This window comes from Phascolarctos cinereus, unplaced genomic scaffold (assembly GCF_003287225.1).
Source record: "Phascolarctos cinereus isolate Bilbo 61053 unplaced genomic scaffold, phaCin_HiC Scaffold_1;HRSCAF=81, whole genome shotgun sequence".
Taxonomy (NCBI): Eukaryota; Metazoa; Chordata; class Mammalia; order Diprotodontia; family Phascolarctidae; genus Phascolarctos; species Phascolarctos cinereus.
The window spans coordinates 61,399,587-61,471,675 of record NW_027555514.1 but is presented as its reverse complement, the minus strand read 5'-3'; the positions used below and the strand labels follow the sequence as shown (position 1 = coordinate 61,471,675).

At 38.3% G+C, this 72,089-nt stretch overlaps 1 long non-coding RNA gene and 1 pseudogene across 1 annotated transcript; both read left to right on the top strand.

The window, feature by feature from the left end:
• The first annotated feature begins 34,509 nt into the window (after window positions 1–34,509).
• On the top strand, window positions 34,510–35,829 carry LOC110202243 (vitamin K-dependent protein C pseudogene; annotated as a pseudogene).
• A 21,828-nt stretch (window positions 35,830–57,657) lies between these two features.
• LOC110202262 (uncharacterized) lies at window positions 57,658–61,355 on the top strand. Its single transcript, XR_002322687.1, has 3 exons — window positions 57,658–57,823; window positions 60,960–61,013; window positions 61,118–61,355. It is a non-coding gene; the product is annotated as an uncharacterized LOC110202262 (long non-coding RNA).
• The last annotated feature ends 10,734 nt before the right edge of the window (window positions 61,356–72,089 follow it).

The window sequence follows — 72,089 nt, the reverse complement described above, 5'->3', positions numbered from 1 at the left end:
TGAGGTACATAAAAGTAAAGGGATTTTCCCAAAGTCATACAAGTAGTAAGTGGCAAAGCTGGGAGATGAGCCCAGATCTACAGACTCCAAATTCAGCATTACTTCCACAGAAGATGAATTAGAAAAGTGGGGGAGGGGAGGAAAAGAATTGGGGTCATTCAGGGAAAATTTACAAGTATGTTCAGAATCAGACACAAAAGGTAAGCCAGAATCAACAAGAGCCTGACTCCACCTCCTTTTGAGAAGATGATAAGGGCCGCAGCTATCTAGAGTTTACAGAGCCTGAGGGAATTATCTGGGCATACTCATTCCTTTCAGATCTTAAGCTCTCCTGCCTTAGCCATCTCTTCCTGGTTTCGATCAGTGTCAGAAGGCTCTGAGACAACAGCCCAGGTATGTTGAGACGCTGTCTTCTGCCTGTCTTACTGACTCTATTAGCTATAGTTTGGCAGCTCCTTTTTAAGAGTTCTTGCTAAGTATCTGGTAATTATTTTTACAGTTCTCCAATAAAGTATAATTTCAACAAGGCCTAAGCTTTCAGCTGCAATGAAGGCTGAGTGACTTAACAGCATTTACTGATGGAACCATCTCTCTGTGATGCTGGGCGACTATATTCTTAACTCTGTGGGAGTAATCAGGTGAACTCCAATTCCCTATTCTGTGGGAACCTATGTTACTTTTGCTAGGTCTTGTGGTTTGTGGATAAGCCAAGTGAAATTCTGAATAAGCAAGAGCTCATGTGGACAACTACAGATGACCTAGGATCCTACGGGTGGGGTTGGGGGTGGAGGTCTCCCTCATCTGATTATCTTCACTATATTGAAAAGGTATAAAAAGTTAAAGGTGAGAAATGTTAAATTAGCCCAATAATAATGATTTGAACTGGTAATGGTAAGAAATACTACTATCATCATCAACAATGACAACTTACACTTATTGAATGTTCTTTGAATATTAAAGTAAATGAAATGATTTTTGAGGGTCTCTGCTTGCTTTGGGAAATTTTATCAAAAGAAAAGGATGGAATCAGTTTAAACTTACTTGGATATATTATTTAAAAAAAGAAATGGATGATGAAAACCATCCCCCAGAATTCTGAACTTGACAAAGCAAGCAAAATTAAGTCATTAATCTTTCCATGATTAGGTTCTGTCCGACCATTCCAGTTTTATTTCATACTAATCTCCTTTACACATTCTACTTCCAGCCAAAGTTGGCTGCCAGATGTCCTAGATCATACTCTCTCTCTCACTTTCATGAATTTTAAAAAGTTACCTACCTCCCATGCCTGTTCTATACTTCTTTCTCATCTCCATCTCCCTAAATCCTTCAAGGCCCTGCTCAGGTACTTACTGCCTTCTTCAAACCAATAAGCATTTATTAAGTGCTTACTAGGAGCTGGGAATATAAAGTCAAAACAAACAGAAGGCCAAGTCCTCCTCCCCACAGAAAAGCTTATGTTCTCCTTTGGGGATGGATAATAGATATAGCACTGAACTTGGTGTCAAGAAGATCTAGTTCAAATCTCACCCCAGACACTTACCAGTTCTATGAACGTAGGCATGTCCTAACTTCTCCAAGCCTTGGTTTCTTCATCTGTGAAATGGAAATAATAACAGCACCTACCCCATAAGTGTGTTATGATTAGATGATATAATAAACATGAAATAATTTGCAAATGCTATATAACTGAGTCATTAAACAGCACAAAATAGCCCTGATTATTTAAAGTGAGAGAAAGAGCACTAATTACTAAGGAGACCAGGAAAGGACTCCTGTAGGAAGTGCCACCATCAGCTAAGCCTTAATGGACACCAAGGATTCAAAGAGATATTTTTGAGGAAAGAGGGTATTCCAGACATGGGAACAACCTTTGCAAAGTTACAGAGAGAGGAGATGGAATGAGTTCAGGGTAGAGTAAGCACACCATTTTGGCTGGAACATAGAATTCAAGAAGGGAAAAAAAGATAAAATAAGCCTGGAAGGCAGGCTAGAGTCACAATGTGAAGGGCTTTAAGTGCCAAGCCAAGGAGTTAATATTTTATCCTAGAGTGAAGAGGGGGCCACTAACAATTACTGAGAAAGGGAACGATTCAGTCAGTATTATGTTTCAGAAGAATTATTTTATTAGCTATGTAGAAGACAAATTAGAGAGCTGAGAAAATGGAACGTGGGAGTTCAATTGGGAAGTTATAACAATCTGGGTGAGAGGTGATAAGGGCCCTAACTAGAGTGGTGGCTGTGTAAGTGGAAAGACAGGATGGACTGGGAGATATAGTGCCAGGTAGAAACCACAAGACTTGGTAACTAATCAGGTCTGTAGGATGAGGAAGAGCCAAGAGTCAAGGACGACTCTGAAACTACAAACCTGGGTAACTAGAAGAATTGTTGCATCCTCAAGAGGAATAAAGACATTTGCAAGAGGGGTGAAGTGTGTGTGTGTGTGTGTGTGTGTGTGTGTGTGTGTGTGTGTGTGTGTGTGTGAAGAGTCAGTTCCGTTGTGGGCATGTTGAGTTTATCCTATTGGAAATATCAAATTGGTATTTGGTGATGCAAGGCTGAAGCTCATGAAAGAATTAGGCCTGAATCTATTTATCTAAGAGTTACCTGCTTTGATCTGCATTGAACTAACTGGAAGTATGAGGCTGATCGTTGTCTAATCAAGAGAAAGAGTATAGAAGAGAAGATGATGTAGGACAGAGCTCTGTAGCATACCTATATTTAGGAGGTGTGGCATGGATGAAGATCCTCTAAGAAGACCAAGAAGGAATAGCCATTCAGGTAGAAAAATAGGAGAGAAAAGTTTCATGAAAACCCAAGGATGCTTCAAGACAGCCTGTAGAAGGGTGTGGTCAACAGGGTCAAATGTGGCAAAGAAGTCATGAAGGAGGAAGACTGAAAGAAGTAGAAACAATGAATGTAGGCAGTTTTTTTCTAGGAGTTTTTAACTGTTACAGGAAGAAAATATATAGGATGAGTGCTTGAAGGATAATAAGGATCAAGTGAAAGGTTTTTTTTTTAAATATAGGGAAACCAGGGCATTTTTGGGCAGCAAGGAAGGAGCATAGTTCAGGAGATATTAAAGATTAGAGGTAGTACTCAAAGACTATTTAAAAAGTACCTATTATTTGTTAAGTACTAGGGATACAAATACGAAACTTAAACAGTTCCTTCACCAAGAAGTTTGTATCTATTATATATTAAGAATATATTCTATGATATATTATAATATACATTATGCTATATATTTGTAATATACAATTATATATTACATAATAATATATTATTAATATATAATAAAATACATCACAATTTACAGTTGTATATTAAATATGTTAATGTAGTATCTATGAAATGTATAATATATAATTTTATATATACAATAAATAACAATGGTAGAGGTTCTAGGAGATGGAATGGTCAAGGGGTTTAGCTCTCAGAAGAGATGGAATGGAGTGGAATTAAGAATATTGGGCCTTGGACACAAGACCCATCTTTTTATCAGAGACCAAAGCAAACAGTGAGAAAATGGGAGAGAAGGGGTATTATGTTGATAGATTTCGATGTCTAGGTTATGGGACAAGTTCTGTGGAACCTTCCCTGATCCCCTTGTGTTTTGGGAAGCAAGGAGGAATGTGCGTCTCAATGAGTTCTGAGACTAGTCTTCCTTCATTTGATCTTGCTATAAAATACCTCTTTCACATCTTGCATCTATCCTTTTTTTTTTAGGAGTCATTATAGATTATTACAGTGATATTCATACTGTTAAAGAACTCTTTATGGGCTGATTTACATAATAATAATAAATGATATAATAAATATATTTATTATAGTATGTAATATAATAAAGTGCATTTTATTATTATATTACATATTATAATTATAACATATAATGTCATAATAATAATAAGTCACAGTCAAAGACTGCTGTTAAGTGCTTCATGGATACTGTCTCCACTGATCCTCACAACTCTGTGGAGTAGACGTTACTAGAATTCCCTTTTTACTGATAAGGACACTGGGCACCAGAGAAGTTAATCAACTTGCATTTGTGTTTATACCGCGAATGAGGATCTATGGTGAGATTCAATGACCCCAATTCCAGCACCCTTTCCACTAAAGTATGCTGTCTCTCAAATCAAATAGTCAGTTCACATGTAATGATGTGCCAATGTGTTATTTGAAGTATAGATTGGTTTTGGAGTTTTAACGATAAGTTGTAAAATAAATGCTTTTTTTTTCCTTCAGCTTCCTCAGCACTTAAGATAATTTACATGTTATTTTAAATTTTTCAAAATTTTCTGCTGACTTTTCCCCTTACTTTAAATTTTTTTCTTCCTTAGACTACTTTTCCTAGCAAATGTGTTCTTAGAAAAATTTGCTAGTCATGTCAATTATTTGATGTCAAGTCCTTGGTCAATAATACGACATGTAATAACAACAATATTATGAGAAAACATAATATACCTTATGAGAATCTACTTTTTCATATGGTTGCTAAGGATGAATTTTTTAAAGCAAGCACTACTTTAGCAGACTGAAAAATTTAGCCTAATCCAATATTATCCATAGTAATCATGAGATACAAAAAGTAAATGGCAGGCTTGTCACACTTCAGCATGCCATGCAATAATCTAAGGCAAATCAATTAGTCTCCATCTTGCAGTATAAGGAGGGCTAGAATATGTCTTCTCGGAAACTTAGGGGCAAATGAAAGGCCATCATGATAAAATGGAAAGACTCAGAGGCCAGATACCTAGGTTCTAATCATGTCTCCAGAGCATAATTAGGGAGAACAATCAAGGTTTCGCTCTCAGGTATTGTCCTTCCCATTCAGGCCTTTTCCTGCCCTTCTCACTCTACTTCAGCATTCTGGGTGTCTGGCTCAAGGGAGAGCCTAAAGTGTGAGAACATATTTTATGCCATTTGCTCTGGGTGGTGTCCTGGCTGCCCCAGGACACAACAGTTGTTAGTTATAGCCCTGACTGACTGCTACTAACCAGTTGTAGGACCCTAGGCAGGTCAGTGAATGTCTCCTGGCCTCAGTTTACTCCTCCATAAAGTGGGGTTTGGGGTAGATAATGATACAAAAGATCCTTTTTTAAAAAAAGGCTTTAAAATATCTATGATTCTATTAAATGAAGGAAAAATCTTTTTTACTTTACTACTATGCTTCCAAGTCAATACCAGACATTCAGAAATGGAATCAGACAAGAACATAAAGTGCTGGTCTATGCTGCCAGAGACCGCCATTACCACTCAAAATTAATGGAAACTTTCAGTTCTCAATTGGTTCAACTACACTGTGAAGACAATATAAATGGAAATGGAATTCTGGTGCCCTGAAAGAGCTCATTAAGTTCTCAAGGGTTAGCTCTCTCCTCCATGGGAACACTCCATCCCTTATAAATAGGTTGGCCTGCTGAGTACATAGCAGGCAGACTCCATGTGGTATGTTAGACCAAGGAGATACCTCATTGTACCTAACCAAACCCCTGCAGCTACTGGGCCTGAATAACAAGTCCCCTGAGAGCCCACAGTCGGTGTGGCATCAGAACCAACCTTCACTACCCACCCATCCACCCCACAGCACAAATCAAATGAGCATCCAAAAAAATGCACTCATGGACTTCATTTTAAACTCTGCTGCAAGTCAATCAATAACTTGAAAATCTATAGTGATGACCAAAAATGAATTAAATGCAGTTTTCAAAGAGTTAGCAAAAAGAAAAAAGGTACCACATAAACTAAATGTTCAAAATAGTAAAGAATAAAGATAATTCAAATCTAAGGTGATTAAGCTACAGTATAAAGAAATCACTATCCTAGGAAGAGATGGCAGAATAAAATGCCATTAGCTACCAGGAGAATGCTTGTCTCTTTCCTTGCTCCCTTGGTGATAGAATCTGTCTTTATTCAATGCAGGAGACCGCCAAATCTATCTATCCAGTCATATACATCTCATAGTTGTTGTGAGGTTTAAATGAAATAAAAGTGCATCATGAGAGTACTCTGCAAACTCCAACGTGCCATAAAAATATCAATTCTTCTGTACGTTGAATTCAATCCTGCTAGCCATCACCTGAGTGGCCCTTTAAACTCAACTTTTCCAGTACTGAACTCATCTTTTCCCCTTGTACTTGCCCCTTCTCCCAACCTGTCTACATACCATGTTGATGGTGCCACTTTCCTCCCACTCACCCAATCTTGACCCCTCAGAGTAATCTTCAGTTCTTCTCTTATTTCCACCCTGTATCCAATTAGTTGTCAATGTTGTCAAATCCACCTTGGCAAAATCACCCACATCTGTCCCCTCCTCTCCATTGACTTTGACCCATCCTAACTCAGGCCATTATCATATCTTATCTGGACTATGTGACAGCTTCTTAAGCATTCTCTGACTCCAGTAGCCCACTTCTCCAATGTCACTGTTCACCCAGCTACCAAAATATCTTCTTTGGGTACAGGTCTGACCGTGCCATTTCCCTGCCAGAAAATTTTAGTAGTATTTTAACTTATCACCAAGACAATGTAGCATGGTAGAAAGAGTGCTAAGTTGGGAGTCAGGAGAGAGAGAGTTTCAAATCCTCAGTAAAATGCTTGCTAATCTACGTGGCCCACTGGTAACTAACCTGAGTCTCAGTTTCCTCATCCATAAAATGGCCACAATACTTGTAGTATTTACCTCATAGGGTTGAGATGAAAAAATACATGTAAAGCCTTACTAAATGTCAATTTTCAGATTATTTCGGAATGCAAATTCCTTTCCCTGGAATCAGCCCTTAGGCTACCACTTTCTGAGCTTATTTTGCATTGCATCCCTCCACACATCCTATATTCCAAACAAACTGGACGATTAGCTATTCTCCAAACTCATTCTGCAACCTTCCACCTCTACACATTGTATGCTGCCCCCCACGCCTGAAGTGCCCTTCCTCATCTCTGCCTATTGAAATCCTCCTTCAAGACTCAACAGCTGGCACCTCCTCCAAGAAGTTTTTCCTGGTCTGTTCAGATTTTCCTTGAATACTTCTGTCATCATGATCTCTCCTTTGCTCCTCTCAAACACTACCTTGTATTAGGATGATTTGTGCACATCTAGCACCTCTCCTAATAGACAAAAACTCGTTAAGGGCAGGACCATGGCATTTTTAAATGTCCGTATCCCCAGTGCCTAGCACAGTGTCTCGAGCATGGTAGGAATTTAATTAATGTTTGTTGACTTGAACTGAATACAAACAAATCCAGATGTTTTAAGAAATTCCTTATCAAACTATGAAGCCTACTGAAGGAAAAAATAGAAGGTCATCACCAAGGTAAACGGAGCTCTGATAATTATGGGAAAGATTCAGGTAAGTGAAATACCACAGTCTACATATCTTCTTGTATGCTGTTATACAAAATTGTCAACAATTTGCTACAAAACATAAATGCCTTTCCCCAGAATTCTGTACAATGTTATACATTCTAATATGATACAATTATCATAGAACCATATCATTTAAATGTTATCATTAAAAAAATTCCAATTTGTTTTTATGTATACATCTCTTTTGATTATGGTTGCATGTACACACACAAGATCAAAATGCAAAAAAAAAAATTCTAGAATAAGAGTGCATCTCTTCCAACAAATTTCATTGGATTCACATCTTCTCTCTACCCTCCACACATAAAATTAACTCAAAGCAGAACCTGAAGGTTAGTTTCCTTAGGTTGTGTATCACTGTCTTCGGGAGTAAATTTCATATTTTAGACATTTCCTTGTCCCTTGTTCTGTCCTGCCTTTCCAAATTTTTGTCCCTGAATTCAGTCTAGGTTTCATTCAATGTGTATTGGTTAGCTGGGTTAATTAATGCATGATAGTAATTAGGTTAAGGTTATGGAATCAACTGCCAGTTGGACTAATTTGCATTACTCTTCTAATATTATAGACTGAACCATTTAAGCAACTATCTCATGAGTAGACAAAAAGGGTCGGTAGGGGACACAGGCCAGCAGGCAGTGTTGATTGATTGGTAGTCTTTGGTAGTCTTCTCACAATGTTAGAAGAAAACGTCTTCAAAGCAGGCATCTTGTTGATCTCTGCCCATACGCAAAGTCACACTTTTTTTTTTAGATCACTCTTGATCAAGCTGATATTCCAAAGAAGGAAAGAGGAAAGGCAAAGGGGGTTCATGGCATCTATTCTTTCAAAAGTAAAACATTTGGTCACTCATCCAAATACCACTAAATGTCTAAAGGTTTGATGACGTGTTGACAAAACAATCACGGACTAATTTTTTGAATCCACGATATATTGTAGCTTATAAATTCCTAGCCAAAGAATTACATAAGAAGGAACCATTCAGATAATTCATAAGCATCTCTGGCAATGGCAGAAAGAAACTTTGGAGCTAGTAACAAGAGACTTGGGTTCAAATCACAGTTCTGGTACTTATTATTTATGTGAGCTTGGGAGTATCTCCTCACATCTCTGGGCATCAGTCACTTTGTGTGTAAAACATTGTAGATGATCTTGGTTCTGGTCCAGAATTTCTGGACCAACCTTTATATTTCTACACCAGGGGTTCTTAAACTTTTTTCCATCATGGTTGTTGTATTTCATTTTAGGATATCTGAAGAAACCTCTGGATCTCTTCTCAGAATAATGCCTGGACCCTCTTCTCTTCTCCCTGTATACTACTTCACTTGGTGACCTCATCCACTCCTACACATTTTTTGACCATCTCTATACTGATGATTCTCAAATCTATCCCTCCTGCCCCCATTTCTCTGCTAACCTCCAAACTCACATCTCCAACTGCCTTTCAGATATCTTGAACAGAATGTCCAGTAGAAATCTTAAACTCAATACATCCACAACAGAACTCACTATCTTTACCCCTAAAACCTCCCCTGCCCCAACCTTCCCTGTTCCTATAGGGGCCAGCACCATCCTCCCAGTCCCTCAGGTTCACAGCCTAGGAGCCATCCTGGATTCCTCACCGTCTCTTCCCTCCCGCCTCCCCCCCATATCTAAGCTGTTGCCAAAGCCTGCTAATTTCAACTTTGCAATGTTGCCTGAATATGCCGCCTTCCCTCCTCTGACGCTGCTCCCTCTCTAGTGCAGGCCCTTATCACTTTAAGCCTGAATTACTGCAATAGCCTGCTGGTGGGTCTGCCTCAAGTCTTTCCCCACTCCAACCATTCTCCATTTAGCCACTAAAGCGATTTTCCTAAAATGTCACCTTCTCCCCCTCACCTCAACCCTGCAATGAATACTAGGGGCTTTCTATTGCCTCCAGAAGCAAATACAAAATTCTCTGTTTGGCATTCAAAGTCCTTCATAACCTAGCCCCGCTTCTACCTTTCCAGTCTTCTTACACCTTACTCTCTGACATATACTTTTCAACCCAGTGACCCTGGCCTCTTGGCTGTTTCACAAACGAGACATTACATCCCTGGGCATCTTCTCTAGCTGTCCTCCATGCCTGGAATATTCTCCTTCCTACATTCTGACTACTGACCTCCCTGGCTTCCTTTAAATCCCAACTGAAATCCCACCTTCTACAAGAAGCTTCCTAACTTTTTTGTTATTTCCTATTTATCCTGTATATAGCTTGCTTTATATATATTTGTTTGCATGTTGTCTCCTCCATTAGATTGTAAGCTCCCTGAGGGCAGGGACCATCTTTTGCCTCTTTTTGTATCCCTAGTGCTTAGCACAGTGCCTGGTACATAAGCACTTAATAAATGTTTATTGAGTTGAATTAAATGCCTAAAATAGGTATTACAAAGGAAAAAATATACTGAAGTACAGTTATCAAAATTTGGAAAAGATCTAGGTTAAGAATCTGTGAATTCTATAGGTTGTCTACACCCATCTATTACTGCTTCATACGACCTCCTCCCTTTCTGTCTCTTTCCTGGAACCCTCCATTTAGGGAATTATCTTTATCTGGAATTTTCTAGGCTAGAAGCTTCTACTTTGCTAACTTATCATATGCCAACCCCCAATCCCATGAGATGAGAAGCAAACAAGGCATCAGAAGTACCTGAGCAGTACTCCATCCCTCCCTGTAAAATACCTGGCCCTCTTTAGCTTATGCTTGGAAAGATACACCCACTAATCCCAGCAAGAGCTGTGGGGTACTGATGTACCAAGCTGTGGGAGGCTCATGGACTCCCTCTTCCTACCAAGGCTTGAAGACCATCAAGCCTGAGGGCTCTTTGGAAACAATCCCGGACTGTTTTCTCCCCTTCTTATTTTTCCATTTCACTTTTGGACTCACAAATTCCAGCCCTAAGGGCTGCCACAGAATGGAGGAACTGGCTACTGATGTGTTTTTTGGAGTGGATACTGCCCTGTAATCCTCATGCTCGTTAGCCTTACTTCCTCCTATGTGCTCCCTGGGTGCTCCGTGTTAAGTCATGTGGCCATTAAATAAAAAGGCCTGCGTTCTTAAGATGTACCAGGATCAGTCCGTTTCTTCAAGAACCATCTCCCCAAGTCTTAGCAATGGACCCTAATATCTCTAAATTCCCTTTTAGCTCTGTCTGCTTCAGATTATGTGGGCAGGGACTCAGTCTTATTTAATCTTCACATCCTACAGAATCTAGCCCAGTGCTCTGTACAGAGTAGGTGTGATGAATGCTTATTTAAGCTGAAGGGTTCCAGCTTCTCCCTAGCTTAATTTAGATGACCACTAAGGGAAGCCTGTTGAGTCAGAAGGGACAGAGAAGCAAAACTTATCTATACAACACAGTTTTAATGTTTCCCAGCAATCATATTCTAATAGTGTCCCTTTGCCTTTCTTTATAATAAGGGCAAATAATGTAGCAGTAAGAAAAGGAGAGTGCTGAGAGTAAAAAACAAACAAAAACACCGAGATCCAGATGGTGGCTTGATAGAATAAAAACAAGACACATTATATGTGTATATGTGATGCACATGTCTTTCAGTAAAGTCCTCTACTAATCCCTCATCATGGTGTGGTGGCAACTTTGGGCCCTTGAAGGCCACTGAGGTACAAGTTCCAGCAGGTCTCATTAAGCTAACTAAAGATGAAATGGCTGGTCTTTTCGGGGGATGGAGCCAAGATGGTGGAGTAAAAGCAGTGACTTACTTGAGCTCTTCCCCAAACCCCTCCAAATACCCGTTAAAAATGGCTCTAAACAAATTCTAAAGCAGCAGAACCCACAAAAAGACAGAGTGAAATAAATTTCCAGCCCAAGACAACCTGAATGGTTGACTGAAAAGGTCTATCATGCCAGGCTGGGAAAGGAATGCAGTTCAGCATGGGCCACGCAGGCTATGCAGGCAAATGCTAAGCCTCAGCAAACCTGGAGCAGACCTCATGGGATTGAATCAAGGGGAGCTGTGGCGGTTTCCAGACTTCTCAACCCATAAACACCAAAGACAACTTAGAAGGTCAGTAGGAAAGGTCTGTCTTACCTTGGTGACAGAGGAGCTCGGGCCAAGCCACAGTCCCAGTGCAGCCCCTGGGTGGTGGCTGCTTCCAGAGTTCTCAGGCCAGAGACAGATGGTCAATGAGCTGATCGTGGGGGATTGCAGGGATCTCTTTGCTGGTGCTGAGGCAGGATTTTCTTGCTTTGCCTGTTCTTGGATCTGGGTCACAATTCTAGGGGGTGGTCCTGGGGCAAGGAGGAGCACTGGCGTGGTGGAGCTTGTAGTGGCAGTGGAGAGAGAATCCTTTTCACAGTTCCAAGGCAGAAAAGAGTGCTTGTGGGGCAACTAGGTGGCACAGTAGATATAGCACTGGCCCTGAAGTCAGGAGGACCTGAGTTCAAATCTGGCCTCAGACCAAAGACTTGACACTTACTAGCTGTGTGACCCTGGGCAAGTCACTTACCCCCAATTGCCTTTAAAAAAAAAGTTCTTTTGGTCATTTATAGACCAGAGAACAGGCCAGGAAAGGAGTAAACACCTCACCCTTGATCACACCACCTTGAAAGAACTGCAAATTTACAGGTCCCTAGAAGTATCTCTGAAAACAGCTGCACAAAACTCCCAAAGCTTGGGACAGTACATTCTCCACACTGGAAGCAGACCCCTACCTTAACAAAGAGTTTATAACTCAAGTAATTGGCTGGGATTATGAGCAAACTGTGCAGAAAAGTCAGACCAGAGAATCTTTCTTTGGTGACAAAGAAGATCAAAACATACAACCAGAAGAAGACAACAAAGTCAAAGCTCCTACATTGAAAGCCTCCGAGAAAAATAAGAATTGGTCCCAAGCCATGAGATTCTTGTTTAAAAAGGATTTTGAGAAGCAAATAAGAGAAGCAGAGGAAAAACTGGGAAGAGAAATGAGAGTGATGCAAGAAAATCATGAAAAACAAGTCAACACCTTGCTAAAGGTGACCCAAAAAAATACTGAAGAAAATAACAACTTAAAAAATAGCCTAAACTGGGGCAGCTAGGTGGTGCAGTGGATAGAGCACCAGCCCTGAAGTCAGGAGGACCTGCATTCAAATCTGGCCTCAGATCAAACATTTGACACTTACTAGCTGTGTGACCCTGGGCAAGTCATTTAACCCCAATTGCCTAAAAAAAAATAGCCTAAATCAAATGGCAAAAGAGGTCCAAAAAACCAATGAGGAGAATGCCTCAAAAAGCAGAATTGACCAAATAGAAAAGGAAGTCCAAAAGTTCACTGAAGAAAATATTTCATTAAAAATTAGAATGGAGCAATTGGAAGCTAGTGACTTTATGAGAAATCAAGACATTGTAAAACAAAAGCAAAAGAATGGAAAAATAAAAAACAATGTGAAATACCTTACTGGAAAAACAACTGACCTGGAAAATAGATTCAGGAGAGAGAATTTAAAAGTTATTGGACTATCTGAAAGCCATGATCAAAAAAAGAGCTTAGACATCATCTTGCAAAAAATTATCAAGGAAAATTGCTCTGATATTTTAGAACCAGAAGGCAAAATAGAAATTCAAAGAATCCACTGATCACATCCTGAAAGAGATTGCCAAAGGAAAACTCCTAGGAATATTATAGCCAAATTCCAGAGTTCCCAAGTCAAGGAGAAAATATTGCAAGCAGCCAGAAAGAACCAATTCAAGTATTGTGGAAATACAATCAGGATAACACAAGATTTTGCAGCTTCTACATTAAGGTACCAGAGGGCTTGTGATAGAATATTCCAGAGGGCAAAGGACATAGGATTACAACCAAGAATCACCTACCCAGCAAAACTGAGTATAATCCTTCAGGGGAAAAAATGGACATTCAGTGAAACAGAGGATTTTCAGTCATTGTTGATGAAAAGATCAGAGCTGAATAGAAAATTTGACTTTCAAATACTAGACTCAAGAGAAACATGAAGACGTAAACAGGAAAGAGAAACCATAAGGGACTTATTAAGGCTGAACTGTTTATATTCCTGCATGGAAAGATGGTATTTGTAACTCATGAGACATTTGTCAGTATTAGAGTAGTTGGAGGGAAAAAATTATAATTATATATACATATATATATATGTATGTATGTGTATATATATACATATATGTATGTATGTGTGAGTATATATACACACACACACACAAATAGATAAATAGAGGGTACAGGGTGAGTTGAAGATGAAGGGGTGATATCTGGAGAATAAAATTAAGGAGTGAAGAGGATTATACTGAGAGAAGGAGAAAAGGAGAGGCAGAATGGGATAAATTATCTCATAAAACAGACAAGAAAAGGCTTTTACAGTGGAGGGGAAACAAGAGAAGGTGAGAGGGAATGAGTGAATCTTATTCTCTTCAGATTTGGGTTAAGGAAGGAATAACATACATACTCAATTGGTTATGTAATTCTATCTTACCCTACAGGAAAATAGGGGGGGAAGGGGACAAGAGAGCAGGGTGATGATAGAGGGGAGGGCAGATTAGGGGAGGGGGTAATCAGAAGCAAACACTTCTAAGGAGGGTCAAAAGAGAGGATAGAATAAATAGGGGGTGGGATAAGATTAAGAGAAATATACTTAGTTTTTCACAACATGACTATCATGGAAGTGTTTTGCATGACTATACATGTATAACCTGTATCGAGTTGCTTGCCTTCTCAATGAGGGTAGGTGGGGAGGGAGGGAGGGAGAAAATTTGGAACCCAAAGTTTTAAAAACAAATGTTAAAAATTGTTTTCACATGCAACAGGGAAATAAGATAGACAGGCAACAGGGTTATATAAATCTATCCTGCCCTACAGGAAAATAGAAGGGGAAGGGGTTAAGAGAAGTGGGGGGGAGATAGCAGGGAGGGCAGATTAGGGGAAGGGGCATTCAGAATGCACACCATCTTGAGGTGGGGGGAGGGATGAGATGAGAAGAAAATTTGGAACTCAATCTTGTGAAAGTGAATGTTAAAAACTAAAAATAAATTAATTAATAAAATGTGAAAAAAAAAAAAGATGGAATGGCTTATCCCTATACTAGGGATCACCATTTGATGAAAATATCTCAGCCACAGTCACATAGTCTATAGGCAGACTTACAATAACATCAATGTGGGGAATTCCCTTAAGTGGAAATTCCTTCTACCAGTTCCAATTGGTAATTCCTCTGTAATTTGTAGCCTTAAAAAATTGCTTGGTAGTATTGAGGATTTCAGTGACTTACTTACGGTCACAAGTGTAGTATATGGCCAAAGTAAAATTTGAACCTGGGATTTCCCAATTCCAAGGCAGACATTCTATTTAATATGGTACTCTGCCTTTCCTATATATATATATATATATATATATATATATATATATATATATATATATATATATATATATATACATACTGTAGGCTTGTACAATATACACAACCATCTATGTGTGAATACACATGCATAGCCATTGAGTAAAATAATAAATTAAGATGATGGAAGCATTTCCATGTCTCTGGAGAGAGCATTGGATTTGGTCAGAAAACCTGGGTTCAAATACTGGATCTATTATTTTGTATCTTTGTGTCCACAGGTAAGTCATTCTACTACTCTAAGCCTCAATTTTCTAATCTGTAAAATTAGAATGATATTATAATATTTACCTAACATAGTTGTAAGGATCCAATAAAATAATATATGCCTACATGCTGCATCATAAAACTTAAAATGCTATGGGTATAAGTTATTCCTATGACAGCTTTAAAATGATGCAATCTACAGGAATATACATCCACAACAGGGTAGGAAACAATGACACGTTCTACACCTATGGATATTCAAGATTCAACAATGTTTATAAGAAACACAAAAAACTGGTGCCTCGTTAGCAATGAACTCGTTAGTTTTGAAATGCGTGGCAGAAATAAAAGATGAAAAATAAAAAAGCATTTTATATTATCATGTCTGCTATACATTTTGGTCGTACTCCCTCCCCCCACACCCATATCATTAAAAAAAATGAATTCTGATCTTTTATTATTTTGAATAGATGAGAGTTAAGGAGCAGGGGGAAAATTTGAAGGCAAACAAGACATCTGTAATAAGGCATATGTTTATCAATTTTAGAATAAATAAGCAAGCAATAGTACTTAGCTTGTACTTCTCTTACGCATTCATGATAATCTGCTGTGTATACTGCTTACTGTATTATATAGTTATGTATGTACTGTCCCACATCTAGATTGTATCCTTTTGAGATCAATTTCCCACAGTACCTAGCACAGCACCCTGCACCTAGCAGTCATTTAAAAAAATATATTTCTTTAGCTGAACTGGATAAAATCCTTCCCATTTCAAGCTGCAAGAAAGAAACAACATTTAAAAATTCATTTCACCTGTAGCCAGGAGGGTCATTTAATGTGACTTGGAACTTGCTCTACTCTGACCTTCCCATTGGTAATGAATGGTCTTTTTGCTGCCCCAAGAGCCTTTGAGAAGATATGCCACTATGCCACTATGTCCTCAAGCCCCTGGGTTTATCTTCAGCTTGTTCTCCACTCCCACCCAGCCAGCCCAAAACACTGTAGGGTGGGACAGAACAGCAAAAAAAGCTACAAATTCCAGAGCAGATCAGAGATGTTCCACTTTGGAGGATATCAGAATCAGAAAAGCCATTTCCTCTCCCTAGGAAACCAGTGAATTAGGTGCCCAGGTGTTTCTCACCATTCTTGTTGCCACAGAGTTTGAGAAAATCTAAAAAACATGCATTTCTAATCACCTTAGGTGATTAGGTAGGCATTTCATTTCACAATCACAATAACCTAAATTAGGTTTAGAAAAAATAGTTATGTAACATTTTAATTTCCAAAAAATTCACCTTTGTTTATTTTAGCATTTCTTATTGTTACATTTAAAATGTATTCTGAAATTTCACAGAAGGAAACAAAATGTGTCAAATATTTCAAGTGACTCACAGAAAAAAACTAAAACACAGAAAATATTTGTAGTGACTCATAGGTTTAATTCCCCAAACAGAACACCTCCAACTGGAATAAATTGCCCCTTAGCAATCAGATTTCACCTAGTGGATATCTTTTGTCAACCAAATAAAAATTCCTAACAACTCTCTTCCCCGCCCCCCCCATCAGAGGCCTGACCAAAAACCCAAGTCTTTTTTTTTTTAGTAAAAATTTGATCATGGCTACAATCAGAACATTAGACTGTCCTAGACAAAGGACAGTCAGAGTCAGACTCTTTAAAACCCAATTTACCCTGACAAGTAAAGTTATTGTCTGAATTACCTTCACCTTAAAAATAACTCTTTTCATAGGCACTGGTATAATACTCCCAGATACGTCATGGTTAGTGGAAGTGGATGTTGGAGAGAAATTGACAAGTTTGAACAACCATATAACACAACCTCATTCAGAGAAAAAAGCGCTAAGTAGAAGGAGGACAATATAGTACTTTATGTATTCCTTCTCTGTGTGAGCCAGTGATTTTAGAGGGAACTAAGAATCTTTAAGAAATTTTAAAATTCCACAGTTCTCTGACCTTAAAGAATTTTTTAAAATTTGAAGGTCCAGTAACTCAAATGTGTACATTTTTGTTAATTTTTAAAGGGTTAAAATGCCTTTTCTTAGGCATGTCATCATGTCTTGGATAAGATCTGGCCTCAGAGCTAGGAACCTGAGTTCAAGTTCTACCTTTGACATATTACTGACCTTGGGCAAATCATTTAACCTTCCAATGCTCTAACCTACTGTCTAAGATTGTATGTTCAAAAGAAGGTGACAACCTACTTTTGTAGAATGAGCTTCCTCTTCTGGAAACTCCCTATTTTGCTAAAAGCCAGGAGGGTCGTTTAATATTACTCGGAACCCGCTCTACACTTACCTTTCACAGATCCTGCCCCCATCCCTATCCCAAAATGCCTCTAATGAATGAATGAATGTTAAAATTGGCTTAATTTTGTTTGACCTGAAGAGAACAATAAAGGTCAAAATGAAAATGTCAGCCTCTCTTTTTAGTTGGGACTTTTACAGCCTGAAGACTAAATTACCTGTGTCAGGTTGTGCCTCCAATTGGAAAACATGGCTTGTGCCTGACAACAGCTACTGAGTGTATGATGGATTGGACTGGATAGATAGATCTGCAACAGAGAGACAGCAAAGTTCCAAGAGATCATTAGATATCATTGTGCAAAAATGACACATGATTTAACAATCATGACCTCTACCTCCTTTATTCAAAGCTTGCACGGATATAACCTCTTACCTAAAGCCTTTTCCCCATTCTCCTGTCAGTGTTTTCTTCCTACAATCCTTTTCCTAGATGGGTGGTGATGGTCTGCAGAAGCATCGGTAAATCACCATGAAAAAGTGACCAAGTCATTGGTTTGATGAAGAGCACTGGCTAGAGTGAAACATGAACCAGGCTCAAGTTAAGAGTTTGAAAAAAATGGTTTAGGTCAAGTGTATTCACTAGGAAGAGGCAATTCAAGCTGCATCAAAACACTATGATGGGAATTCCAGGGCACAGGGGAGTTAGCTGGTTAACATCTGCAATGAGACACATTCTTATAGGACATGGCATTATTTTAACAGCAATAATATCTTGGTGAAGCTCATTTTAAGAAACTCTGATATAAGATAACCCTACCTGTAAAACAAGGAAATCGAAGATAGCCATTTATAGTCCAAAAGGATTCTTCACTTTTCCAAAAGTATTCATTCCCAGTTCCTTTAAATAGTAAGCTCTTGTAGTGCAGTTAAAATATAGGTCGCCTTAAAAGGAATCAATTTACAAGGAACTTTTCAGGAACCTCATCTATTGCATAGGCTGAGGTATGCTTCTGTTCTTAAGTACTATCTACTCCTCTCCAGACCCAATCCTGCTTAAATATTTCATTTGCCCTCTAGTGGCTCAGCTTACAAAGATGGAGATATTGCATGGTGGTCACTCAAAAGAGATTTTCTATTTACTTCAAGTCCAGCAAACTCATTTTTCAAAATGAAGTCCATGAAACATTTCATAGCTATTGATATTTTCCCATTCTGAATGTGATACAGATGTATTTCATATTACAATCTGAGGGAAAACTTCACAAGAGGTCAACTGAATATAAAATTGTAAATCTCTTATAAATGCTCTTGGTTCAGATCTGGCCAGCAGTCAGCTTCTGGATAAAAGGGGAAAGCCTAATCAATTCTAGATTGATGAAAGAAAACACCTTGCTACTAAAATTATTCAATATTGTCTAAAAATCAACTGGATTTTCAACTTTGTCCATCTGGTTGGGATTTAGGTTTACTTCAGTCAGTCAACAAGCATTTATTAAGTGCCTACTATATGCCAGGCACTGTGCTAAGTTCTGACTATACAAAGATAGGGGGAAATAGCCCCTGCCCTCAAGGAGCCCCTATTCTAATAGGTATCTGGTAACTTCAGTATAAAACACAACTACATGAAGGCAATCCATTTCCCCATTTTTGGCCATTTTTTAACTTAGAAGGTAAGCTTAGAAGGTAAGTTGTCTAGAAACTATTATGTGAGTTTATAGAAGCAATGCTTCTTCATATTAAAATTATTTCTATCCAATAATAGAAGCCCTTATTTAACAATGATATATTTTGTAGCCTGGACACTCCACGCTACAAAGAATCATCTATTTGTTATTTCTACAAATTAGCTCTTAGTGATCAGAAACCATATTATTATTAGCCTGAAAACTATTAGGTCAATAAACTCATTTAATTAATATGTTCTAACAAAAGGCAACTATGCATAAAGATATTTGCAAGCCTCATAAATGGTTCTTCCTGCCTCATTTTACTTGCTAATAGGAAAACATCACTTATTTCTTTTAAAATTAGTTCCTTTCATCAATATTGAATTTCATTAAAAATAACATCTAACAAATGTGGTTACTTATTGATATCTTGGTAAGGTTTATTTATACATGTATGTAGTTCAGCATTTCTAACTGAAGCTGGTCATTTCTTATTAATGACATATGTATTCTTTGCAATAATTCATTCAGGAAGACCTTGGTTGGAATCCCAGCACCGCCCCTTACTATCTCTGTGAAACTGATCAAATCCCTAAAACCTTCTGAGGCCTCAGCTTCCTCAAGTGTAAAATGAAAGGTCCTTTGCAGTTGTAGATCTATGATCCTTGGAATTAACATTTATGATAAGTCTACTCCAAGTAAGGTACTGTCCTAGGTGCTGATCATACATGGACCCTGCCCTCAAGAAACTTACAGTCTAGTAGGGGAGAAAAGAAAATGCAACGTAATACAAGATTTGAGGAGGCAAAGCTTGCTTGCAGGCGTAGGGTTTCAGAGAAGGCTTGATAAATGATGTGGTCTTGAGGAGGCAGGAGGGGATGGGTGTAAAGGATGTGAAGCAGTTGTGTGTGGGGGTAGGGAATGGTACATACATTGCAAGCATTAGAGATAGCATGGTGTAGTGGATAGAACACTAGACTTGAACTCAGGAAGACCTGGTTCAAATATCAATTCAGATACTTTCTAGTTGTATAAATCACTTAACCTCTCTATGCCTTAGTTACCTAATGTGTAAAATAAGGAGACTGTACCTCTAAGGTCCTTTCTAGTTCTAAATCTATTACCCTAGGACCATATGAGCAAAGGCAGAGGAGCAAGAGCAGGTAAGATATCCCCATACTTCCCCTTAGTATTATTTATGGCCTTGCAGCTAGGTGGCCCTGTGGATAGAGCTCTGGGCCCGGAGTCAGGAAGACCTGAGTTCTAACCCAGACTCAGACACTGACTAGCTGTATGACTCTGGGCAAGTCAGTTAACCCTGTCTGCCTCAGTTTCCTCCTCTGTAAAATGAGCTGGAGAAGGAAATGGCAAACTACTCCAATATCTCTGCCAAGAAAACCCCAAATGGTGTCACAGAGTTGGACACCACCAACAGATTAACTAACAGATTAACAGCTCTTTGCTAGATAAGAACTCAATCAATAAACATTTATTAAACGCCCACTATGTACTAGGCACTGTGCTAAGTGCTGAAACAAGGAATGTAGGTGTCCCAAAAGTCTTAGCGCAATTTTAAGCTAGTAAAGCTTAAAAGTTTAAAACTACACTAAGACTTTTGGGACACCCTGCATAGTGGATTAAAATCTAATATGTCACTTCTTATATGCTACTTATTATTTTGAAATCAAATTGATGGCTTATCATTATGTCTACAAAGGATAGATATATAGTCAAGTCAAGTATAGATATAGAGATTCTGTGAAGTATTTTAAGTTGATTGACAGATTGAATTGTCCATAATCCAAAGTGGGTGGGGGATACAGAATGTTAGAATTATCTGGTCCAGTCTACAATGAGCAACATAACCCCCAAATTAGTAAATGGCAAACTTTGGTTTCCCTTTGTGCTAAGTACAAGCACTGTATTGAATTATATTTTTTCTTATCTTAATGTTCCATGCCAAAGAAGAATGTTAACATATTTTAGTGAAATGATAATATTCTACTTTAAAAGAATCTGAAGTCATGTCTTAACTCATTCACAATCTATGTGACCTCAGCCAATAATTTTCTATCTTTGTGGAGTCATTTTCTCATGGAGATGGGGAAAAAATTCACAAGAAATTCTTTCCTTTACATAACTATATAATTCAGCAGGAAGTTTGTGTTAATAAGTAAGAAGTGTGAAGTGTGTTTTTTTCTTCCTTAGATGGAGTGTATTACATAAACTCAAGTCATTGTTATTCCCAATGGCATCTTAACACTTCCCCTCCATAGGGCATCTACCAAGAATTCAAAAGCAAAGTTCATAAATGTTGGGAGAAGACATAAGACTCTTTTATGTTCCCTGGGATCCTAAAAGCTGAATAAGAGGAAATTCTCATCCTTTCTCTAATAAATTCACGTGACAATCAAAACAAACAAGACAGAGAATGCAGTTTTTACTGCTTATTCCATGGTAAAGGTTTCATTAAGAATGACAGAGACAGGAAGGGCTTGGCATTTCTATGCTGATTGAAAGTCCATTTAGCCCTTACTACCCTGGAGAAATTTAGCAAGAATCTTTCACCTTGCCCTGGAGATGATCCCTTTAATGTCAGTGAGTTCTTTGGTGAGCTGGTGCTCAACATTAACCTGAAGTTTAAATTGCCTGGCCGGGGGGGGGGGGGGGGTGCGGGCGCTAACTAGTCATCCAGCTTCTTTAGAAATAAGAGATTGTCATTTTCAAACACAAAGTTAGCATAATTTGGATTTGGGATGTCATTTCTTTTTTCTCTATCTCCTCTTTTCTCACTCTGCTTTAACCTGATATGGATGATTACCAAGGACTTCAAATGGCAACTAGTCTGTGAGAATAAATGTTTTCACTAAAGCTCACTTCTGCAAGTAGAGATACAAGAACAATGTGAACAAATCATATCAAAATGCTACCATAAAAAAGTCATTTGTAGATGATTTAATTAAAAGTCATCACATGGAGTGAGAATAAAAACAAAAGGTAATTCCCCAGTAGTCACCTGAATCGATTAGAACAATTTCCAAAAGTGAGACATCTATCCAAAACTCAATTTAGGCCTTTATTTTAAGTAGATCAGTACAGTGGAGTAAGTAATTCGTAGGGAGGGAAACAACATACAAAAGGAGGCAGAAAAGGGGAAATGGGGGGAAAGGGGACAATGGATATCTTTTTGGTAGAACTGAAACCAGGCAGAGCAGAAGATGCAGAATAAAATGGGTCAAAAAGTCCAGTTTCTATCCTCTAAAAAGAAAGGCATTAGGAGGAGTAGTGTCTAGACTACATGATGTCATGGATACCTTCAATACACAGTATGGCAGAGCTTGGAAGGGACTTAGATTTTATAGATATGGAAATTCAGGCCAGGAGAGATAAAGTGGCTTTTCCAAATAACACAAATGACCACTAGAATCCAGGTCTTCTGGTAGCCAATCAAATACTTTTTCCATGCCCCACCACATTCCTTCTAAGTACTAAGTAAATAACCAAAGTACTAAGATGATGTACATGGAGAAATTACAACATATACTTTGAGATAGTGGGCGGAGGAGCCCTGAGAGGAGCCCATGATGGAACATCCCCAAAGATACCACAAGCCAAATACAAATTATGAGGTTTAGAACAGTGAGATTCAATGTTCTAAAATTTTATGATTCTACCATTAACTATTTCAAAGTAGGACTAAAAAGATTCTTTTTCTACAGAAAGAACAACAACTTTTTTTAAACAAAGCTATTCAATTTAGCAAAGGTTTTACTCATAATTAAGGTGCTAACAAATGTGCTTGAAGGTATCAGGTCACACAAATTTGTGTCTGGGGCACATACCAAAAAGAAGCCATTATAGGGAGTTATTTTTCTGCATTATGTATTGCTTCACCAGTCACTTCAGAAAAGAAATACTTGGATTGGAAGGCCATTTCTTACAATATAAACTTTCTATAACACGTTGAATTTGAAATTTGGGCAGCTTGACAGTGTTCTTGTAGTGACTGCTATGTTCTTCTAAGACATAAATGTGAGAGATTCTCACATACTCTAGTTCTATTATCAAACAAGTGATTCTGCCATCTTTCAAATTGTATGCTCACCCTGACTGAAAGAAATAAAATGGTTTTGAACAATATTTAGAAGTGGTAGTACAGAATGATCATAAAATAATGGTTTCCTTCACAATATCAATAAAAAAATGGAAAATGCACTTATTTTTTTTAAAGAGAATGTTCATTTTGACTACCTCCCATAATTCTACACTTATAAAATAAACTATTCCAGAGGAATATTTATTAATATAAATCAATCTTTAAATGAGAGAATAATGTCAATTATTAAAGAGGTTACTGGAAGAACAAAATAATACTATTAAATATAAAGATTCTGAAAAATGACTATGAATTAATAACATTTTCTTTCCTCTCTTGCTATGATACTCTGGCAGGGAGAGCAGCATTTGGATACGACTGCAGGAATGCAGGAAAAACTCAGCAACTCTAACCTGCTGCTTCCAGTCTTGTTAAAACCTAAAGCTCAAAGGTACTCTGCATGGTCTTAATCTTATCTGTCAGGCATCATAATGGGAGCTGAAAGGAATTTACTTACTCTAATCCAAATATTAGCCAGGGGTGAGGGAAAAAAAGAGCAAAATGTTCAAAATACAAAAATAATCTAAGAGACTTTCACTGTACTGAACTGGCTATAGGCCTGACTCACAAAAGAACTGAAGTAGTCCTGAGACTAGATGAGATATGTTCACCAAAGAGCTGAAGCAGCACTGAGACTATGAGATATGCTCACAGAAGAAACATAAACACTTCTCTATGGAGAAAAGGCTAAATAACATCAGCAAAATACTAGAATGAACATGAGGGAGAGAGAGGCCAAGCCATTATTATTGGTTATTCTTGAGGGAAGTTAAAAGTAGCAGCTTCAAAGGTAAAGAAGTATTCCGACTAGGCTACAGCTCTAGGATCTTTCAGGCACTTGTATTCCCAATGCATTTTACCTGTTTGATGTTTGTCTCTCCCCCACTCACTGATGGAACAAGAGTTTGTGGGAGACTATACTGTGTAATGGGGGATTTTCCTTGTTATTCACATTTCTATTCTCTGTAATGAAATGTTTTGTCTTTAAGCTAATGTGTCCTTTGGTTTGATCTAGTTTTTTAAAAAATTGAGTGAGGTTGTGGTTTTGAATGGCTTTTGACTTAAAGCATTCCTTGTACTTGGATGAAGCTTTCACAAACCCACAATGAGGGTGTTCCTGGGCCCACATCCTTCTTCTCCCATCCATAATCCACAAATAGGCCCTTAAGAGGACAATCGTAACCACGTAATCTAAGCTTCGAAAATTGGAAAATATTCTTTTATTCAATACCATGTTGGTCAGAGGATGATTTTTTTTTTTGCTTTAATGACTCTAGAACAGGTGTGGGGAACCTGTGGCCTCAAGGCCAAACATGGCCTTCTAGGTCCTTGAGTGTGGCCTTTTGACTGAGTCCAAGTTTACAGAACAAATCCTTTTATTAAGAGAATTTGTTCTGTGAAGTTTGGATTCAGTCAAAGAGCCACACTTGAGGACCTCGAGGGCCACATGTGGCCTTGAGGCTGCAGGCTCCCCACCCCTGCTGCAGAAGACCACCTATTGAATTACATAGCAGTTTCAGTCTGTACCCTACCTGGACCAAATTACACATTTTAGTATAGAAGTATTTTTTCCCTATGCAGTTTTTCATTAAAAAGAGGCTTCATACTTTTGTCATTATTTACATTCAATGATTAAAGGTTATCATTTCCTCATTCCTTTATCTATTGTATGGAACAAGGTTAGGCCAACCTAAAGTACAAGCCTTTTCATATGATATCATTTTGAACAAAGTTCCCTCTGTCATTTCTGAACCTACTGTCAAAATTCCATCCAGAAATGAAAAAGAAAGCCAGGTCACAGTAGCAAAGTAAGTCATGATTACTGGAGATTGTAAACAGCCATTTCTGAGAAAAGTGGTTGTGAGAAGGACAGTCTAACTGCAATATCTATTCAAATAACTATTTAAGGCAGGTGAGTGGCTTAAAAGAGGCAGTTGCTTAAACTAAGAAATCAGAGAGCATAGAAATTTAGATTCAAAAGGGCCCCTAGAGATAAAGTGATCTACCCATCAAAATAAATTAAAAGTGATGAAACCATTGTCTAGAGAGATTAGAGTTACATAGACAGTAACAGAGGTGGAGCTAAAACTAAGGTAGTCTAACTTCTAGATCACTGTCTTTTGAACTACACCATAATATAATAATAATCAAGGGAGGCAGTGTGATACAAAGGAAAGAATATCGAACTTCTAATTGCAACCCATTAGATTCTGTATCTATCTTACCACTTTGTACCTGTGTGACCTTAGGTAAGACTTGTACCCTCCCTAGGGATCAGTTCATCACTTTGTTTAGCCACTGGCCTTAGAGAGCTGTAAAATGCTGGGGTTGGACTGAAACAACTTTCATGGTGCCTTACAGCTCCAGATCCATGAGCCCATAAACCTCCACCTTTAGATTCTGAAATACTCATAGAACATGCAGAATTACAAAGGGAACTTTTACTAAAACATGTTCTGGGGGAAAATGGAAGATTTGGAACCCATATCACAGCACATGTGGCTATAGTGTAGGCTTTTCCAGGATCCTCTTCCAAAGGGGATTCACTTCCTCCTCACCATGATCAATAAGGAAAGGGCAAAGAGTTTTTGCCCTGAATCTCTAAATATAAGAGGCTTGGGTTAGTCAGTGAATCAACAAGCAATTATTAAATATCAATTAGGCTGTTTGATGAGTGAATCCTTGAGAAAGTTGATGAATTTCCCTTCACTATAGGCTTTCAAGAAACTGGGCAAAAACTCCAATAAGTTCTGTCCAGAAAATTTTATGAAAATGCACTGCACCTGGTGAATGGTCCAAGTGTTTCAGGAAATCCACTCAATCCTACTAGAATTCTGTGAGCTGCATAATCCTATCAGGGTTATCACTAAATTGTTTAGAGACATGCTGGGGCATTTCAGAGTAAATGAAATGTGGATCTCTGAGTTAAAAGAAAAGTCTAAACCTAGTTTTGTTTCTGACACACTGGCTATGTGACTCCAGGCAAGCTCTAGACAGCTCTCTTAAGATGATAAGGTTCAGAGCAGATGCTGGAGTACATTGAAATTACAGATCTAGCTTTAAAAATGAATTATAACTCATTTTGAAGTCTTATCAATATAAATCAATAGAACTGAGGATGGAGAACAAATCCCTTCCCAAAGATTTTAGTGATATGGATATGTTATAACAGATTTGCCCCCAGGCAGCTCTGTATATTTGAAATTATACACTCTCCAAAAGAATCTAATCCATCCCATCGAAAAGAAGAAAGAGGAAATATTTTTGTCCAGTTCATGGACCATGTGATCTGTGAACATTTATCTGACATGAATTATTGAATACAACCTTTAAAATAAGAGTTTACCCAAGACTAAGCAGTCAGGTGGGAATACATAGACTAATTATCTTGCCTGTTCTCTCCACTCCCAACTTAGGTAATTTTGAATCTTTGTAGCTGAACTACAAATGGGATAGATGATTGGATTCTCTGACAAAGCAATTTGTGGGAGGCAGGGAATGCTTGGAAAGAGAAAAGAGGACAGTGGGAAACACTCAGGAGCCCAGTGCAAACTTCTGAGAGCTAGATCAAATTTTGGTGGGCCTAACCACTTGGGACAACTCTATGAGGGTGGTTTATTCTTCCAATTTAGAAACCAGCATTTAAATATTAGGAAGGCAAGTAAGGACAGCACGAGAGAGAGAGATAATTTTAATTCTCCTATGTTACCTAGGATCATGCTTTAGTACATATTCTATGAAGAAAAGATGTATGTCACTGAATTTGTGGCGATGACAGAAGAAAACCAAAAAAGAGAAGAGATTGGAAATGGAAGATAACTAGAGCATTGTAACTAAAAATTGATTTGACTTTATTTTTTCCCTAAATACTCCCATTTTCCCAATATCTATCCTTCATCTAGTTCCCTGAATGCCTCAAACATTGTTACCCTGAGTGGCTTCTAGACTATAAAGGACACACATTCAGAAGAGCACTCAAAAGTCCCTTAAATAAAGAAATATTCTAAGTAGCATTTAGAAGTGGTTAATAGAGTTTAAGTAACTGGCCCAGGGTAACATGGCCAATATGTGTCAGAGGAACCTGAATCCAGGTGGTATTGGGGCTCTGAGGCCAGCTTTCTATCCACTGTGCCAAAGCCACCTCTCAGTACTCCGGATGATGGTAATGCTTGGTGAATACTAAATGCTTAACGAATGGTCATTGGCTGAGTTGTATTTGATTTCTTGAGTACTGTAAAATTAGCTATTAATACAGCAAGGTATTAGAAAGGACATTGGACTGGGAGGCCAGACACCTGAGTTCTTATCTTTAACCTATCATTACTTAGCTCACATGACTTTGAGTGAATTAATTCATCTCCTCGGGTTTAAGTCTGCTCATCTGTAAAATGAGTGGATTGGAATCAGTGACATCTTAGGTCCCTTCCAGCTCTGAAATTCAGATACTATGACTCTCCAAGAGGCAGATGCTCCTCCACAAAAGCAGGGATGATAGGACAGAATCTTTATCCTACAGTAAAATTTGTGGTACTTTTAGATAGATAGGGACCGAAACGGTGATTTCACCAGGGCAGGAAACTCCAGGTAAGGAATGCTATGGACCAATGCAGCCCAGTCCTTGTCTGCAACTGACAAACTCTGGAAGCTTCCTAGGATACTGACAGGATCACAGACCCTCTGGGCCCAGGGTTACAGAGCCACTGTATGTCAGAGGACGGACCTGATCTTTCATGGCCTGGGACTCTGAGGCCAGCTCTTGATCCACTATACAAAATGACCCTAGATAATGGTAACACTTGGGGCATACTAAGTGCTTAGTGAATGCTTGTTGGCTGATTGTTAGTAAAAATGCAAACTTTGGGACCTATCAGCAAAGAAAAGCTAATAATTTAGTTATCACGCATTGCAAAACTTGAACTTGTGTGTTTGGGAGCTCTCTGTTTTCCAGTCAATATTTTTTTAAAAAATCCCTCTGTATACCAAACTTCACTAGATATTACAGACTAATTAAATAATGAGACAGTCTTTATTAATTAATCAACTAATAAACATGTATTAGCCATATATGATAGGTACTATGCTAGGCTCTGGTGATACAAAGACAAAGATTAAGTAATCCCTGACCTCAAAAAACTTACAATCTATGAGGGAAGATTATGTGTACACATAAAGGCATGTATAATATATAAATATAATATATAAAATAGATTATAAATATAAATAAAATAATATATAAAATAAATAGAAGGTAATTTGGGGGCATTAGAGGGGAAATCAGGAAAGATCATGAAGGAGTTGGCATTGGAGCTAAATTTTGAAGAAAACCAGAGATTCTGAGAGGTAGATGTGAGGGGCAACTGCATCCAGCCATGGGGGGTGGCTTATTTTAAGGCAAAGAGGCAAAAGACGGATTTCCACATATGAGGAATAGCAAAAGCCAGTGTAGCTAGAATGTATAGTGCATGAATACACAGGGTAACATTGGAAAGTTAGGTTGGAGTCAAGCTGGGAAAGGTTTTAAATGCCCAAGAAAGGAGTTTCTATTTGATTCTAGAAATAATATGAAGTCACTGGAGCTCAATGAATTTAGGAGGATCACTTTGACAGCTCTATGAAGGCTGAATTGAAGAGGAGGGGAAAGACTTAAAGCATGTGATCCCCCTAAACTCCGGAGTCATTTAGGACTTTAGGAAGGAAGATCATAGGGTCATAGATTGAGAGTTGTATGGGGCCACAGAGCCCATCTAATCTAATGCCCTCATTGAAGATGAGGAAACAGGTTCAGAGATTAACTTGCCCAAAGTAAATGACAGAGACAGGATTTGAACCCACATATTTCAGTGTTTTCTCCATTGTACTACAACGTACTAGAATGGCTAGAGGTTAGTGGGGCCACTCCTGCTAACGAGCAGGTAGATGACACAGTGGAGAAAGTGCTGGACATGGAGTCAGGAAAACTGAGGTTAAACATTATCTCAGACACTTAAAGATTATGTGACTCTGGGCAAGTCACTTGAAATCTCCAAGCCTCAGTTTCTTCATATGTAAAACCAAGATAATAATAGCACGTACCTCACAGTGTGGCTGTGAAGATCAAATGATATAATATGTGCAAAACACTTTGCAAATCCTAAATAAATAAATCACTAAAATAAATGTTAGCTGTTATCATTATCATTATTACAATAAGCAGGTCATTATTGGCTCCCAAGTTGTATAATATGATCACTCTAGTATTGGGTGGTTTTTTTTGGTGTTGCCATAGTTATTGTCATTCTTTCTTCAAGAAAGGGCATCTTGGAAGAAGTCCTGGTTTGTGCTGCAGTAAAAATCTTGTTAACTTGGAACACTTTCGGGAACAAACCACTAACTCCCAATGTTCCAATTAAGCACTTCTCTGAAATGAGAGGAATCACTGAAAATTCTAGAAGTACTTAGAAGTTATACTACAAAGTTAACACAACACAGTGTAGCTTTTAAAGGGTATACACTTGGTAACTGTTCACTAAAAAGTTCTCATTTTAAACTCTGTACATTTAAACTCCGGTCAAGTACCCATCAGCCACATTGACTCGGCCAAATACATCCACGCTGAATGAGCTTTATGCTGATACTATCCTGAAGACGCTGTTCATTGCTATTTACAATCATTAGGTTAAATAGCTTTTCAGGGAGGCATACTGGGAAAGCAGCTATCCTGGTTAACAAGAGAACATAAAAACCCGGCATTAGTAGTTTTGCATCTGAAGGAGAATTAATGAAGCTCTTCTGTCACAATTCTCTCCTTTAGGTAAATGTGAACTGCTTCTGCACTTTGGTTGCTTCTTGGGGCACTCGGTGGCTCTTGCTGGAATAAAGAGCCTAATTGATGCTACTCTTAGAGTATTATCCAGCATCAGAGGCAGATACAGGAAGAGGCCACTCTGTCTTACTGACCCAGAACCCAGAAAGCAGGAATTGAGAGGAAAAGTGGGGCCATGGAGCCATGAGTGAAAATGCTAAGTTCTCAAGTTACAGAATAAATGGGATTTTCCTAAAGCACAGAGCTAACCATGTCATTTTTTTTATGAAAACTACACAGTCTCCCTAGGGCTTCCAGAATAAAACTGCTCTGCTTGCCATTTCAAGACCTTCAGTGTGTTTCCACTACCTTTCTAGGCTTCTCATGCTCCTTCACACTCCACACTTTCCAGGCAAACTGGCCTACTTGTGGTTCCTTGCATACAACAAGCCATCTCCTATGTCCAGTGCCTTTGCCCTGGCTTTCCTCCATGCCTGAAGGCTGCTTCCTCCTTATCTCTTCATCTCGGGATCCCCATATCTCCCTTCAAAGCTCAGTTTAAGTACCACTTCCTACATAGGCCTTCCCTCCTTTCCCCAACTACTAGCACTCCCTGAAATTACTCTGGATTGATTTCTGCATATTTTGTATTTGGCTTATATTTGTTTCCCTTGATAGAATGTAAGTTCCTTGAGGTCAAGAATGACTTCCCTTTTGTCTCTCTATACCCTGCGAATAACATAGTACCTAGCACACAGCAGGTGCTTAATCAGTGTTTGTTGATTAGCTAAAAGCAATTCACACTTCTTCATGCCACAAAAATGCAAAAATGTTTCTGCATCTTGACAGACAAGACTTTTTTTCAAGAAATGAGCAAGAACTGATACCTATGAGGCAACTCAACTCATGTATAATACCAGTCAAAATACCACTTTTATAAGTAAAATACAGGGCCTCTAGAAAATGAAGGCCAAGATGACGATGATGATGATGATAATCCTTGTTATAATTATTGTGTATTTTATTTAGATAACATTTCTCCAAGTGGGTAGGAACACTGTGCAAACATTTGTCTAATCAAATTATCAAGGGAAGACCCTTTGACACTTAGAAGACAGTAATGCCCACAGGAGACATTCATTCACTAAATATGAGCTGATGAGGAGGAAGGAGTGGGTATTTTCTCCATTTTCAGAGCTGGGGAAACTGGCAGAATGACTAGAACTCATCCTATGAGTTATCTAGTCTCCCCAATATATTACATACTTGATGATAAATAAATGACTTAAGATATTACCAGGTATTATATTATATTATATTATATTATATTATATTATATTATATTATATTATATTATATTATATTATATTATATTATATTATATATATTATAATTATAAGATACTATCAGACAATGCTTATACTTGTACCCCTTAAAAAGGCTATCAAGGAAATTGTACTCTTCATTTTCAGCTCTACTTTTAAGCCCTGCAATATGGACAATACATGATTTGGATTAAAGCTCATTGAGAAAGCATGGTCATCCTCTTCAAGTTACTCCTTTAAGAATCTGGGCACTGATCCAATGTAATTCCTCCATTTAATATTTGATTCATTTGTGAACATGACCTACCTTGTAATTGTAAAAGTAATCTTCTGAGTTCTTCATTCTCCTCTATGAAAGTCATTTTTGACACAAATTTTCACAACATGATCAGATACATCTTAGGGATAATTATGTTTTATGGTTATAGAAGTTAGCACAGTTACAACACAAAATGGTTTTTAGGATACATAAAGCATAGAAGGAAGGCACCAGCCAATAGGAGCAAAGCCAAAGGAGCAAAGTTCAGTAAGTCAAAATATTTTGTCATGTAAATTTTTTAGAGCACAGTATATATCAGTAGAAGGAAATGGAAATTCATAACAACTGCTTATTTCTTAGTAAGCAGGGGAAGGTGGACATTCCCCCTAGACCTAGTCTAGTGCATGGTGTTTTGGGTGAACAAGACCTTTACCCCTGAATACATCTGAGTGGTGGTGCAGGAAAGAGAGAGAGAGACAACTAGGGACAAACAGACAGAGAGACAGAGTCAGAGACAGAGAACCACAGGCTGGAAATATTAAAGATGCAGTGCATTCCAGCCAGTGGAAAGAATATGCTCCCACCCACATGGTAGGGAAATACAGAAAATCTTCTCCCACACACAGGTTTCTGCCATTTCCCATATGGATGTCTCTATTAGATGATCTGGGTATTGTAAAAACCCATTACATTTGCCTATTCAGCACTAAGTATCTTGCTTGGCACACAATAATGTTGTGTTATTCCTTCCACATCATGGCTTTCCCAATGTTTTGACATATTGCAGGTCTGCATAAGAAATTAAATGGTAACTTTTGGGGAGTTTTGCAGAAGTCACAGACAACATGCAAAGGCCAGCAGATGACACAGAAAAGTTTAGAAATGCATAAATGCATAAATATATGTATATAATATTGCATAATATCAACATATTTTATTTGTAATACCATAATTATTCAGACTTCTTCTCTGGTATAAAGGGAGGGCAAAAAATTCACACAGATTTCCCACGTCAAAGGGGGTACCTTGCCCCTAATTGTGGAAGGGATAACTAAATGTCATTGACGTTGAACTGTTAACAATCATTCCATTAATTTAGCCATTCAACCAGCTCTCAATCCATCAGACTGTATTATCACCTACTCCTTATCTCTCTATCTTCTCCACAAGAATAGTTTTTTATCAAAAACTTTGGTAAAATCTAGGCAAACTATACCTATGGCATTCCCTCTCCTCTAACGAGTTTCATAGGGTATTTCATGTTTAAATTACCTGTCCAGGCCCATACAACCATTATGTGTAGGTGACAATATCCTAGTAAAAAAAGGAAATAAGGGGGCAGCTAGGTGGTGCAGCGGATGGAGTCAGGAGGACCTGAGTTCAAATCAGGCCTCAGACACTTGACACTTACTACCTGTGACCCTGGGCAAGTCACTTAACCCCACTGGTTAGCCAAAAAAAAAGGAAATAAGTTTAGTCTGTCATGACCTGCTCTTGAGGAAGCCATGTTTATCCTTTGTAATCAGTGATTCTTTTTCTAGATGTTGGCTACCCATTTCCTTAATGATCCTTTCTAGAATTTTCTCCAGAATTGAAATCAGGTTCACTGGCCTATAGTTTCCAGACTTGGCTCTCTTTTCTTTTTCTGAAAACTGGGACATTTACCCATCTCCAGTCTTGTGGCCCCTCTCCCATTTCTTATAACCTTTCAACTAGGACAGATAATGCAGCAACCACATCTACTGGGTCTTTGAGGACACAGGGATGTAGTTCACCTGGACCAGGTGACATGAATTCATGAAGAATATCTAGGTGCTCAATTTCTAGTTCTTTATGTATTTTTCTATCTCCTTCTTTATCTAACTCCCTGCTATTAATTTTTTCTCATTTCACGTGTTAAGATCATTCTTCTTTTCCGAGAAAAGAGAAACAAAATAAATTCCTTGTGCAACCTTTCCCTTTCATTGGAATTATTTTTCTTTGGGTCTTCAGAATTTTATCTCCCATCCCCCTTGGCTTGACTTCCCCAAAGCATTTTAATTCATAGAATCCTCCCTATCTTTCCTCTGAATACTTTAAAAACAACTTGCCCCAAACCTAAGGTACAAGTCACACTATTCAATGATTTTTTTTTCTTCTCCTCAGTCACAAACTCTAGGAGAGAGTGGTCATATGCCCTCAAAATTCCCATCATTTCTGCACAAACAAGTTCCATTGATTATTGAGCATCAGATCCAAGATAGAATTTCCCTTTGTTGGTTCCTACAACTTTAAAAGGATGAAATTATCACTAAGACCAGTTAAATCAAGTGAACCAGTATTTATTAAGCATTTACTATGTGCCCATCACTATCTTTCAGTCAAAATGTTATTAGTTCATTTTTGGCAAAGAGAGAGAGTGCCAACAGATATGTGGATAATTTGAAGTTCCCTATCACTCTGATATCATGTTTCTCTGCCAGGCTTGATCTGTTCTCCAAATTCTTCTTCTATTTCATCTTCCTTTTTCCTCTTAGTACCACCTTCCTTCCCCACCCATGGTGTGTCAGATTCTCCAAAGCCAAGAACCACTTCTGATTCTCTCTTCTTGGTCATTCACCCAAATACTCTCCATCATGTTTTCCCACTCTGATTCCTGGATTTCCTTACATGAGGATAGTTTCTTAATATACAACGATACGCTTTACTTTTCACCTATTCTCTTATTTCTGAATATGTTACACCCATCCAGAACCAGAGGGTAGCCAGATACTCAAGTATAAGGTAAAGGACAAGCTCCTGAGTTCACTTTTTTAAAAACAATAATATTTTGGTATCTCTGCTAGTGGTCCCCAGGGGACCTATCTGGCCAAGCTCTAAGGATCTGCTTCAGCTGCCTTTATGGCTGTTGGAACAAATTGTTGTCATCCATCTATTCTGCTGGGGAATGTCTTCACATGCTTGGGGTAGACATTCTCCTAACTCACCAATAGCTTTGAGGTCTGTCAGTTACTTTCAACCTGATTTAGCCCATCTGCAAAGACAATTTACCAGGGTGCGGCCACTATGTATGCTACAGCTTCTTGAAGCCACACGTGTCAGTTCTTCCAAAATGTGGTGACATGAACTTTTTGGTGTTTGTAGCCTCTTGACATTTACTAGGTGGACACGTCAACTCAGTGTTCTCTGGCAGCAAGAAAGCCAATAAAATCCTGAGGATTCAGAATTGAGCTAGGTTGTTGTTCCCAGAAGAGATTAAACCTGGCAACCTGGAGCGGGAATGCAATGAGGAGATATGTGACCTGGAAGAGGTCCAGGAGATTTTTTACAGCTCGGGAAGAAATATTAGCTAACTGGTCAAAGTATGTGGATGGAGACCTGCGAGATCCCCATCCCTGCTATAATGGGACGTGCATTGATGGTGTTGGTAGCTTTCAGTGCATCTGCAAAGAAGAGCGGGAAGGATGCCTTTGTGGATATAAGGTAAACTATACCGAACGCTCCATAACCAATGGTGGCTGTGCTCACTGCTGCATTGAGGACCTCAAGAATCAGCTATGTAGTTGCAGCTGTGTCCCTGGATAACGGGAGTGTGACAACCCTATGGAATGTAAACCTCTTGCAAATTTTCCATATGGGAAACTAAAGGTGAATTACCCAATGCCAAATTTTGAGGAATTACAAATCTGAATCTTAGTGGAGAGGCCAGCCAACAAAAGTGACAGCCCATGGCGTGATACTATTAGACTCCAGGTCAAAGTTAAAGTGTGGGAGTGTCCTTATTCATTCTTCCTGGTTGCTGACTGCAGCCCACTGTGTGAAGCATCCAAAATATCTTACAGTAAGACTTGGTGAATACCACATCTCACAGTATGAGAATTCTAAGGTGGATTTTAACATACAGGAAGCTATCGTGCACCCAAACTATACCAAAAGTGCCTCAGACAATGATATTGCACTGTTTTACCAGGACAAGCCCATCGTGTTCTCCAAATACACCCTACCCATTTGTCTTCCCAACTTGGGATTGGTCCATCAAGAGCTCATGAAGGTGGGAGGGAAATGTTGGCAACAGGCCGGGGCCATCAGTTTGAAGAGTCCAAGAACTGCACCTATAACCTCAGATTCATCATAAGCCCCCCTGGCTTCTCATGTTTAATGCTCTCAAACCATGCAAAATAGTGTCTCAGAGAACACACTCCGTACAGAAATCCTTGGTGACAAGCAGGATGCTTGTGAGGGGCATAGTAGGGGGGCCCGTGGTCACTGAATTCTGGGATACATGGATCCTAGGGGTACTGGTGAGCCAAGGAGAGAGCTATGGGTAACCAAATAGTTTTGGCATCTACACCAAAGCCAGCCAGTATCTAGACTGGATGTATGGCCACATCAAAGCAAAAGAATTATCGACAAAGAGTGAGTCAGTATTTTTGGTCTCCTGAAGGACTCAATGGAGTTCAGAACCCAAAGTGAGATATAGGGCCATCCACTGGCATTAAATAGAGTGCAAAGCTTGCCCACAGCCACCCTCGTGCGTGTCATTTTCCTCTTAGGCTGTGATGGCTATTATAGATAGAGAGGAGATGCCCAATAGAAAGACATGGACCTACCTCTCCTTGAGCTTGCCATCTAGTCATGGCAGACACAGCATCTACCTACACATGCAACATTCCAGATGGTACCTTTGACCTGGTTCTCCCTCATGCCTAGAATTTTCTCACTCCTTTCTTCTTCCTCTTGACATCTCTGGCTTTTTTCAAGACTCAGATCAAATGCTACCTGCCGCACATATCTTATTGTCGCTATTTATTTACATGTTGTCACCTCCCAAGGAGCCCTCCATTGATGTGTAAGCTCCTTGAAGGCAGAGACTGTTTTTGTGTTTTTCTCTTTCTTTGTAACCCCAACACCCAGCATAGTGCCTCAAGGATAGTCAGATAATAATAGATATTAATTAGCTTAATAAATGCTTTATTGATGGAAAAAAAGATATTTGGTAGAATTGATTATCTGTTTTCAATATGACATTAGTCAATTGCCTCTAGCTAATTACCTTTATGAGTGACAGCATGCTATAGTGAATAGTGAATTGACTTCAGAGTTAGGAAGATTTGGGTTCATGTGCTACTGATTTATAATGGTTGTGCCATTGATCCTAATGGAGTCACTTAACCTCTAAAAGCCCCCTAAGGGCCAAAGCAGGTGCTGACCTCCTTTGATGGAGGGAGTCCTTTACAGGAGCTCCCAATGTTAGTGAAATCATAAGTCTAGTCCAAAACAACAAAAACCACCCTTAAGTCATCTCCATTCTCTCTTCCTCAACTTCCATCCTGTTATTCTATTTATGCCAAACCTTCTAGAAAACAAACAAAACACAAGCAAATAAGTAAAACAGCCCTTCTGTTGAGTAGCCAATTTTCAACAAGTAATACCAACAAAGATAGTGTCTCTGGTTCAGGTGTAATACTTCTTACTTAAAAAGTGATAACATGGCAGGGAGAGGAATGTAATTTCAGTAAATGATGTGTTTTGTTCAGGCACCAGAGATAATAATAACATCAAGTTATTGTGGAGATCAAATGAGACTATGTATGTAAAGATGCTTTGCAAAAAAATATTTTTAGTTCTTCAAGTTGTTATTTTCTTAACTTTGTTGTGCTTTAAAATATGCAGTTCAAAGGTTACATGTGAGACAGATGGTTCAGGTGTGGGGGCACTAAGGACGTGCTTGCTGGGCACATTCAGAAAAAACATCCTGACAGCTCTAAGGGGATGCAAATATTTCTGCTTTCCTTCTTAAAACTCAGCCAAAGCACTTCCACCATTAGAGCTACATATCTAAGATTCCAAAGCTACATTATTTCTGAAATGGGAAAAGTAAATTGTAAGGAATAGGAATAGGGAGGTCACTAAATAAATATCACAGGATATCTTAAAATAGAACAAACAATTACAATCCAAACTAATACCTTTGAAACATTTTAATCTCTTTAAATTCTAATGTTAATAAATAGCAAATAAAACAAGCATTTCTATAAACATAGTACATGAAGCTGTAAATATTTGTTACATACTGCTTGCTTTTGAATATTCATGCAATAAATTTAACATGTAACTTTCAAAGCTATCCTACTTCTTTGTGATTCTTTCTGTCCTTCCTTTTATTTCTGTGCATTTTAAAAACACATGCTTCAATGATTCTCTTTTATTTCTTTTTTAAAGCATTTTTAAACAACAGATTTACATTTCTAATTGCTTCTTGCTCAGGATGATATTAAAATGAATTCTCATTGCTTAAGTCATAAGCCATTGACACAAAGAAGTGACTAAAGTCATGCTGGGCAGCAAAGAGAGCCTAAGAGGAATGACAGCTCTGCTGAGGATAACTGAGACTTTGCGAGAGAGGACTGCCTGCATCTGCTTTCAAAGATGCTCAAGAAACCATCTCAGTGACTAACTGGAGAGAGAATGGAAGAGAAGCATGGAGAGAAAATCCTTTTGGACACAGACGAACATTCTCTTACTATTGTCAGAATAATAATGATAATTTGGGGGGGAGGGTGGGGTTCAGGTCTGTGATTTCACGACTGTAGGAAACTTTCAGCAACTATCTGGCAACTCATAGTCTTGAGGCAGTGAGGTGGTGCAGTGGATGGGTCTGGAATCAAGAAGACATGAGTTCAAATTTGACCTCAGACACTTACTAGCTGTGTGACCCTGGGCAAGTCACTTAATGCTATTTGCCTCAGTTTCCTCATCTGTAAAATGATCTGTAGAAGAAAATGGCAAACCACTCCAGTATCTTTGCCAAGATAACACCAAAATGGGGTCATAAAGAATCAGACATGACTGAAATGACTGAATAACAAATAATTTTAGAATGGAACCTGGGGCACTTAGAGCTTAAGTGACATGCCCCAGGGTACATAGTGAGTATGTATCAAAGGTGAGACATGATACTAATTCTTAACTCTGAGACAGGCTCTCTATTCGGTCCAACACACTGTTTCTCAATATCAATATGTAACCTTTATAGTTTACAGTACTTTAGATCTTCACTAAAGACCTCCATAGACTTTGATGCTTTACAGTATAACGGAGGTGTTCCTGGGCTCTCTGTGCCTATGCTAACAAGGGTGAGCTCTAGGTGGGTAGCATTTATATACTTTTTTAAGGTTTGCAAAGCTCTCTCTCTCTCTCTCTCTCACACACACACACACACAAACACACACAAATACATAGTGTTACATTTGATTTTCATAACAACCCTGGGAGGTAGGTGCTATTATTATCCCTGTTTTACAGATGAGGCAACTGAGACCGATAGAGGTTAAGTGACTTGTCCAGGGTCACAGACAGTAAGTTTATGAGGCAGGCTTCTGGCTCAGGTCTGTCTGACTCCATGTCCAACACTCTATGCACTTCGTATCTAGCTGGTCCTCCCCAAATAGAAAGCCTTCAAAGGTCGAGCCTGTGACACATTGTAGGTCTGTTTCTGTAGGTCTTGTCTCGCTAAATTCAGAAAGGCTTATCACCAAGTTGCCCAGATGATGATGAGCTGGATGGGCATCACACTCCTGAAGATCATCATTAGTTCACAGAGGGCTTGTGATTAAAATCAACAAAGAAGTACCCACAGTGACAGTCAAAGACTCTTGAAGTACAGGTTTTTTGAGCTTCAAAGCACTCAACCGAGGATTTAATAATCCAGAACAGGGTGAGGAGGAGTGATTTTTCCAAATGGGTGGATCACTGTACAATCTGATGATTTCTGTGGTCACGCTACTGGAGCATAGTAAAATTAATCAAAACCATATATGATATACAGCCTATAAAATGAGCCTTGTGCTCTGCTGCTCTAATTCTAAAAGCCCACCCCCTGCAATGTAGTTCCAGGCCACAGGACAAGCTGATGGATTTCTAGGTAGCCCTACTGACACACCATGCTCAAGCTCCCCTGCTGCTGTGGAGGCACTGGGTGCGCCTGCCTGGCACAGAGTTTGTGGAGGAACTTGGAATTGGCTCAAAAGTGGATGAAGAGTAAAACATTACAGTTCCACAAATTCACTCAGGAACTTGCCTTGGGGGTGGGAAGGAATACCCTTTGCTGGCTGATGCTCCTTTAAGAGGGGCCCCGGCATCCTTGGAAAGATTAAATGGATTCTCTGGCAATGTGGCAGCATTTTTACACCATTACATCCAAGTGCCACTCATTTCCCTCTCCTTCGTTACACAAAACTGTGATCAAAGGGCCGACCCTGTGTACTGACTAGTCCGTGCAAATTAAATTTATGCTGAAAAGGTCTTTTGAATCTTGCTGAACTTGATACTGTTAGCTCAGGAGCAAAAAATAAAAAACGGTCAACAGGAAAACCAAGACTATGATAGGTCCAATGGGCAATTATTTCAGGAGAACCAGACTTCACAAAGTATATAGCACATCTGGCAGCCAAACTAGTACAGACTTTGAGCATGACACATACAGATAAGTATGCCACATTGCTGATGCCACTGGATGTTTACAACTAAGCCACCAGGCACGAAGCTAGGAACATCCTCCTTATGGCTCCGAAGGGTTTCTACTTTTCTAAAATTCAACATCCTGCTCTTGTGATTATCACTCCAAAAGGAAACGTGTATGTTTGTATGTGTTGGGTTGGGGGTGGTGAGTGTGGTAAAGCACTGATTATCATCTAATTAGGTCTGATGGCATATTTTTGTCACTAAGAATATGAGTGTGTCTAATTAACTTAGAATTAAGAGAGGGTTGAGCCCCCATGGCATCCACTCACAGCACATATCAAAATCAAACATCCATTTCAGATGGAGCCTGGTTAATTTTAAGCTCACTGATGCAAAACCTGAAGAGGGGGTAGGTAGAAGATGATATAATAAGGAACAACCTCATTCCTAGGAATTTCTAAAATAAAGATGACTTTCTGCCTTCCTTCTCAAAACACAAAAAGTGACTTTGACTCTGATATTGTTCTATGCCACTGAAGCGAGGTGAGTTACTGGAAAAAGAACTGAAGTTGAAAGAGAAAAACCCAGTCAAATCCTGGGTTGGCCACGGACAAATGACGTGATAATATGTAAGCAATCTTGCCTCTCTCAGCCTCAGTTTCTTCATCTACACAAGGTGGCCAGACTTGATTTCTCAGTTCCTTTCTAGCATTATTATTCCAGGGTACAAAGTCCAGTTAAACCCTAGACTATCTGTAGTTTGGAAGATTCCCTTTCAAAGAGGAAATCCAGTTAAAGTGCTATGAGAAATTTGAAGATAATAAGAATAATGATAACAATAGTACCTAAGATTTATATAGTGCTTTCCCTGGGCCAGGCACTGTGCTAAGTGCTTTTGCAATTATTATCTCATTTGATTCTCATAACAACCACGGGAGGTAGGCGCTATTATGATTGCCATTTTACAGATGAGGAAATGAAGACTAATAGAGATTAAGTGACTTAGTCAGGGTCACACAGCTAGTAAGTGTCTAAGGCCAGATTTGTTCTTTTTTTTTATTAATTTATTTTGATTTATCAACAATCACTTCCATATGCTTTTGAATAAAATTTTTCTCCCTTTTCCTCCTTACCACTCTTCCCAAGATGGCACACAATCTGATATAGGCTATACATTTACATTCCTATTAAACATATTTTCACATTAGTGATGTTGTAAGTAAGAATTAGAACCAATAGGAGGAATCAACAGAAAGAGGAAACAGAACTCAACAGAAGAGAAAAAAGAGCAAATAGTATGCTTTGACCTGAATTCAAATTCCATAGTTCTTTCTTTGGATGTGGATAGCATTTTCCATCACGAGGCCTTTGGAGATGTCTTAGATCCTTGAATTGCTGGGAAGGGTTAAGTTTATCAATATTAGTCATCACACAACGTGGCTGTTATTGTGTACAACATTCTCTTGGTTCTGCTCACTTCACTCAGCATCAGACTATACAAGTCTTTCCAGGTTTTTCTGAAGTCAGCCTGCTCATCATTTCTTATAGCACAATAGTATTCCATTACAGTCATATACCACAACTCGTTCAGCCATTCCCCAATTGACGGGCATCTTCTCAATTTCCAATTCTTTGTTGAGGCCAGATTTGAACTCAGCTCTTTCTGACTCCAGGTCCAATACTCTATCTATTCTGCAACTTATCTGCCCTGTGAGGAGTAAGAAACCACTTTTTTTTTTTTTTTTTTTTTTTGTCTTTTGGCTAGGCAATGGGGTTAAGTGACTTGCCCAGGGTCACACAGCTAGTAAGTGTTATGTCTGAGGCCAGATTTGAACTCAGGTCCTCCTGAATCCAGGGCTGGTGCTCTATCCACTGCGCCATCTAGCTGCCCCAAGAAACCACTTTCACCTACAGTAGGGAAAAGCCAATGGTGTCTGAGTTGGACATTTAAGGAAAAAAGAGACAGACTGAGAGAAAGGGGAAGTGCATTCCAGGCATACATGAACAAAGGTAGTAATGTGGGAGAGAAGAGGATTGTTTATTTTTTAATCCTAGTTGCATTTGTTGTTGTTGTTATAACCCCAAACTGAGCATCTCACTGCCTCTGACTTGCTAGGATTTCTCTAGCAGTATGGAAACTATCAGAATAGTGTAGTGGAAAAAGGATGGGCCGTGGAGTCAAGAAGATCCCTTCTTCTGAGATAGAGGATCACAAATCTAGAGCTGGGATGGACTTAATTGTTTCACAACTTTGTAAACTGTAGTGTGCATCTGGCTCATTTGATTTTCCTCACTTTTTTTAGATGAGAAAACTGTGGCCAAGAGGTTAAATGATTTGGCCAAGCTCATAAGGCAGTAAGTACCATAGGCTGGATTTGAATTTGTCATGTGACTACAAATCTGGCTCTCTTACCACTACACCTTGATACTAGATGTGGGACATCTGACAAGTCACTTAAACCTCTCAGTGTCATGAGCTGAGTATCTCTAAGTTTATAAGTTAAACAATGGATTATCGATCCATTTCGCAATGAAGAGAGTTTCCACATTGGGAGTTCCCACACATTTATGGAATAACAGATATTGTCCCCTATCCTCCAAGGAAACGATAAAAAAAAAAAAGTCACAAAGTTCTTTAATATGAAATAGAAAAGACAACCAAAAAAAGATGGGGGGAAAAAGTAATACTTTGGCAGAGCTGAGGTTAAAAGGTATAGTCACCCAATTATAACATCAAAAACAAAATTTAAGAACTACTAGCATACTGTACCTAATTGGTTGGTCCCCTAAAAACATCTTTAGGTGAAACAAGGTATAGACGAGTGTGGTTTCCATAGCAACAGTGTTACAAATGAAAAGCATGCACCTACAAAGTCAAACTCCATCCAAAGTCAATAAACATTTATTAACTAGCTACTATATGCCAGGAACAGTGCTAAGTAATGGAGATAGCAAGAAATAGAAAAAGATATTCCCTAACTTCAAGAAGCTTACAAATTGATAACAGAAGACAATATAAAAAGAGAAAGTGAAAAGTTGGCAGGGAACAGGATAGGGAACATACCCAGTGCCAGGGCATGGTGGAGAAGTCCAGAAGACTACAGAGGGAATCCTCCTTAAACATAGGTTCTGGGAGGACCTCTCAGATCTCCACCCTCCAATCAAAGGAGAGGAGCCCCAAGGGCAGAGGTACTAAGGAGGTGTGAGTTCTGGGGCTGATGTGATCTTGCAAGGGGTTATGATTATTAAAGAATTAAAAAAAAATGTCTTCACAGTGGCCCAAGTCTATCCTAGGAAACTGTATTGCCCTGGGTTAGGCCGGAATGGTCGGAGACATACAACTACTTGGATATATGAAGAGAATGGTTATGAAACAGTTTCTCTGTTCCTCAGAGAGACAAATTTTACTTTTTCACAACTGCAGAAAATTAATTTTGGTCATGAGGGTAAACCGTCTCTAAACTCATAAGAAAGTCCTAACATCCCAAGTCAACAGAGGCACTCCTGATGTTTGTGGCTAGAAGGCAGAATTCTAAAGGATGGAATGGAGAGACCCAGGACTATCAATTTCCTAGAATAGTTCCTAGGGAACTGTCCAGAAAAAGGGTGGCTGATTTGAAGACTAGAAGCAAATGTGAATAATTCTTCTCCGAGGGCCAGTAAAGATATTTACAGAGAGTAATTGACAGGGGAAAGAATCCAGAGGACAATTTGGAAGAAGGCTGGAAAAAAACAAGCTATTCTCAAGAATTCCCTAACATCAGGATAAGATCAAACTAGAAGACTCTCAGATGAATTTGGACATTGGTTTCCCTTTACAAAAAAAGTGTAATGTCCATAACTAGAGATGTGCCTCATCCCCCCCCCCAAAAGAAGAAGGCAATTTTAAAGTTCTAAGTCCCAGTGTAAGGTATAGAAAGAGGAGGATGACATTGAGAGCAAGATTGTATGGCTTTGGGAATCAAATTCTCACACACACACACACACACAAAGACACCCTTTTTTTAATTAAAAGAACAAGACAACCAGTGGAAGTAACTAACAATTAGAATGTTAAGTCCTTGAGAATAAGGACTATTTTTTTTTCTTTGTATCTCCAGCACCTAGGATAGAACCTTGCACAGAGAAGGTATGTATTTATTCAACATTTATCAAATTTAATTGAAGAATGCTTTTGAACTTTCAATTTTTGTAACATCTAGAGATGTGAGAACCAAAAACTTTGGACATTTAAAAAATCTCTTTAGATGCTTTGATGGATCCATGATTTCATTGAGATAAACAGTGCCTCCACTATAGCCAATTATAACCACTCCACCACTTCCTATCTTGTGTGATTCCTATCCATGTCTTTCCATAAATCCCCCATGATGGATTTATCCAATGCTCTGCAGGCTTCTCTCTGCTTTCAGTTTTTTGTTTTTTGTTTTTTACTATTTCACAGGTAGCAGTGCAACACTTGGACTTTCCAATCTATGATCCTTCATTCTTGCTATGTGACCAGACCACCTCCTTTCCCAGTAACATGCCTCTCCTTCACTATATTTTATTCTATTCCTCCCACCAGACTCATCATTGTAACATTCTGCAGCCTACTTACAACCACGATACATCTTTTCATTGCCCTTTGACGACTGAGAAAAATGATCTAGTTCTTTTTTCCTCTTCAATAGGAATAGCTTGGTGGGATACTCACTTGATTTCTCTGGTTTTAATTAGACTACCACTAATAAGCTAAAATTGAGGGTATGGTTCTGTCAATGAACTACTGATATAACTACTCAATACAGCTGTGATCTTTTGAGAACCCAAACAGTGTGTGCTTTTGTCATAGAAGAGTTACTGTGCTTTAGAAAGGCAGCATGGTATATCATGGAAAGGAAAAGCTAGATCTGGAGAGAGGAGACCTGGCTCTGAATGCAGGCCCTTTTGCTTGCTAGCTGTGTGACTCCCAGCCTAAACCTTAGTTTCCCTACCTGGAGAATGAGGATAGCTATACTTTCACTTACCTCCCTGACAAGACCATTATAAGGAAAGTGCTTTGCAACCTTCCAACATAATATAAATGTGAGTTCTTATTAGCATCTGTTTATAAGATCAGGAAGTGGTACCATTTCAGAAGTGAGAAAGAGCAATAGAATTTGCAGTGAATTATTAAGAACTAGTCCTCAGTATTGACAAGAGTTGGTTGAATGATGTCAAAGTGAGACTTCCTAACTTAGCATTGGGCTTGGTTCTAATGCGTGAATGAATGAAAAATTTATTAAGTGCTTACTATATACAAACTATAGTATTTTGTATATACAAACTATAGTATTTTGTATATACAAACTATATACTATATACACTGTGCCAAGCACTGCAGATACAGATAGGAAAGTAAGAAAGTCCCTTCTCTCAAGGAGCTCACATTTTAATGGAGGTCACAATTCATATGAAAGGTTTCAGCTGCTAATCCAATGGAAAGAGCCCATGGTCTTTAAGGTGCTTTAAGGCAAAACAGATGGCAATGTTTCTCCTTTAACATAATTAACATGATCTCCTTTCACATAACATGAAATCATATCAGTTTCTTATGTTGAACCATTTGACAGTACCAAACACTTAGGTGACAAGAGCTTTCTTTTGTCAATCTTCAGTAGCTGTGACTACAGTAGATATATGAGAAATCACCAGGCCGTATCTCCACAGGGGCTACCTCCTAGGATGGTGGCTATGGATTTTGGAATGGAAGCATTGCTTTTCCAAAGATTCTTGGGTTCAGGCATTGGGCTCTCTCCATTAAGGTCTTAGGAGAGACAGTGGTCAAGGAGGTGGCAGTGGTGGCTCGTTTGTCTTGTCTGGAACACACTACTTCCTGTCTCTCCCTCAGGGTACCTTGCTGCTTCTGCTAGGCTGGCTTGACTGTGCTGTGTGTGGCTCATTGGCATTTATTGGGGATGGCTGGTCCCTTCTTTACAGGAGCTGCTTTCCCCAAATGATGGCAGTGTGGCTGGACCGGAAGCAGGAATGGTGGTATGGGGGAGGGGAAGGGAGAGGAGCACTCCCAGGGTTCCTCTGTCTCCTGGTGGCCGTTGGTCAGCAGATGTTGAAAAGAGAAAGTATATTAAAGACTAATCAGGGAACTGGTAGACAGGGTATCCCCTTATTCACCTACTTATTACTTCCTAATAATTAACTTTTATTTACTTGTAAGAAGATGCTTTCTCACATTAAAAAAAGGAATTTGATATTTAGAAAGTTAGAACATTAAGAAGTGAGTCAGCCAGGATATTCCAGAGGATCAATGATAAAGAACACTACCCATCTCCTGACAGAGGTGATGGACTAATAAATACGATGCGACACTCACATTTTTGGACCTGGCCAATAGGAGAATTTGTTTTGCTTCACTATGCTTATTTGTTACAAGGGTCTTATATTTCTCCCTTTTCTCTGGGGAGGGGAGCAGGAGGAAGAAAAAAATAAATGATTCATAACTGAAAAAATGAATTTTAATTTTTAAAAGTCAGCAATGATAATTATCAGCTAAATTCTTTTACAACCAGTATGACACAATATTTATGCCTCTGATTTGTTATACACACAATTCACTATGATTTCAAAAGATGGTTCAGAAGGATGACAAATTAACCTCAAATTAACCATGTGATCCATCTAATGTTTGTTGAATTGTTGCACTGAATATGATCAGGTATAGAAACCAAGGCAATAAATACCTAAATGCAATAGCAGCTGTAGTCCTCTATTGTAACAACAATTCTAGTGCAATTCTAACTGTATCCTAAACATTCCAAAACATTGTGTTATTATAAAATTTGGGGTGGGGGGGCTACAGATTCCAGACACATTTCTTTTCTTCTAAATAAGTATGTCCATTTAAACTATATTTGAAATTTTAGTCACCTGAAAAAGCATAAGTAATTTGGCAATTTTGTGTTTACGAGTTACTACACTGCTTTTATGTTCAAAAAAACCCCATAGTTTCAGTTTTACACCTAAAAAGTTACTTCTAGGTTATATAGAGGGATGTGTGTGTGTACATGTGCACACATGTATTCACACACAGTATATGCTGGCATATATGATATTTTAACATATATCAGTATTTTCACTGATCAGTGTTTAAATGTTAAATATGACCCTCTTTTGTCAATCAATCACTAAGCATTTACTCTGTGCCAAGACCTATGGTAGGTGTTGGGGATACAATGACAACAAATGAAACAACTCTTGCTAGGACAGGGGTGGCTAACCTGCAGCCTCAAGGCCACATATGGCCCTCTAGGTCCTCAAGCGCAGCCCTTTGACTGAATCCAAACTTCACAGAACAAATCCCCTTAATAAAAGGATTTGTTGAGGCCGCAGGTTCCCCACCCCTGGTCTAGGAGCTTACCGTTATATCAGAGGAGATAAAAGGATAAAACACATACATAAACATATACAGAAAAACATATAAAAATGAATATAAGGTAATTAAATACAAGATAGTTAGGGAGAAGAGACACTAGCAGTAGTGGGGGATGGGGTGGAGCAATCAGGAAAATCTCCCTGTAGAACCTTCTGCTTGAACTGAGTTTTGAAGAAAGAGAAGAACTCTGAGTCACAGATGAGGAAAGAATGCATACAAGCATGTGGGAGGGACAGTAAAAAGACTTGAGGATTGGTAATGGAATGCCATGTGTAAGGAACAAAGAGAAGGTCAACTTGGTTGGACCATAGAGTAGAGAAAGGAGAGTAATAGATTGTGAGACTAGAGAGATACGGTGAATCTGAATCATGGAGGGCTTTAAAAAGAAAATGGAGGAATTGATATTTCATGGAATAAGCAACAAGGAGTCACTGGAGTTTACTAAATAAGAATGGCATGGTCTAATCTGTACTTACAGAAAATGACTTTGGCAGTTCTGTGAAGGACAATTAGAGTTGGAAGAGATTCCATTTTTTTTCCATAAAATCATCCAAAAATTTCGATAACCCAAGTCAAAAAACTAGCTGTTTATTTTACTGTCAAGATTATTGTTATGAATAAAAGCTGTTCATTAAGAATTACAAACAGAAAGCAACTGAACTTCTGGGCATGACACGACCAGTCTTTTAGAGAAGACCCAAGCTTTTCACTAACATAGAGAAACCTTCAGTATGTCATCAGGCTTCATCTCCTACAGAAAAGATGAATATTAAATCACTGCTCATTACGGAAATCTATCTACCTGTTTTAAAATGCCCTTGCATAGGACCTGAGTTCAAATCCAGCCTCACTTAACGTGTACTAGCTGTGTGACCCTGGGCAAGTCCTTTAACCCAACTGCCTAAGCAAAAAAAAAAAAATGCCATTGCAAACCACTCTTGTGTTCTCCATTGCTGCAAGCATCCAAATAAATTACTCAGTAACTTTATCTTAAATTGAGAATTTCAAGGTTAAAAAAAACATTTATTAAGACAAGATGCTTAATGTAATGCCAAAACACATGTCTAAAGGAAAGAGGGGAAGGGGAAAGAAAAGGTGGGAATGGAAGAGAGATGGGGGAAGGGAAAGGAATGAAAGAAGAAAAAACACATGGAGAGATAAAGAAAAGAGAAAGAGGAATTCCCATCCAGCTGCTCCACAGGGATTCATCATTTGATTTACAAAACTTAATCTTCCAAATGAATTTCTTTGGCCCTTCTTTGGCTTGTCTTTTTTACAGATGAGAAAAGTCAACTCAATTGACTTGGCTAATGGCATGTATTGAAATATCCATACTGAGTCCATAGCTGGAGGTGATTCTGATTTCTTGAAAGCTATGTTAGCAGAACAGTTTCTGGTGGTACCTCCACTAAATTGAAAGGGCTTCAAGTATGGGCCTGGTGAAGGACTAATTTGTATGTTTAGCGTCTGAAGACTAGTCTAGCTTAGTGAGGAGATGCTCACCACCAGACTGGACACAGGGTGATAAATTCTTCGACTATAGCAACTCTCTGGTCATTCATCAAGTAGGAGAGGGATTGCAATCTGCAAAAGTGGTGGGAATGTCCATACTGACAAAATCAAGGATTCTTTAAGTGTTGAAATATAATTTGATTTGGAGAGATTTCCACTACCAGTCACCCTTAGAGTCAAGTATTTCACTAAGTTGTACAATTCTTTTTTTTTTATTTATTGACTGGTAGGCTGCTCGAGCACAATTTTAAGTCTGAGTTCTTTAACTACCTATCTAATCTCAATTTCTTTTTTTCTTTATTTTCATCTGTTATTTCCTTCTCTTCCCATCCATTCTTATAGTGAGGGAGTGAAATATCTTCAGAAATTTCCTGAGGGCAGCTCTAGACCACTGCCCCCCTCCCAAGTCCCCTGTTACTTCATTGATTTCTGACTTCTCCACTCTTATCAAATACCAGTGGTACTAGGGGATAGGGCAATATCATAATTAATTAGATCGTGATCCCCTATAACAATTGAGAAAAAAGAGAGAGGAAAGATAAAAAAGCAAATACACACTAGCAAAGTCTCCTTATTTCCTTAAAGAGGGGTAGAGAATTGTTCCTTTCCATGAATAACTGCTAACATTTATATGTCGCTCGAAGGCTTTTACAGCACTTTGCATATATTTAATTTGGGCCTCACAATAACACTATGGGATAGGCACTACAGGTATAATTCCCATTTTGCATATGCGGAAACTGATCCCATCACAGAAGGTCAAAATTCTTGGGCATGGCCCATAAGAGATAACTTAGGGATTCTCAGCAAACATCCTCTGCTAAGAATCCTCAGCTCCTCATACAAGGGAGCGTGAGAGGGGCTGACAAGCTAAGGCTGCCTTTCAGTTCTGGAATTCTGTGATTATAAATCACATAAGATCTAAAAATCACATGGTAGTAATAGAGTAGTAGAGATATTAAAACATGAAAGACAAAGTAAAACAATATCAAAATTTAATTACTTAATGGGTGGTTCATAGTGGTAAAACATATTTATTATGAGATATGTTTAAGGCTAACAAAACCACACTTGCAAACCATTACAGTTTTGCTTTGTATATAATTTTATTTTATTTGTTTGGGTTTTAACTTTCATATTTCTCCTTTCTTTTCTTACATTCTGTGATCCCAAGAGCCTCAAAGATCTTTTTCTGGGTTTGTTATTCACTTTCATTTCTTCTCTTATTCTCATTCCTCATTTATATTTCAATTCATTTTCATCTTGTTATAATTATGTCCATATTTCTTACCAAAAGCAAAGATTTTTAATGTTCATATATATCTCCTACAACATGTAAATTATTATTAATTATTATAAAGGGAAGCAAGAGTGGAAGAGATCTGTGATTCCCATGGGTGTTCTTTGGTTTTCTCCTCAGCAGAGTCATTTCTGATAATATTTTCACCTTTGACAAGCCACAGAATTGGGGATGGGGTGAAGGGTAACTTGGGATGCAGCCTGGGAAGAAGGCAAGTCTCAGGACACCACAAGGTGTCTATGCTAATGAAGAACTAGATGAGATATTGAGGTGCCATCACTGGGTGCAGGAAGTACAATGAAACTGCTAAGAGGGGTGGGTAGGGGCAGAAGGGCACCAGTGGACATGGCTAGTGGTAACCACAACTACTGTGGGCAGAGCAGGCAAAAGAGGAAATGCTCTCATAGATTAGCTCACTATACTATCATAGATGAGGCAGGGAAGGGTAGAAGTATGGAAGGGGAAATGCCCTTGAATTATCTACTCAAGGACAAAGTCCTAACTGTCCTGTCCCAACACAACTCTGTTCCTCAGTTCTTAGACTTGGGTTCCCAAGATTTCTCTAAATTATTATTTTCTGAATCTGGGATTCAAGGATCTGATTATGTTCTCTTCCAAAACTTCTCTCATCTAAGATTGCTCTAAGATTACTAGGAAAGAATCTGGGGCACAGCTGCAGGCAGCTGTGGTGTAAAAAAGTCTGAGTGGGCAACCAATGCAGCTGTGGATTCCTGGGACATAAGAGCAAGCCCTAAATGCTACAGTCAACATGAAGTGACTGCATATTTATCTAATGAAGATGAAATTCATTTTCATTTCATTTAATTATTGTTTTGATAATTATATCATTTAAAATCATTTTGCAAATGGTATTTTAAAATTCCTTTTTACTGTGATTTTACCCTTCCCTTCAACATAACAATTAAATACCATTGGTTAAGGCTTATGAATGGGGGAAAAGGTTCTCAGGAGAGAAAAAAGAAGCAGCATTGTGGATCTAACAACTTTTTTCTTCTGATGATCTATAAAAATTAAAATGGCATTATTGGCCTATGGGACAAAGGAAAAGAAACAATGTTTAGAAATGTAAGGTTCTGAATATGATTTAAAGACTCAGCAAAGGAGCTGAAGGGTAGAGTCAATTTCCAAAGGGATAGAGTAATTTCCCAAATGCCAAGAGGAGAGGGAAATATTTTTACTAATGTGAAAAGGATAGAGATTGTTTTTTTTTTTTTTGCCATGGCAGCAAGAATTCATCGAAAAGGTTACCAGGGTTTCACAGCCCCTTCCAGAGCTAACTAAGTGATTCCTTAAGGCTTACAAAGCTTCAAGGTATTTTTCATGCCCCACGTGCTAGATGTCTAAGCATGACAGAAAAGTGGTGCACATGTCTGTCCTGTGCCCAAGGTGGACTCAGTCAGGGTTGAGAGGCAATGTGATATAGTAGATAGAGTAGATAGAAAGCTAGTCTTGGAAAAAGGAAAACCTGGGTTCAAGTCCCACTTTCATAACTCCAGGTAAGAAATAATATCTCCATGCCCTAGGCAACTAAGACTATAAGTTGTAGAGAAGGTGCCAAACTGCACTAAAAGAGTTTTCCTCCACCAAGAAAATCAAAGGTTCAGATAAAAAAAAGAATAATGCAAATTAGGGAGCAATAGGGGTAAGAGCAATCCAGGCAAAGTACTTTAGGAAAATTTAAGGAAAGGATATTTTATGTTCTTGGGCAAATCACTTAATCTCACCGGGCCTCAGTTTCTCTAACTGCATGTAAACACAGGGGATGGGTTAAATGTTTCTAAAATCCCTTTTAACTTTAAGTTCTTTAGTTCTTAATTGAAAATTTGAGAAAATTTAAAGCCTTCCAAAGAGCATATGCAAATAAGTATTAAGACTTCAGGACAAAAATTTAAGGATAAAGTCACAGGGAACTAGTAAACTGGCTTCCAACTGTGCTCAATCCTCCCATATTTTCCATGTTATCTCCAGAGCCAACGCTTTTTGGACATGTAAAACATGTCTTTCTCTTAGAGATCTTCTATGTAATCCATCTCTTTTCAATATGGTAGCCACCTAGTGTTCAGACTACATTTGAAGTGGAACTGGGAGGCAAAAACTGAATCTGGATTAAGACCAGCTGTTCTTTATTTCTAAGATAAAATAAAAGTATCCTTGCATTTTAACAACTCCTTATTTTTAATAGCTAGAGCTCTTGTACCTTTGGTCAATCAATTCATGAGAACAATTTGTATTTTGAATGAACAGTTTCACGACCACATAAAGAGTTTATTATGATTACGTTATGGCTTCCTTCTATTAGAACTGATCATTTCTCAGCTTCATACTGAAACAGGGTCATCAATCTAGAATTGGAAGAGATCTCATAGGCCATCCAGTCTAACCTTCTTATTTGACAAATGAAAAACTCTGGAGTTTTTGGAGGACATAGGGAAGATTAAGTGCATTGTCCAATGTCATAAAGATAGTATGCTTCAGAGGTGGGCTTTGCATCCAGCTCCTTTGACTCTGGAGTCAGTGTTCTTTCCACTGTACTACAACAGTTCCTTGAAAGCCAAAGTGCCTTCACTTTTTTTATCAGACTATCTAGACTCACAACATTAGTTGGAATGCATCATAAACAGCAGAGTAAAGCATTTTATACCATAACTACATCCTTATCCCTGTTTCTCAGGCTTCAATTTCACATGATATACTAATATAGAGTGATAACTCCAATCAAGCATCTGCTTAGTAACTGTTTCCAACTTTCATTTACTAAATGTGCCTCAAACTTAAAATAGGCACAAGAGGTGAATGTGGCTGAGCAGCAGGCACAGCATGTAAGACCCAGGAAAATAAAGCATGTCCAGAGGAGGGTTACAAGCATGCTGATAGCAATGGAAATCATGCCATATGAGGATCAGTTGGAGGAATTAGGGTTACTATTCCTGGGGAAGAGAAGAATTAGGGTACATGATAGCTGTCTTCACATATCTGAAGGGCTATCATGTAAAAGAGTAATTAGGCTTGTTCCTCTTAGCCCCAGAGATCAGAAGATAGAGCAATATTGTAGAGAGATAGATTTCAGCTCGATGTAAATAATAACCTAAAATTAACATTTTAAACTAATTTAAATTTAATTAAAATGTGGAAGAGGTAGTATGTAGAAAGGTGAGTTGGGAAATGGTGATCTCACCAGGCCTGGCACATGATAGGTTCTTAATAAATTCCTGTTTACTGACTGACCATCACTAAAGGTCTTTACAGACATGTTGCATGATGAATTGTTGTTGATGCTGCAGAGGAGATTTTTGCTTCAATACAGATTGTAATAAATGACCTCTGAGTTCCCTTCCATATCTAAGATTCTGTGATTCTACACAACAGCACAAAATTCTCAAATTACTTCCATAATAAATTATCATCTGTAAAAGCTCATGTTCCATGGAAGATTAATGGCCCTTCTACCCTTTGCAAGAGAGCTAGGGTATAGTCAGAAGAGGATTTCCAGAGCTTCCAAAGTGGTCAGTGTGGTGTTAGAATATTAGCATCTCCTTTTAGCAAGTCCTAAATGAGGACCAAGAAGCTAATGATCAATATTAGCCCATTTCTTTAGTAACAGTGTTTGACACCTACTTTGTGGCAAGAGATGGTATGTTTGCCCACTTTAAAACCTCTATTCAGCTATAAAAACAAACTGCATATTAAAAGTTTGTACCCCAGTAGGTGAGACAGCCTATAATCATAATCAAAATTCAGTAATTTTGATGGACAGGTAGTATCTCATTAACTGCAGATCTGCTTATCTACTAAGTAGTGTTTAATAAAGACACTTTGGTATGTGTGATAATATGGGATCAGAGAACCTGGAGTCAATGTGAAGAATGGTAAAGGTAACTGCATGATGTTTGAGACATGGATGGCTCATAGTTTCTATTCAGGCAAGCCCAGTGAGCTTGCTCCCAATTAGCTTTAGGATAAGATGAATCTCAATTTTCCCTTCTCTGTTAAAACATGGTCAGATGTGACCAAAAAGAAAATAGAGCAAGACTTTTATAACACCAGGGGTTGAGTTGGATGGCTTCTGAGGTTGCTTCCATCTATACAAACATGAACGTAAGTCAACATTTAAGTTATTAAAAGCATATACTTGATACTTATATCCATTAGGAAGTTGTCATATCTAAAATATTTGATATGAAAGAACTGGTTTAGTGGAGTCAAACATGCAATATGTAAGAAAAACACACAAAGTGTGGTAATCCACAAAATACGAAAAATGTTATTTACAAGATGCCTTTTCCCTCTCCAAAGAAATGAAAGTGATAATAAACATCATATGCAATTTTAAAAATTGGATCTTCTAACTTTGTCAAGGTGTTTGAAAGCAGTGAAGTTTTCACAACTAATTCCTCAGCATTCAATTAACAGTTGATTAAAATACAATTTTTTTTCCTGTGCAACTCAAACCAATGTAATCAACATACCTCTGGAGTTAACAGCTAATTCAATTTGCTCACTGACTTATGCAGACTATAATAAGGATTGCTATAACCTGTGTATGGAAAGTAAACAAAACATAAGTGCCTTTGGAAAACAAAAGACAAAATTAGGATAGTTGTTTGTTCAGTAAATTGTTCCTCCTACACAATAAAGCACTTCAAACTTACTAATTAATGACACCCAAAGATTACAGTGACTGATCCAAATGCTCAATGTTTCTATTTTTATGGGGAAAAAAGTTTAACAGAATAAATATAATTGAGCTAAATAAGTCAATCATAATATTTTGATTGAAGTTTCATCTAGTAAAGTGTTATCTGGTGGTTACATGAAAGACTCACAGCTAGCAATAAAATGCTTATATTTATGGCTTTTGCTTAATATGTACTCTAACAACATGTGAGGTATGAAACCTGTATTATTTTGAGCAAAATTACTATCAGTACATCTCATTTCTCTTTTCCATTATGTAAGTAATATATTCAGGAAACTTGTAGGGTTTATTCTATTGGTGGCTTTTGTAACAATGCCTGCAGATTTCCCCATATACCATCATTCTTAAAATCTTCAAGCTTCTTTCCCTTGTTTACATCTGCCCATTATTCTTTATCCATATTTTCAAGGAGACTTTTTGTTGATAACCTGACAAAAGGCATTAGAAAGATGTCTTTTTGACAGTGCCTCCTTCACAGGCTCTTCATCATTCTTTCCACAGAATATGAAGGTGTCCCCTAGGTTTACACTAGACCTGTTATTTTTTCCCTTAACATCTGTTCTGTAAGTGATTTCATCTACAAAGGCCTTGATTGCCACCTCTGACCTTTCCAGTCTTATATATAACACTTAACCTTTTCATAGTCCTTAATAGTTTTTCAATCTCCCATATTCAACTTCATTGACAATACAATGGTCTTGGATACAGTTTTGTTGCTGCAAATGTAATATTGTAAAGACCACATTTCTATTTTAATTATTATTATAATTTTATATATATATATATATATATATATATATATATATAATATGTAGTTATATTTTAATTGAGCCCTTACTACTGCCCATCTTTAGAATTACTGGAGAAAACACAACCATGACCACAGTTCATCAGGATCAAAAATGTTTTTAATTCCTCTTTCCTTTTCTACCCACATCCAAAAATTTGCAAAATTTTGATACTTCTGTTTAATAGTTTTACTATATGTCTTTTGTAAGAATTCCAAAAAACACATCTTTGATCATGCCATTCTAGATTTAAGAAGCAGTAAGCAGAGATGTTGGTGGGGTACTAGGATATTTATTGTATCTGTTCTGTATGTTTGGTGTGCATTATGTCACCTTAGAATGTAAGTTTATGGAGGGCTAGGAACCATGTTCTACGCATTTTTCATGCAGCACCTAGAAGAAAATGGGTGCTTACTGGAAGAATAAGTAACAACATGAATTATTATGGAATATTTAGCATTGAGACATTGGAATTCATGGTAGGACTTGAATATTGATTAGTCATCAATCTGTTGCATTTTGCATGGCCTGAGTCTCACTTCGAGAAAAGCATAAGATCCCCTAACAAACTGTAACACTCAGAGTCAATTTAGCTTATATTCTCAGTCCTTCACATTGAGTTTATAATAGCAGAACCTCTGTGTAGAGTAGGAGAGGTAACAGAGTGTAGTGAAGAGACTATAGAACTTAGAAGCAAGGAAAACCTGGGCTCAAATCCTGCTTCTAATACCACCTGAATGATCTTGGGCAAATCACAACCATTCAATGCCAAAGGAAAATCCCTACAACTAAGCTATTAATTATGGAGAGTTTGTAGATCTGTGCTCATAGAGGAAGTCCTACACAAAGGAGTCCCATTTTGATGAAATCATAGATCCTTTGTGTATCTGTGAATATGTACATGTTGTCCCAAAAGTCTTAGTGCAGTTTAAAGTTACTAAAGCTATCACAACAGCGCTAAGACTTTGGGACATCCTCTAGTACAAAATGATATACCAGGTAGATAGATGTTTCATATGTTAACTCCTCTATCACATGAAACATATTTTCCCCCAGAAATGCCTTAAATGGATTGGAGATTTCTCTGACCTACCTCTGTTGAGGTCTTATCAGATACTTTAGGAAAACTGCTCCATTTGATAAGAGATTTTCCATCTCCCTTACGTACAGTATGTATATTCTTCTCTCACATGTGGATTAGGTAGTCAGCTCAATAACACTTACAAATATCCTTTTCATAATGCCATTAATATAGTATTAACACATTCAGGGACTATGATATGGTTTCAAAGTAAGCAAAATACAGTACATACTTTTTTTGCTCAGAATGGATCTTCCCCCAAAAGGTATAATTTTCACAAAAACTCCAGGGTTCGGCCTCAATGATGGCAATTCATAGATTTCTTTTATTAACCAGCAGATCCACGTAAGTGCCACATTCTTGTCTTTTTGTGGAAGATGTGGGGAGCAAGGTAACTGATGGCTTTTTTCTACTAAAGAAGAGTTAGGCTAAACAATGGGAGATTTTAGGGGCAAAGAAAGAGGTTGAAGGACCAAGAATCTCAAAAGCCACAGGAGGAAGAAAATCTCAGAGCAGCTAGTACACAGGGTGTTGTTGCTTCATTTCCCCATACTAAACAGAGGCAGATGTTTTCATTCATTGTCCTTTGCATTTGCCCATAATGTTTTGACGAACTCTCCCTCGTCAGTCACATTCTCTCTGTAGTTAACCATCCTTTTGCTAGTCTGTAATTCATCACTCATTTTACAGCATGCTTTATGAAAGCCTTCTCACTTGTCCATCTTGTTTTTCTAGGCTACAAATTATGTGCTGGCCAAGTATAGTTACAAATAACCTTCGCAAGACTGGCACTGGCAAGTGAGGAAAATGTATCTCTCTCTCTCTCTCTCTCTCTCTCTCTCTCTCTCTCTCTCTCTCTCTCTCTCTCTCTCTCTCTCTCTCTCTCTCTCTCTCTCCTCTCTCTCTCTCTCCCTCCCTCTCCCCTCTCTTTTTTCTTGGAAATGCTGTAATTTATACATGGCTAAATTCCCCCAGTCTGTTCATTAGTGTCTCTCCCCATAAGGAGTACTTCCAACCACTACATAGAGGACAGCTGAGCAAAGTCAATTGCAGTTTAATCTGCATTTAACATCAGTGGGAAAGATTTCAAGGCAGCTTGCAAAGGTGCTGAACAGACACCTGGAGAGTGCCAGGTCTCACCAGAGACATCCTGAGCAACCCAATGTAAGTGAACTGATGAAGGGGAGACATAATTTCTTGTTGGGGATGGGGCTGGAGAGGGGAGAAATGACCATGTTTTCAGGCAATTAGCTTTCCCCGAGCTTTTAGGTTCTGGTAGCCTTCTGTAGGGTCCTTCTGCATCAGTCTTACTATTTTAAGCTTGATTTCTGATTTAGAACCATACATAGATCCCACTTCTGCCCCATTACCTGTATGACCTCTGGCAAGTCCCTTAACCTGCTTATACCTCAACTTCCTTATCTGTAAGATGTGTGTGTAGCAGTGGGGGTGGGGAGGTTGAGCTAGCTGACCTGGATGGAGATCCCTTCTGGCCCTCAATCTATGATTCCACAACTCCTAGGCTCTCCCTTGCCAACTCCCATCCTCCCCAGGCTGGTCAATTTTGTAGTCTGTCAATAGGGAGTAGTTCTTACTCTACTGCCCTTTTGGCCTTTGGGGGATGGGGATTGTAGGTAGTGCCACGGGACAGCAGCTGTAGGTCTGAGGGGCAGCAACTTTAACAGGTGGTGATCTGATGCGAAATTCTTAGAAATCTCACCCTTCAGAAAGCATAATAATGCTTGCAACTCTTCAAATACCACCATTTGGGAGGCACAAACACCATCACATTTAAGGTATGTCCCACAAATATTATTATCCCCATTTTACAGCTAAAGAAACTAAGACTCAGATTATGAAACTTGTGAAGGATCACACAGCAAGTGAATATCAGAGACTGACTTTGAACCCAGGTCCCAAGTCCAAGCCCTGTCCTCTTAACACTGCTTCTCATAAACATACACAAAGCATCATCTAAGTCAGGATGTAAAATAATATGGCCAAAGGAATTTCCACAAGGAAATTAGATCTATTAAAGACTGTTGATTAAAGGATTATTTGACTGATGAATATACTGCCATCAACACTTTGCTTATAGCCCTTAAAGCTCACTGAAGCTCTTCAAAATCCCTTTTCTTCTGTTTTTCAGCAATGTGGTCTCTCTGGGGGATACCAAAACCTTCCGGCCTCCTGAGCCAGGCAGCCTACATTAAAAATTAGATTTATTTCTTCTAAATTGAAAAAAGGCAGCCTCAGACCAAAAAAAAAAAGGAAAAAGAAAAAAAAAGCGAGGGCAAACATACCAAATACAAAATATATCAGCGTACTGTTAATTGTTTCAGACAGCCCATCCAAATACTGCTGAAATACATGAGGATTTTCTCAGTTGACTAGATTTTTATCCTGTCCCCATTCTCCTTCAAGAATCTCTCCTAGCATGAGAGAATGCAGATTTTACTGATGATGGTTTATCTGTTTTCAGCTCCAGGTTTTTATCAAAGTAGTGTATTCTCACATAGTCAGTTCATACAAGGAGTTCAATGGACTGGAGAAGTTTATTATAATAGTCTGATTATTAAATGGATTAAAAGAATCTGCAGGTCAATCCTATCCCCTCAAATTCAATTCACTAAACATTTATTAGGTCCTATGCACTGTGCTCAGCACTGGAGATAGAAAGACAAAAATGAAAATGAAGCCCTGCCTCAGGGAGGTTCCATTCTCTTGGGGACTAGCACATGTAAATAGGAAAGTATATATGATAATTTGGGGAGAGAGAGAATACTAACAGCTAGAGTAATGAGGAGGGCACACCCAAGCTGAGGCTTTAAGGAAGTTAAAGATTTGGAGAGGCAAAGGTGAGGCAAGCAGGAGGCAGTGGGTGATGGAACAATGAATGCAAGTGAGGGATAGCAGCTATACCAGTTGGGTGGCACATAGAGTGCATTGTGGGGAATGATGTGGTGTGTCTGGAAAGGAAGGATGTGACCAGATTGAGAAGGACCCCTTCTCTTGGTTAATCAGAGCCACAACCATACTTATATGAGTGAGGGCCCTTGTGTCTTTACCATGCCCTTCCTCCTTGGGCACACTTATTAAATCTATGCTATCTGGGGCAGCTAGGTGGCGCAGTAGATAGAGCACCAGCCCTGAAGTCAGGAGGACCTGAGTTCAAATCCGGCCTCAGACCAAACACTTGATACTTACTTGATACTAAGTGACCCTGGGCAAGTCACTTAACCCCAATTGCCTAAAAGGCAAAAACAAAAAATCTATGCTAGTTACATCAAAAGCACAAATCACCTCTCCAGCTACAAGTTTTACACTTGCAAAAACTATCCCAACTGTATCAAAATTAAAAATCTCTATATTTGGTTTACTTTCACCCATGTCAAGATAGGATAACATAGAGGATGGTGAACTGGCCCAGAAGCCAAGAAGACCAAGGTTTAAGTTCCCTTCTGATACACAGATGAGTTAATGCTCTTAGCAATTCTTTAATATCAAAGGATGCAGATCTGCATTGGTAGAGGGAATTTGCACAAGTGGGAGTTCCCTTTAATCAACAAGATCATAAGTCAGGTGCCTGTCTATCTCTCTCAGGCATATTACACATTATCTACAACTGTTATGTAAGGATGAACGGCATCTTTTTAGAAGTTTCTACATCTTAAATGGCCCACTGAATTAACCTTGGACCTTCTTCAGTCCTTTCTCTTGCATAGTTTTTATCAATCTCAGGGCTTAAGTTTGTCATGTTTAGGCAGCAAAATTTAACAGAAAGAACCAAAAACCTGCCACAATATGGCCAGGACATCAGATAGGTGTTCCTTCTTCCTCCTATTTAATGTTAATATTATAAAGGGTTCGGCTAGATTTAATGTGTTTCTTCCTGTCATCATCATGTTCTCTAATATTTAGAACCTTTAGTAAGTGTGAAAACATTGTCTTGAAAACAGTCACAAGGCACTATTCATATTAGTATGAGTCTTTTAATGGAAATTTCCTCCTTTATCTAAGCAAACTTCTGACTTAAATACCAAAAGCTTTCATTGGTAGTTGATTCTATTGGCCTTGTGATAGTATCACAAACTCAAGGAAATGTGATTTGAAAAGGAAATATTAAAATTAAGCTAATGGTAAAAACAGGTAACGAGTGTTGTTATCAGCCAGCCTGTGGAGCCATTTAGCAGAGAAACCAACCTTTTTTTTTTTTTTTTTAAGTCTTTACATGTCCCATGAGATCTGCTGGGCAGATTTTGGTTCTCAAGTTAGCTCAATTCTCCTTTTTCCATTGCAGGTCACCTTTACCATAAATGAGGCACTGTGATAATCTCCCTGAAACTCTTTCCAGGTAATCTGATTTTTGTTCTCCTCATCAGCATGGTTTCCATGATGCCAGTTTAAGCTTTTATTCTCAGCATCCCAACATCTTCACTTTTAACCCTTCTGTTGCAGAACTCAGCTGCAACATCCACACAATGGGACTTTGGCAGCATTCCGCAACTGTTGGCATTTCTGGGCTGTCTGGCCTCATCAGAGAGGTCAAAACTTAGCCAATGATACGACCCTGGCCATCTAATGGGCTCCATGCACTGAAGTACACAAGGAGAAAGTCTCTGTTAGTTTGAAGACCCTCATGTCATGTGGTCTTTGTATTTATTATGGTACAAAATAAAGAATCCTGTGGAATTTTCCTCTAATTTTGCGAACAGTAATTTATACATTATATGTACATATTATGTACATATATATTACCTTACCACCATTTATGCACTATCCAAAAAAATATAGTTTTATACATCAGTATTGACTCTATGAATTTCTAATGCATTATTTTTTCAAATGATGGTTATCAGGACCCATCACATATTTCAGAGCTATGGAATTCCCAGTGATTTGTTTAGCTCAGCTTCCTCTTCTGTCAATGCTGTTCCATTTGGTACTCCTGCTGCATTTCATCTAGTCCTGTTACCATCTTACTCTCCCCTCTCTCTCCTTCCTGTTAATTACCTTGCCTTCAGTCTACCTTCTCAGGCATCACCTCTCATGCCCCTCTCCTAGTTCCAACCTCCGAAGTCAGTTACCAGGTAGTGTAATGACTGCTCATTACCATGTTGACAAAAGTAGAGGTTGCTCTACTGAAGTCTTATGCCAATGTCTTGTTGCGGTACAGAGGTGACTCGGCATTGTTTAGTAAGAAGCACAAGCTCTGGCAGGTCCTGCTGAGCCAGAGGGTCTTTCAGCATGGATTCAGTGAAAGCTTATACATCTGTAGTGTGACAACCAGCCTAAAAAGCTGAGAAAGGCTCATCAATGGAAGGTTGACTTTGGTTGATTAATGCGTGCACCTGTAGCAAAACACAGACACCACCAATCACTCGGCACACACCTGGACTATAGTGCCGACTGTACTCCAGGTACCATCTACTAAGTTATAGAGGGAGTGCCACACAGATTAAATCATGAATCAGAGATTGAAAGGCAGCAGGGACCATAAAGATCATCTAGTCACTTTGTAGACGAGAAAACTGAAAACCAGAGAGGTTATGGGCCTTGTCTAAGGTCACACAGATAGTTAAATGTCAGAGACTGGATTGGAATCCAGAGTTTCCTGACTCCAAAGTCTATATACTATACTATGGATACTTTCTGGGGGGAAAAATGAATTCTTCAAGATGTAATTATAAAACAAAAGAACTTTAAAAAACTTTTTTACTTTTGTTTTATGTTTTACTGATACTTAAACATGATATGTTGTATTTCCAACTTATTTAGGATGTCTCTGCCTCATGCCATAAAGCAATTTTAAATTCACCAGAAAAACTATAGAGAAGTTTTTTAAGTACCTTATTTATTGGCTTTTAAAAATAATGACAATACCAAATTGAAGTACAATTTTCTTCCATCTTTTTAGAACTAAAATGCTAAACTACTGGGCTTACCTGTAATAATAAGCAATTTTGATTCTTGTCAACTGAACAGTCAAGTGAACTGAAAACTCCACAAGAACTACAAAAAAAAAAAGCAAACAAACAACTAAATCCAATCAAATGGAAAAGGAAAGGAATCAATAGAGAAAGACATGGTTGCTCAGATTTCTGGAAGGGCCCAGAAAGAAAAAGGAAGCAACGTAATCATTCTTCTATACATATACACACACATATACATGCATACATAAATACACATACAGACCCACATACATAAACACTTTATAACATACACGTGCATATACACACTATAAACACATGCATATACAAACACATCATATGCACATATACATACACAATACACACATATACACATACATCTACATATATAACTACACACACTTACACACATACATAGCACCTTTAGTCTTAGATGGCTGGAGGCAAGGAAGGAGTATAAACAAAAGGTATGGTATGCTTTCCAAATAAAAGCAATCAGTTCATGCTAATCTACAATATCTTTCTTTTTCTGGTATTTTAATTTGAGGAGAAAAAGGGATTTTTAAGCAACAGGATAGGATGGTAGAGAGTTATTTTGTTCCCATTAGCACACAGCTGCTTATGATTTTGCTTACATGTTTGAATACTATTCTTGGAAAAGGCAATAGCCTTCAATATGTACCAGATGTAAGCAAGTGTTTATTCCAGTAAAATTCTTGCTTCATTGAGTCAAAAGTTCATTAAATAAACAGGCCCAATATATAAGCAGAACTACTTTTACTGTTGGAAATGAGAGAATTCATTGGAATCAGTGATGACCATTAATTATCCCATTAGTTATAGTATTTAACTGTAGGGAGGAGTGGTACCCACTCAATTGCTATAATTTTATATTTAATTATGCCTTGTTCCAGGAAATCTGAAACATGATTGCAATCATGAACTCCAACTTAGTGAAATACCTACAAATTTCACATTAATCAACTTTTCTGATGGTACAGGAAGTTAATAATTTACCATGTATGTAGCATTCTAAAAGACTATAAAGTTAGACTATAAAGTTTTCTTTTTCACAACAACTCTGTGAGAAAGATAGTGTAAATGTTATATTTCATTACTTATATGGATCCATCATATCCTCATTCCTTCTAGTGGTACAGATGTCAACTCATCCATGCTGTCTTATCTTGCGTAATTCTAATCCATGCCTTTTCCTAGCTCTTCTGTAGAGGACCTGTCCAAAGCACTGGAGTCTTTTAATATTCTTTAGGTAGCAATTAACCCCTCGGGCCATCCATTAGTGTAGGGCAGATTCAACCTGTTTTATAGATGAGGAAACTGAAGCTCTGAAAAGTCAAATGACTTGTTCTAAAAGAGACAGAGCCTGGGCCTGTGTCCAGGTCTTCTGAGTCCAAGTCTAAGGCTTATTTTTTTTTTTGGCTTTTTGGTGAGGCAATCGGGGTTAAGTGACATGTCCAGGGTCACACAGCTAGTAAGTGTCATGTTCTGAGACCGAATTTGAACTCAGGTCCTCCTGACTCCAAGGCTAGAGCTCTATCCACTGCGCCACCTAGCTGCCCCATAAGGCTTACTTTTAATCTCTGGAAAAGGAATCAAGTATAACATAAGTTGAAATTTAGTGGTCTTGATATAGTCCCTAGGTGACCTGACAAAATGTATCATATCACTGTATCAGTTCATTCCTGGGTTACTGCCATGGTGTCCTAGTCCCCAATTCTCATTTACTCTATCCACCATCAGGCTCTGTCCTAAAACACTATCACCGCATCTCTTGGCAAAACACTTTTCTTAGCCCTTTACTAACAACAGGATAAAATCTTGACTCTAAACCAATAGACCTAGCATTCAAGGCTATTCATGATCTACAACCATCATTCGAATTTTATTTCATCTTGCGCACTCTCCCTTCAGTTAACCTGGCTACTTCACTGCTTTCCACTTCATACCTTCTATATTTTTCCTTCTGTGCCTTTACTCACAGCATTCCCTATATCCAGATTGTCTTCCTCATTCCTCTCTGCCTATACAAACACATCAACTCAAGTCTCATCTTCTTTGTGATACTTTCCTCAGTCCACGGCACTCTACCCCCTCCTTAGGGCTCCTAGAACACATATTGCCTACACTGCTCATTTAGCATTGCAATATTACTATACACGATTTGCTATTTTGATTTATTTTTTCTAACAACAAGATTGCAAGCTCTTTGGCGCACTGGCCGAAGCATTTGTTTGAATCTTATTTCTGTCATTAATTTTATGACTATCTCAATAACACATGGCATCTCAGAACTTTGGAAATGGAAGAGACCTTAGTGACACACACCCCCATACCTGAAAAGGGTCCAACCGATACCTGAGAAAGAATTCCCTTTTGAACATACCAGACAAGTACTGGATCATCCAGCCTTTGTTTAAAGACCTCCAGTGAAGATAATCCACTACCTCCAGAGGCAGCCTAATCCACTTTGGGATAGATCTAAGTGTTAAGAAATTTTTCCTAACAATTTCCTAACAAATTTAAATTTGTCACTTTACAACTTTTATCCATTTCTCATCATAGCTCTTTCTGGGAAAGTCACTCGATTCTGAGCCTTAGTTTCCCTATATGTAAAATAGGGGTAAAAATTCCTAGACAGTACCTGCCTTACAGGGCCATTATGTAGAAGGCATTTGGTAAACCTTAAAGCATCCTGTAAATAGAAGCTTATCAGCTCATGGCATCAAAGAGACCTGGAAGGCATGTTGATCTTCAAGTCATTAGTGAGAGGAAGGAGCACAATACTTTTTTTGCTTCTCTGATAGCACCACAGGGCCTTACACAGAGTAAAATTTCAATAAATATTTGTAGATCATTGGATACTTTATTCATCAAGAGCAGGACACATCAAAAAAAGGTGGGAGGTTCTGAAAGTCAAGCAGAGTGGTTAGAAGTAAATTATGCAATATCTTTACAAAATACAATGATTCTCATTCTCATAGTTACAAAATATGTTTTTAAAAATCAGACAAATGAATATATACTAGCCTTTCCCAAATATTATAATGCTTTAGTTATTTTAAGGGTATCATTCATCCATTATTCTTCACTATCTTAATTTTTAAAAATAAACTTGTAATTATTCTTTATATAGCCACAATGAATGACATTGATCCTATGCCCTAAAGTTCATGTACTTAGTCATAGAATCCATCATACCTTCACTTAGAGCTTGTTTACTCATTTTGAGATATAATTGTAATAAATTGTAAGTGTGTAATTATAACAAATAAATAAATAATATATATAAGATATAAAAAAATAAATAAATATTGTAATAAATAAATAAAACTGTGTGAGACAGTTTTTCCAGGTGACAGGAGACTAAATATTGAAAATTGGTGGGGGGTGGGGGGGTTAGGGGAGAATTGCTGGTGGCAGAGGCACTGACAACAGTGAAAAGAGAGAGCTCATGTCTTAATAACAATAATAATAATAAATAACTTGTGTATAACACTTACTATGTGCCAAGCACTATACTAAATGCTTTATAATTATCATGTCATTTGGTCCTCCCAACAACCCTGGGAGGTAGGTGCTATAATTATCCCCAATTTACAAATGAGGAAACTGAGGCAAATGGCAATTAAGTGACTTGCCCACGGTCACACAGGTAGCAAGTGTCTGAGACCAGATTTGAACTCAGGTCTTTCTGACTCCAGGCCCAGCAGTCTATCCATTGAGCCACCTAGCTACCTTGAAGCAATAAGCAAAAATACTATAGAAAGTACTATAGAAAGAAAGATATGAGACTTCAAAAAGCACAGTATTCTTGTGTCATTTGGTATAAAAGAAAATAAGCTGAACTATAAGTCTCAGAAAATAACTATATTACATCATAGTGTAATCAATGATTCAACAAACATTTATTAAGTATATGCTACATGCAAGGCACTGGGGTTAGTGCTGAGGTTCAAAGACAAAACAAAAATAGCCCCTGCCCTCAAGGTGTACCCATTCTGCTGGGGGCAAGGTATCATTCTGAACTGTTTTTATTTACTTCTTTTTTTAGTTAAGTTCAGTATGCTATATTTAAGGAGGTAGGGAAATTTTTAGTACATTTAGAAAATTTTCCATCCAAGATGGCAAAAAAAAATAAATGTTGCTTCTTAAAGCAATAAGATTTTGCTATCTAAAAAGTTAATTTACATAGAACACCTTATTCTCTGATGATAAATGAGATCTGATGTATTTTCCTGAAATATTCTAGAAGATCCAATCAGTAGGTTCAGATTTTAATGTGCAGAAATGCTTAAAGAAGATGTTATATATACACTAAAATGTTCACAAGTCTACCAATGACTATGTCTCCCAGGTTTCTTCAAGATATATTTTCTCCTACTCCAATCAGTATCAGGAAATATACAATTAAACATATTTTTTCTTAAAAATCTAACACAAAGACTGAAGGATCCCTGAGGGTAGGGATGAGGTGGAAGACAAAGAAAAGAGTAAACAATAAAAAAAATAAGGTACATTAAGGTATACTCCCAAATCGTGCATGGCAGGAACAATAATTCATCTAAATAAGAAGGAAATGTTCCAAGATTTTTTGTCACAATTGCCAGGAATAAAGTAAACAGATCCATATATACTCAGAAAAAAACATTCCTACAATCCAAATACGGTCAGTGATAGTAACAACACAGAGAGCCCCAGAAGGGGCTAGCAAGAGGAGCGTAGAAAGGTGAAGCATGTCTTCATCATCTGCTATCATCACTAGAGAGAAGAAATCAGAGGTTCTGACAGAGTTGGAGCTATAGATGAGGCAGTTAAGGCTGTGCTTTCCCTGGGCACCAGCATCTGGGAGGAGAACTTTCTCTCACTGGCCCACTGGCCTTATGCTTCACTGTCTTCTACGGACTTCACATCATATAACGAGCCTGCTTCCTTCCATGACCAAAGGCTTGTCACTACAAAGCTTCCCTCCCGAGGCCAGCCCTGGCCCCTTCCACCACTGTATACTTACCCACCACAAGTCTGCCCCAACTTGTCATCTCCTCAAAGTTAAAGATCAGTTATCACCTGTGCCAGGCTGTTCTCTCCAAAGGATGAACCTTCCTTCTCTTAGTACAACTGGATTTGGCCAGGGCAGACTATTCTGGGGATCTACATGATAACTTGCATTAGGGGACATCAGTGATACTCCTCTTGCTCATAAAGAAGAGGTCTGGAGTCTGCCTCCTTAGGGGGTGATGCCCTAGTGTCTCCCCTACAAAGGGGCCTTTAGTCCTCAGGTCTGCATCATATCTCCCCTCCCTCTGCCAACTAAATTTGTCCTTGGCGTAAGAATGTCCATTATGGTTCTGGCCTCTGGTGCTACTGATCTGCTGGTAACCTTTCTAACTTGGGGCAAGACAGTGAATGAAACTCTGTAGGAACTCGATTATTTCATAGCAGGAACACTTGAGTAAGGCTGCATGAATCAGAAAATTTCCTTCATCATCTGAGAATCTTTTCCTCTGGCCCCCACATACCATCACTAGCCTGTTGTGTGAATCTGTTTGTCTCCTTCTGGGTCGGTGCATTAAAGATTGGCATAAGGAAAACATCCCTGTCTTGTGTTCTCAAGAGAATGGAGACACTAGAAAGTTTTCACACTACTGTGTGCTAATCTCCAGCTACCAGAATGGCACTGGTACTGAAAACTGTCATGAGCTGGCCAGATGCCTTAGGGTGGTGACCACTGCTAGGATCTGGCCCTCCAGTAGGATAAATGGACTTTTGTCTGAAAGTCAAGTCAAGGAACCTCTGTCTCTACTGTGAAAGGATAAAAGCTGAGAGATCCCTTCTACTCCACTTCAAAGAATAGATGTGGGCAAAGGAAAGAGATGAAAAGGAAACAAAGAGTCAGTTGGGGGACTGAGGAAGAACATGTTTATTAAAATTACTTTAGATCCACTGCTTTATTTTATTTAGGCTTTTGGTCTTTATCTTACCTTCTGGTAATGTGGGACTATGCCATTTGACTGAGTTGCTTTAGAAAGCAAAGGATAATTTAAAGTTAACATATCTTATTATTGAAGTATTTAGATGTCTCAGGGAAAACTTAATAACTTATTCAAGTTGAAGTTAACATATATAAACCCAGTAAATGTTCTGTTATTCTTTTTATTTAATTAGGTTCAGGAACTTTGTATAAGACATATCATTCTAGTACTTGGGTTACTTATAATAATCATATTGTAGGCATATCACATACTGGCAATGAAGGCAGCAGCAGGAATTCATTTCACAAAAATCAGGAGCAAAAGAAGTTATTCATAATGGGAGCACTGATTATAAAGGCTTTGCTGACCTGCTTTATCTACATAGTGTGCAATGTATGGGGTCTATAATAACCAAGTCAAGTCAACAGCTTTAACTTATTAGAATAAAATAATTCCCAGGGGTAGTAATGACCTAACTGGCTACTGCTTGCTTAATTGATGCATTTCCTGTGGAGGGAGAGAAGAAGATGATATGAGAAAAAAGACAAATGTTCTGATGACCTCCTGGAATTCTCACCAAATTTCTGGAATTATGGAATTCTTTGGGTGTCCATCTGCCATTTTGAGGGCACTCTCCCAGAGAACCTGGCTAATTTCCTGGGTGATTTATGAGGCTCACATATATCACATTTTAAAAATAATCTTCTAAAGTGGATTTAAAAAATTATGCCTACTAGCTCTAGTCAGAAACTGGGTAGGTGGAAACCTATTATTAACACCACAGGTTTTTGACAAGTTAAAAAGGCCCAAGTGAAAGTCATACCATTTTGTTTTTCATATCACACTCAATTCCTCCTAGCTGATCTTTCATCCCTCAGGGAATAAGAAATATTTCCACAAGCAGACTCTCTGAATCACAGTGGAATCCTCCTAGGCTTAGTGGTCTTCCATTAAATAAATTCTTATTCGATAGGATCTTTGACCTTAGGAACTTACATGAAGTTGTTCACATCAGAATAGGAACCTCATAGCAAGCATGAAATAAACATGAAATAAGTAAGACATTCCACTATTTCATTATTCTGATCAGGATGTTAGAAGTAGATAGAGAGAATTAAAGTGATGGGGCCTAAGTAGCAAGATAGGGAAGATGAATCAGGTTTCTCAAATCCCCATGCTCCTCCATGTTCATTTTTCATTACCTCCTAATTACAACTCTCCATTTCAATCATATCAATCTGTTTCACTGTCCACTTTCTACACAAAATTGGTTAATTCCCATTTTGCTCATGCCATCTGCCCTCCTTTCTACCAATCCCCATTTAGAATGTCATTGAAAATCCAGGTCCAAACTAATTTCTTATTAAAAGTTCTCCCTTATTAGCCCCCCAACACTGTATCAACCCTTTACACTTCTTTCCCATTCGGATGTTCAACTGGTACAACTTAATGGTACATTCAACTTGTCTGCTGATTCTCTTCGTAGTTCTAACTGAGTCATGTAAAGGCATGGATGTTTTCATCTCAGGTTGTAAATTCCTTGAGTTTAGGAGCTATTTCTTACTTCCATGGCTTTTAACCACTCACCACCCATCCTCTTATACAGTGCTCTGACCATAGCACAACTGCTCTGAACATAGTGGATGTTCAGTAAATGCTTAACTATTCCATTTCCTAAAGTATACTGCATCTGAATATTCCTTTCATCACCATCCCACTAAATCAATCAGTTGTTCCACAAGCATTTATTAATGCTTGTTATGTGCCAGCAACATGCTTAGACAGTGAAGAAACAAATATAAAAATGAGACAATCCCTGCCCTCAAGGAGTTTATATTTTCATAATCCATGAAGTCTATTAACAGCAAAGAGAAATTGTAATATCTATCTCCCCTCATAGTCCCAATGCTGTGTGACTCTGAGCCAAAAATCTTTGCGAGCCTCAACTAATTCACCCACAAAAAGATGATAGTAAACAATATCTATTAGCTATTATACAGGATTGCTGGGAGGCAGGCACTTAGCAAAATCTGAAGTACTATAAGTACAAGCTATTATAGGGATCTCTTCTTAAATTTCCCTTTATACTTCTTGCTTCTTTTTTTATTTATTAAAAGTTTATTTCCTATCTGACGCTGTCATTCTCATTCCCCAAGTAAATATGATTTATTTGTACCTGCAGAATACTGTACTTGCAAGAGTGCTTTAAACTTTAGATGAACACTACATCAAGCAAAAAAGGACGTTTTTGTGTGAAATGTAGAGAAACCAAATACTAAACAATTACCGAATCAGAGGACATTTCCTCTGGGAACAGGATTTATTCATAAACAAATGGCACTTCAGAATATTTCTGTTATGAAGCAAACCTTACTTAAGGCATTTTCTAAAGAGAAAAAGAAATGAAAATGTTACTATAAATAAGTGTCACACGCTTACATGTTACACATGTTAATGCTAAGCCTTCAAAAGACAGACATTAGAGGTGGGAAGTCTTATATGTTGCAGCATTACAAAGGCAGGCACTATATTATTTCCATCAAAGAAGGAACAAAGGGGAATGAGCTAAAAATGTATGGGGAGGGATTTCAGTTAAGGAACAGAAAGGATGATAAAACTAAAGCTGGTAAGAACCTTAAAGCTCAGCCAGACCAACCCTTTTAATTTAGAGAGGAGGAAACCGATCCCCAGAGAGAGGTCATACAGGTCATAAGTGGCAAAGCTACAATTCAAACTCAGGTGTTTTGACTTCAGATTTGAAAAACATAATGAAAGAAGAACCAGTCGGACACAGCTTGACTATAGGAAGATTAAGAAAAGGGAGATGATGTCTATGAAGTAACTGGAAAATCTGCACTCTTTACAGAACTGTTAAGATCTGAAAGAGAAATACATTTGGGGGAGAAGGTGAAGGAGTGAAGGTGAAGGAGGAGCTCGCCTTTATATGTGTTGAGCCTCAGGTGACAGCCATGTAGACTCCAGATGCCAGCCAGAGAAGTAGGCATGAAGGTTCAGGAGGAGATCATTGTTGGGGATTCACATCTGGAAGTTATTCACATTGTTACTGGTCGAAGCTATAAAAGGAAATGTTATCTCCTAGAGAATTTAGAGAGACCATCTGGCCAAGGATTACACTCTGGGAAACGCCATTTAGGGGTAAGGAAGAGAGGCAAAGAAAGAGCAAGTAAGCTTAGAGAGTGTCAGGTAGTGAATCAAGGCTGTGGTATTGCACACACAGGTTGTTCTTTTGTGTTTAACCTGTGGCTCTTCAACACTGATACTTTTTACACAAAAAGATTGTTACATATTAAAGTGTATAGTATACACACAATAGTCAACAGCTCTTTCAGTTAACAATGATTAAGAACATATATAGTTCTTATACTATATATGTCATATACTAGTCATATACCAGTGTGGACCACTGGTATACTCATGAAAGCCAAGAGAATTTCAAGGAGACAGTGATAACCAGTGCTCACAGTTGCAGAGATATCAAGGAAAATTAAG